Genomic DNA, 72,089 nt, shown 5'->3' with positions numbered 1-72,089 from the left:
GATGAAAACATTTACATGACTCAACCCTTTGGTTTTTCTGATATATCTAAACCAGATTATGTGTGTTTGTTGAAAAAATCTTTATATGGACTGAAACAATCCCCTCGTCAGTGGAACAAAAAATTTGATGAATTCATGTTGTCCTTAAATTTCACTAGGAGTAACTATGATCATTGTCTTTACTTCAAATATGTGGATAACACTCCTATTTTCTTAGTTCTATATGTGGATGACATGTTGATTGCTAGTCCTAGTTTACAACTCATTCATACTCTTCAAAAAGATCTATGTAAAGCTTTTGAAATGAAAGACCTTGGTAATGCAAAACAAATTCTGTGTATGAGTATTGTTAGGAACAGAAATTCGTCTTCAATCCTTTTAAATCAAAAAACATACCTTTTGACTATTCTTAAAAAGTTTTCCATGGAAAATGCAAAACCTACTGATGTTCCCTTAGTCGCTCATTTTCAGTTATGTAAGAGTCAATGTCCTAAAACTGAAAGTGAAACACAAAAGATGAGTAAGATCCCCTACTCCAATGTGATTGGTACGATTATGTTCTTAATGGTATGCACTAGACCTCATGTTGCTTATGCTATTAGTTGTTTGAGTAGATATATGTCAAACCTAGGTTCCCCTCATTGGGAAGCCTTGAAATGGTTACTCAGATATTTACGTGGATCTAAAACATTGGAATTAAATTTTCAAAATATACTGCACATGCACACCTTGTTGGATATGTAGATTCAAATTATGCTAATGATAGAGATAGTCGTAAATCCACCACCTCTTATATGTTTACTTTCTGCAGATCTTGCATTAGTTGGAAATCCTAGCTTCAACATATTGTTGCTTTATCTACTACTGAAGCTGAATACATTGCCACTACTGAAACATTTAAAGAAGCATTATGGCTTAGTGGTCTTTTAAAAGAAATTGGGTTCTTAAAAGAAAAACCTGTGATTTTTTCTGATACCGAATCTTCTATTCAATTGTGTAAAAATTCTGTTTTTCATGATAGAACAAAACATATAGATATTAGGTATCACTTTATTCGTGATATTGTGGGAAAAAATGAGATAACTCTGGAAAAAATCAACTCGAATGAAAATCCTACAAATATGGGCACTAAGTGTCTGCCCTTAGAAAAATTCAGTAAGTGTTTAAAAATATTCCTGTTAAATCCTGACTAACATTTGTTGCTTTATTTCAGTATTTCAGCTGCAGGTACACCCATGGAGTATTTTATGGCGATGATGAAAATAAACCAGATCCTAAAACCCCTGACCTACCTTATTGGGTATTTGGTCCAAGGTGGGGTATGTTAAAATTATGGCCCAAATACTATACAGCCCAAATCACCCGGAGGCCCACCACCCGGATCCAACCCACTACCCGAACCCGACCCGGTTTGACTACTACTTTACTCACTTACTAACCCTAATCGGTCATTCTTCTTCTCACTCTCTCTCTCATCCACTGCTTCCTCTCTATCCTCTGTTTCTCTCATGGCTATCTCACCGCCGTCCCTTTCATATTCCCGGCGGTTTCCCAAAGCCAATCCGATGGCTTAAGGGAAACCGCCTAACGGACTAACCACTTGACGGTTTCTTGACCCTTATAAAGGAGCCCCACTTCTCCTTTTTTGAAACGGATGAAAACCTGATTTCTGCCTTCTCTTTTCTCTGATAATACGTTCTCTGTGAACTAGAGTGTTGTGAGTTACTATTGACCGGTCAGTTTCTGAGATCTCTGTGATCTGTGGTTTCGGGTGAAGGTGTGGTGGTGCAACCGTGATTTGTGGTTGGAGTGTTCGGGTCCGGTATTTTGTGACCGTGTCCCTAATTGATTGGATCTGGCTTTATACCCTGAGCCATTTTCAAACAGAGGTTTTTCATTCTTTCGTTTCCTGTTATTTCCTAATTCTGTACTGTAATTTTCATTATGCCTTTGGCCTGTAATTTTAAGGAGTTCTGTACTCCAAGTTCTGTTGTAATAGTTGATTAGGCCTGTTATTGAAGTGATACCACTGAGGGGACACGACACAAATATATATATATATATATATATTTCTATACTGCATTAACACTAGTTTTCTTCTAAATAATCTTAAATAGCTAGCATCGCCTATTATTTCTGTGTTCTATTTATAAAAGAAAAAATTGCATAAAACCCATTGTGCTAAAAGAATAAGCAAAAAACCCTCTGTGTTTTTCAAAGTATTGCATATTCTCCCCTTCCGTTAGGTAAACCCTAACAGCATTAAATTTTTGCTAAATTGACTGTTATAGCCTTTTTATAACAATTATTAATCTTTGAATGTAAAAATTAAACGGTCCACATCTTAAGTAATTTAAATATATTTTTTATTTATGTAGATTTATATATATATTATATATAACGTAATATACTATTTCTTCGAAATCTTCTCTCTAAGATTCTGGCTTCGTCTGAAAGAATTTATGACCATAGCTTATACCATTCGAATCCTCTCCTTAAGACGAACATATCCATACCATCATTTTGAATTTTCATTGACCGGAGAGAGTGGGCTCCGAGCACGACTATCAAAGTTTCTTGGCTTCAATTCATCGTCGTCCGAATGAATTCCGGCTTGGGACCACCACTACTAGACTCGCCTCGACCTGAAGATTTGAACAAGACCAACCTTGCTCATTTTCATAAAGTTTTTGTTGAGATCCAAAAATTTTAAATTTATTTTTGCTGTGAAGTTTCTTCTCGTCGATTTGCCGCCGTATGGACGAATCAGAACCTGAGACTACCACCGTTCGACACCTCTCGTCCAGATGATTTCAACGAGGCCAAGCTTGCCCATTTTTATGACCGTCGGCAACTCGTCGGTGACGGATAAGAATAGAGATAAATAAAATTAAGTAAATAATTTAATTTTAACAAAACTTAAAAATAATAATAACTATTAAATGTTTAATTTAAATATATATTAATAATTTAAATATAATATTTTATATAAGTTAAAAAAAGTTGATATAATTTTTAAGTACATTTATATTTATTTAGTATATTTTATAAATAAATATTAAAATATATTTAAACTAAATAATAATTTAATAAAAGTATTTAAGTTAATAAAACTTAAAAATCATAAAAAATATTAAATGTTTAATTTAAATATATTAATATTTTTAATATAATATTTTATATAAGTTAAAAAAATTGATATTATTTTTATGTATTTTTATATTTTTTTAGTATATTTTATATATTTAAATTAAATAATAATTTGATTTTATTAATAATATATAATATTATAAGTGATTTTTATTTATATTCAAACAAAAGGAACAAATTGGATATTTCCCCAAAACCCTATTCTTTTGTATTATGTTTGAGGGAGAATGTTAAGTTGTATATGTAGTGGTGGAGAATGGTATTTTGGACCATTGCATTACCAAAAAAAATTGATATAGGGTAAAAAAAAGGCCGCTACTCTCATTTCCATCGCGTGTACAACACCTTCCGACAGTTTTGGATAGGCGGGGTCTGTTTTGCAGGGTTTCAAACATCACAGGGTCTTTTATGGCGATTTATTTAACACAGGTAAATTTTGTATAATTTTAGCATAATACAGGGGGTATTATGCAATTTTTCCATTATAAAATTAAAAGAGTTCTATAGTAGGTGCTAATTAATTAATGTTATAATATGAAGTGTTAAATTTTTTATTTATTTGTAGGACTCATAAATATTCTATTATAAGAAATATGAGTATTATATCATGGCATGCTTAAATGAAATAATCCAAAATAATATATATATATATATATATATATATATTAAATTGAACCATCCGGGTGTGGAGGGAGCTTTTAGGAGTCCCCGACCGTTCTTTATTAAGATTAGAAGGCGAGCAAATTTACAACGGAGAGTACTGACTCCCTATCATTTCTAAGAAGCTGTAAAAAAGGAGTACTACTCCTTTATAAATAGTCACCAAAAATATAAACAAAGAGTACTACTCCCTTACAGAAAATCGCAAAAGTATAAAGAAGTAGTACTACTCTCTTAGAAAAAGTGCTAAAATGGAAGATGAAATTGGGGACGATGATCTTGTGTGTCAAAATATTTCTGCCACTACACTCGAATCATCGGTTCCAACTAGTACCTGCAAACCAAGCTATATAAGCAATCCACCAATTTACAAAAAGTTGCACCACCAATAATTGAGAACGACAATATGAGAGAGGAACTAACTATACATTAGCCACATGAGACCTTGACTCTCTCTTAAATTATGAGATTTCAGCCTATAAAAGAATGTAGAGAAACGCAGGGATAGGCAGGAATTATGTAGTAGCAGATCGCGACAGCGCGCAGGATTAGCATAGAGTAGTTTATGCGCAGTAGCAGAAACAACACTAAGCAGTTTGTAGAAGCATACAATGTCAGACAACTCAGACAAAAGTAATAAGCGAACAACAACATAATACGCTATAATAGACTGCAATTTTCAGCAGCGAGCAGACTACAAAGCAGTAATAGAAACAACTTAAACTAGGGAAGAAGACAAAAAACAGTAAAGAAGCCCAACCGACATTCACGTGAAGCAATGTCAATAGTAAACTACTCAATGGGGGTCAACAATAATTTTAAATCGAACGTGTGGTAGGCCGTAAGAGTCAAGGTTGACCATACCTTTTGCTTTACCTGTGAGATGTTCCTTGGAAAGGAAGCTAAGTTGTTGAGATGTACATGCTTGATTAGCTAGAAAGTCAGTCACTTGGTTGCATTCTTTAAATATGTGAGAGATTTTGTATTTTGTTTGCTTTAGGAGGTTCCGGATGCTTTGGAGGATAGTCTGATAGTTCCATGCCCTTTGTTGTGGTGTGGAGATGAGTTTCATAGTAACCATTGCACTAGTTTCAATCCAAATATTGTAAAATCCCTTTTCAATGCATAGTTTTAATCCTCTGTGTATGGCTCGAAGTTCAACATGGGTGTTAGAGGTAATGCCCAGGGGTTCTTGAAAGGCAAAGATGACTTGACGGAGATGATCTCTGAGGATGCTGCCCGCGCCAGAAATGCCAAGATTACCTTTAGACTGTCCATCTGTATTCAATTTGTACCACCCTTCTTGAGGATTTTTCCAATGAACAATAGTAGTTTTTTACTGCTTAGTCTTCAGTTGGAGGGGGATATTAAGAGTGTTAACAGCGAAAAATCTCCTTGCACGTGTACGGGTTTCAAACAAACCACTTTTATAGAGGTTATGCAGGTACGCCTGAGTTTTGTGAATGATGGTGTTGGCCTTGAATGCGACCCCCCTGTGCTTACCATCATTTCGGAGCTTCCATATGTTCCAGAGGATCAAGATCGGGATAATATCTCTGATGTGTGGTTTAGCGCAGATTCTGTTTTTCCAAGACTGGAAGGGAATAGTGATGTCATTGGTTTGCGGGGATATTAATTTGGAATTTAGTGGCGAAATAGCCCCAGACTTCCAAATACTTATTGTTGTGTAAGAAAAGATGTGATTTGGTTTCTTCCCCTTCACAACAATAGCATTTGGAGGCCATTGTTATCCCCTTCTGCTTAAGCTTCTCGTCAACAGGAACCCAATTATGAATTAACCTCTAGATGAACACTGAGATGGTTGGAATAATCAATTTAGACCAAAGAGTACGGTAGAAGAGCTGAGGAGATTGATGGCTTCTAATTTCATTCCAAGCTGATTTAGTAGTAAACGCTCCATTCTTGGATAATTTCCAATGCAGAAAGTCAATTTGGTTTTCAGTATTAGGAACTTCAATGATCAATTCGATCATGTGCTGTTGGCACAGCTTGTTGGAGTTTGTTGACATCCCACTCAGAGTTGTTCCAGAACAAATTAACAGGGACATGAAAATTGCAGTGAGTACCCAAGATATTCGCTAGTGTGCCTTCCAGTAGTCACCAGTCATGCCAGAAAGAAATAGTACCAGCCCCCAAACTCCAAAAAATATTCGCTTGTGCTTCTGTTCGAATTTTACAGAGCCTTTGACAGATACTCGAGTCAGTCGTGAAGATTTTGGAAAGTGTGGAAAAGTATCCTCCACAGTATTTACTTATGGAGAATTTTGACCATAGAAAATTATTGAGCCTCAATCTCCACCAAAGTTTGTACGAGAATGCTGTGAACATCTCTCGAAGGTTTCTAATCCCAAGTCCACCTTCTTCAATAGGGTAGCTAAATATTTTGCCACTTTGTCCAGTGAATTTTTCTTTGTTCCGTTGTGCTACCCCAGAAATATTTCGCAAAAAGTTGTTCAAGTTTCTGTATGGTTCCGACAGGGGGGTTGAGAACTTGGAGGAGGTAGATTGGCATAGAATAGAGCACAGTCTTGATTAATTGAAATCTACCCCCGTAAGAGAGGTGACAGTATTCCCATCCAGCAATTTTTCCTCTGACATTGTCGATCAGATTTTCAAAGAGAATTTTCTTATTGTTTCCCTTGTAGAGGGGAGCCCCAATGTAGGTAATGGGGAGCGCCTTCCTTGAGAAATCAATGATATGTTTGATCCGATGTGCCATTAGGTTAGCTTTTTTTCCGGGAATGAATGCACTTTTTGCATGATTGATTTTCTGCCCGGAGGATTCCTCGAATTTTTTCAGGAATTGCATTAGCTTGATCAAACTATCCTCCTTGCACTTTGTGAACAAGATAACATCATCGGCATATGAAAGGTGTGATATCTTGACCTCACACTTAGTCAGGTTAGAACATATTCGGGTTCTCATTAAAGAGGAGTTCGAGACCTCTTGAGAATGCTTCTACTGCGAGGATAAAGAGAGCTGGGAAAAGTGGATCCGCTTGTCTTAAGCCCTGGGATGGTTTAAAGAATCCTGCCGCTTCTCCATTAACAAGAATAGTGAACCAACAATTTTGGATGGCATGCTTGATGAGTGTGATGAATTTGTAAGGGAAGCCCATTTTCTGCAAAACTTTGAGAAATTCCAGTTGACTCTATCGTATGCTTTAGACATGTCGAGTTTGATTACCAGATTGCCTTTGTTATTTCTGAGGTCAAGGTGGTGAATTCTCTATTGAGCCATGAGAATGTTGTCCCCAATTAATCTTCTTGGAACCAAGGCGCTTTAAGAAAGGGAAATAAGATCGGGAAGTGTGTGGGAAAGCTTGTTGTAGATCAGCTTGCACAAGGAGATGGGTCTGAAGTCATTCCAGGTCTGAGGGGAATCTACTTTAGGGATAAGCACGATTGTTGTAACTGTGAAGCTCCTTGACATTGGGGTGCCGCAAAAGAAGTCCTTAACAGCCTCGCAAATATTTATATTGCAATAAACTCACAGCAGGCTTGATAGAAAGCTGATGAAAACCCGTTCGGGCCTGCAACACTATCCTTATCAATATTGAAAACTGTATCTTTGAACTCCTCGTCTGTTGGTAAGCTATCAAAACTGCGAGTGCATTCTTTTGAGACTTGGGAGAATTGAAATGTGAATTCTGGGACATTGTTTCTTGCGGGATTGCAAGAGAGTAGGTTTTTGAAGTATGTAGTAGCAAATTCCCTAATAAGGTCTGGATTAATAACTTCTTGGTTCTCTTCCATGATTCTGTGGATCGTGGACTTCAACCTCTTTTTCTTCACTAGTGAGTGGAAGTATTTTGTATTCCTTTCCCTTGCCTCGAGCCACTTGCAGTTGCTCTTTTGCTTCCAGTATTCAGATTCTAATATAAGTGCGTGGACTAGAGCCGCGTTACGTCTTTTAAGGTGAATAAGATTGGCCTTAGAGGGGTCTATTCAACAGTTGTGAAAATGTTCCAAAAGGTATCCTTGTTCCATTGTTTGAGAAGCTTCTTAATTCTGTAAATTTTCTATTGAAGGTTGTACATCCCATATCCTTCTGTTGGGAGACACCATGATTGTTTGACTGTATCTAAAAATGTATGGTGTTTCAGCCAAATATTTTGAAATCTAAAGGAGGAGGGCTTTTTTTTCCCTCAGTTTTAGTAGCACTAATGAGGAGTGGGTGATGGTCCGAGAGTCTTCTAGGGAGATGTGAAACTCCAGTGGTATTGAAGATTTCAGTCCAATCCTTGGAATAGAGAACACTATCCAGTCTCCTCCAAACTCTATTGTTTGTCCAGGTGAATGGTTCCCCTTCAAAGCTAGCGTCGATTAGGTCGGTATTAGACATCATCTCGTTGAAGTTGTCCATGGATCCAGTTCTTCTCATATCTCTGCCTTGATTTTCATTCGGATGTAGAATAGCATTAAAATCCCCTCCTACAAGCCATGGTACGTTCTGGTTTGAGATTCATGTCAATTCATCCCAATGAATTCTTCTCAGAGTTCTGTAACAGTTGGCATAGATGAAAGTGCAAAAGATATCCTCTGGAAGAGCTCCTGAGTTGACCTTGACATGCAAGAATTATATGTGATCCTGGAAAATCTGGATATCGACATCAAGCTTAGCAAAACACCAGATCTTATTGCTAGAGTTACAGAAAACAAAATGGAAGCCAAATTTGCGAGTAAAGTAAGCAACATCTAGCTGTACAAAAGGTTCTAGTAAAATTAACATATCAGGTTTGTTTTGAAGAAGTATATATGAGAGAATTTCTTGTTTTTCCAAATTACCTATACCTCGGACATTCCAAATAATGAGTTTAATCATTAAAATTGTAGGGAGGAAGAAGACGCGGACCTTGTTTTGCATCTTTTGGATGGATTAGGAGTGATATTACCTTTGGTTTTTTTACCTTTCCCTCCAATTTTTGGTGATTTTGTTAATCTATCTTAGGGTAACCTGGCTCATCGGAGGAAGGTTTCCGGTACTGACGAATAACCAACCCGCAATGAATAGGGAAGGTATAGTAATGCTATGAATGACCCAATATCGAATACTGGTAATAATATCAGCAAAAGAATGTGGTGTTGCCTTCTAGTGATTTGTTCCTTTTGTGCTTGTTTGAAGCTCTGGAATTTGTGAAAATGATTTCCTGTTTTACTTCCTACCCTTCTTGATTATGATCTTCCATATCACTCCTAATCTCGAAGGTGTGGGTGATGTTGGTCGTTCAATTCCCTCGTTCTGATTCAGTGGCCTTTATGGGAGGTATGAGGGGCTGCTTGCTCTCGAGTGTCCACAAATTGTCCTTCGTTTCCAGGTCCTCCAAGCTTTGGAATCGATTGGATATGGGTGTGGGTTCATCTTCTACTTCACTTTCCAAGGGAGTTGTCTGTACCTCATTAGGGTGGTTGTTTTTGTGGATGCTTCCTCCTACTCTTTTGTCTGCTAGTTTCTCCACTAACAATCCTTTTGGCTGAGCGAGACGCCTGTAGTGTTATTGCCTTGGATTGGGAGTCCGGGACCACAGTGACGTGTGTATGTTGAGGTTGTCTACTAATTGCATATTGTTCACTCAAGTTGTTGATAGCTTCCACATCATCAATGCTTATGGAAAGGATCTTCTTTCGGCTTGTTTTATCAGCATCCCAATCTTTATTAAGTAGTTCAGCAATGAGGGGATCTTCATAGCTGAAGTCATCAAGGCTAGCCATCCCAGTGTTTCCCAATATATTGTTCTCGAACGCGGCAAGTGCTTCAAGTTCAAGTACATGCGAGATAGGAAATTCAACTGTATTAGTATTAATATCAATATCATCCACAAGTAATTTCCTTGTGTTTTCAGTATGTGGCTGGTCACCATTTTGATTAATGTTCTCAATATAAGTTGTAGCAGGTACATCAACAATTACCACATTCTTACCCTTTCTTTTATTAATTATTTCTCTAAGATCCCTAGTCTCCTCATTGTGGGTCGATAATTTATCTGGGGCCTTTCGTTCCAATTCATCTTGACTTTTGATATTATTGTGTTTAGCAATGCAAGTAGCAATGTCATGTCCAAGGTGATTACATGATGAGCAATAAGGTGGGCAGTTTTCATAGAGAACTTGTTGTTTATAAGCTTTCCCCTCAATATTAAGATAAACAACTTGAACTTAAGGGGCTGTAAGGTCCACTTCAACATATACACGGGCTAAATATAGCCAAGAGAGGTCTGCGGTAGGTTCATCCATTCCTAGAGGTTTTCCAATTTTAGAAGTAAGGGTGAACAAAGCTTTTTTCTCAAACAGATGAACTGAAAGTTCTGGTACTCTAATCCAGACCGGTGCAATAGATGATTCAATTTGAGGATCAAAATTAGGTTTCTATTTAAACACTCTCATACGAAAGCTATCAAATGTCCATTTACATCTGGACTAAATTCTAGTAAAATCTTCTTCATTAGATAATCGAATCAAGACATGCTTAAAATTAAGTCTATCTACAGTCACATTACCTTTCAATCCAAGTCTGATAATTCTAATACGCAGGAAGTTAAGATTCGGGAGGCCGTGAGAGAACTTACTCACAATAGTAAATTTCAACCTGGAAGCTAGTTGAGTCATTTCCTGAGATGAGTAGATAATACCTGGTTCGCCCTTATAGCTGGAATCGGATCCGATTGTGTGGATTTCATTGTCCTGGAAGGTTTTCTTCGCGGCTCGTACTGAGTCATGCTGAAAGTGCGCCACCGATGGATTCTTAATGATCTTGGCATAAGTTATCCTGGTGGGTTGCTCTTTAACAGGGGGTGCAATTTGAGATGTGGTGGGAATGGAATTCGGTGGAGCTGCATTTTGGAAGTCCTCCATTTTTTGAGAAGGTAGTTCAAGCACCCATCAGAGATTGAAATTTGCAGCTCGGGAAGTGAGAAGAAGTACAACGGTGCCAGTGTCGTCGGGGCGAGTGGGAGTAGGAAGTGAAGGACATGGAGGAAAGGTAGAGCTGGGTTCAGAGTTGACCCATTTGGGAATGGTGGCGAGTGCTGGTGGTAGAGAGGCTGAAGGAGTGCCGGCGCCGTGGTAGTTGCAGCTGTGAAGGAAGAAAGCAGAAAAAAAAAAAAAAGAAAAAGGGAGCAAAAGAAAAAGGGGACAACCACCGGCAAAAGGTGTGGTTAGGTGTGAAAAAATGAGTTGGTTCCCATGTTGGCACGGGCTGCCGGCACCGGCCGTGAACTTATATATATATGGGTAATAGAGTAAAAAAAATTAAAACTGTATATTTTTGTCATTTTGGCCTTATACTTCCACTTTTCCTCCCAATTTTAGATGGAAACAAAATTGAACTCTAGGGAGGAGTTATATATACATCGAGTTTTACTTCATCTCCATCTCTTTCTCTTAACCAAACACAAGATTATCTCTTATACATCTATTTTTACTTCCACTTCTCTTATTCCTCCATTTCAGAATAGGCTAAAAGCTCCCATGTATTTTGTAAAACTCAGCTCAATCGCCCCTCTCCGTTAAATCCAACTAACAGTGTTAATTTTTTAGAAAATGACCGTTATACCCTTACTTAACATATATTATTTTTTATTTTAGTGATTGTTGGATCTTTTTTTATCAAATATTGATCGTTAGATCTAATCAATTAATTTCAACGGTTAGATTTTAAAAAATTAAAAGGTCTAGATTCAACATATTATTTAATTTATATTACACATAAATAATATAAAATTTTAAAAATATATTATTATATATTAAAAAAAAAACTAACTAGCCCACCCACCCCCTTACCACCCCACCCCGTTTACCCCAGCTCCCCCCCCCCCCCCCCCAATAAAATCTCGTCGCCGAGGACGAGATTTTGGTTAAATCATCATATCTCTACAAATTCTTTACCAAATTGAGTGAGGTCGGTTTCGTTAGAATCGTCTTGAAGAGATGAGTCTGATGGTGGTAGTCTGAGACCAATATTCTAACGGATGGAGACGAATCGTCGGCAAACATGTTCGGCGATCGTTGCTTGAGCCCACTCTCTATGATCGACGAAAACTCAAATTCAAGGTATGAAAATGTTCGTCTTGAAGAGAGGATTCTAATGGTACCATTGGGAGTCAGAAATTCATCCGGACGGCGCCGAAAACTTGTTTCTAAGTTTTCGGCGAAAAATGGGCGAAATACCAAATTTTCTTTCTTTTTTTAATTTTTTTATTAATTTTAATTATATTAATTAAAATATGTTTTAGTTAATTAAGAATATTTTATATAATTATAATAATTAAATATTTTTTGGCTAATTAATAATAATTATTGTAATTAAATGTATATTTTAATTAATTAAAAATAATTTTAGATTTAATAATTAACAATTATAAAATTATGTGAAATATAACATAATTTAATATTTAATATTAAATAAATTTAATATAATTTAATATTTCAATTTAAATTTAATACTTATTTTTAGGATTTAAAATGACAAAAGGAAGACAGAAAACAAGTCAAAATGCCCTTTGTATATTATATAGACCCATAGAGGGGTATTTTAGTCCAAATTATCATTAAATATGAATCTAAACCACAAAAAATAACTACCAAACCCAACAGACGCGCGTCTCTTCCACTTCCCGTTAATTGCTAACAGAATGGGGGTTTTTTGCTGACTAAAACAAAATAGGAGGGGGTTTTTAACCTATTCTGAAAATATGGGGGTATTTTTTGCGTACGTTTTAAAACACAGGGGGTTTCATGCAATTTGTTCTAATTTTTAAGACGAAGCAATTTACCTCTCTATATAAGGAGGTAAATTGCTTCATTTTAAAAAGTATAGGGAGGTAAATTGCTAGAAGTTATTCATAAGCAAGTAATGTGCTTATTTTCAATATTATAAGGAATAAAGTGCTATTCACCCTCAGTCTATATAGCATTTACGATTTGTGGGACACTATTGCACTTTTCTGTACGGATTTGAGGCTTTGTTTTTTCTTTTTTTTTAAGAAAGAGCGATGAAATTAGTATTACTAAACAACCTAAAAAACGTTGTTCATTTACCAGTGCTAAATTATTGTTACTTTTATTGATGCAGCCGTTGTCTTAGTATCACTTCCATTTGGGGTTAACTGCAATTAAACTACTGTGTTATGTAAAGTGAGCAAATATTTTCTGTGAAAAAAGAATTAGTAAATTATTTTTCTGTGTTTAAAAAAATTTAGCAAATTACCTCCTATTAATAGTTTAGATAGGAGAGTAATTTGTTTCTTTTTCCAAAATTCAAGGAGTAATTTGCTATTTTATTTCATTTGCTCATTTTTTATAGAGTGAATAGCAATTTATCCCCCTGTGATATTGAAAATAAGAACATTATCCCTCTATGAGAAAAATATAGTAATTTACCCCCATAGAGGTAAATTGCTTCATTTTAAAAAGTATAGGTAGGTGAATTGTTGTATTTTAAAAAATAAATAGAGGTAAATCGCTTTTTATTTTTTGATAAGGGGTAATTTACTCATTTACGATATTACAAGAAAGTTGCTTATGTTTTTCCTATTTCTCATATCAAAGGATGTAAATTGCATTTCTTCCCTTCCATTTCATATAATGTTTACGACTTATTCATGCTTACTCATTCCAGTGTTATTTATATATAGAATTAATGTGAACTGTTTCATTGAATATCTTCAGATATCAACAGTAATTTGAAAAATAAAAAAGATTTGCCTATTCGTTCTGTATCTTTTGCGTTTGGTATATTAGTCCTTTATCTTTTCAAGATAAAAAATAAGTTACATAACTTTTTAACTTTTATTATTTTGGTCCTTTAATCGTCGAAGTTTTCAAATGTTGCCTGAAAAAAGCATGTGTCAAACGCGTTCTTTTTTAATTTGGGGTATTTTTTTCCATTTGGTCAATTTCATAGACCAAAATTGCAAATAATTAAAAGTTAAAGGACCTATTTGCTACCCTATAAAGATAAATAATTAAAACATCAGAATACAAGGACACAGGCAAAAAGTTTGCCTCAATGCTGGCAAAACTAACCAATGGTAACAAAAGCCCCAAATTACAAAAAGCATGCGCGAGCCACATACTTTTTTCGGACAATACTTACAAATTCGGACAACTGAAAGACCAAAATCACAAAAAAATTGAAAAGCTATATGACTTATTTGCTACTCTAGACAGATAAAGAACCAAAACAACAAAATACAAAAGATACAAGATGAAAATTGCATTTAAACCGAAAAACACACGTACCCAAAAATGGATTTTTATATTTTCTCATATAGCAAAATTGCATTTTACATCATGTATGTTAGGGTGTGTTATTTTGAGAACTGAGTTATAAGGATGACAATTAGTTATTTGTAATTCATTGTTTTGTATAATTTCAAGACTCCTTTTTGTTCCATGTCATCAGCTTACATGGTATAGGGGGGTTAAGAATAGTTTGTTCAGCAAAATTTCAATTTTGAAGGCCCTAATTTCATCCACATCACCATCTTCCGATAAGTTAATTTGAGAAATTTGGTAACCAAAGTTTTAAAATTACACAAAATTAATGAATTACGAATATCTAATTGACAATCTTATACTTACGATCCTTTAAAATACTAAAAAAATGCAAGCAACCCCCTTGTGATATTGCAAATGAGCAAATTACCCCCTTATGAAAAAATAAATAGCGATTTACCTTCCTGTATTTTTTAAAATACAACAATTTACCCCCTATAATTTTTAAAATAAAGCAATTTAGGGAAGTAAATTGCTTCATGTTAAAAAGTATAGGGGGATAAATTGCTATTTTTTTTTATAGAGGGATAATGTGCTCATTTTCAATATCATAGGGGGTAAATTGCTATTCACCCTTTAAAATACCATTCCCAGCCGGCATATAGAGCACAAAATGCATGCAATTTATCCTTTACCCTGTCTCAAGATGATCACAGTGGTGTTTCCAGAAAGAAACCCACAATGGTGAAGACAGCATCAAACCCTATGTCTTAAAACATGCCTGTTTATACTCATCAGGAAGGCTAGAAAGCATGCATAATTAATCATAACTAACGAAATAATATTGCAAAGTTGCAGATTAATTGATTAGTTTAATTGTCTATGATTGATCAGTTATTCATTGGACCACATCAAGGTTGACGAAGCCACTTCATATCCTAGATTTATGAACCAGTAAAGATTAATTAAGCCAAGATTAACAAGAATGTGAATTAAATAATCACCTCGATTAGAATGTGTGAAAAGTATGTCGGAAGACGGTCAGATTCATTACATTTTTATATTCCGCACCAGCAAATCAAACTGTTTGTTCTACACATGTTGAGCCAATCCGGGCATTAGGCTTCTTGGAGATATACGTATTAAATTGTTTTATCAAAGATTATGGAGATTTGGGATAGTTAATAAGAAGTTATTGCAAGAAGAGAGCAAATGAAACAAGAAGACTAGAGAGGCATGGGTTTATCTTTGTAAGAGGAAAAATGAGAGGAGATTACCGCCCCCGCAATGATCTTATAGTCAAATTCCTAATTTTTTTTTTCTTGATTATTACGAGTTTGAAATTTAGTGATGTGACTTCTGTAGAATTTTATATAAAATTGAGAGATTAATTAATAATTATTAAAAATTTTAAATTTTATTATAATAAATTATAGGTTGAAAATCGAATATATTAAAATTTGAATGGAGTAATTTGAAACTCATTATAATATTTAAGAACAAATAATATAAATTAAGAAACTAGATAGGACGTAATGAGAATTTCGAGAAAAGTTTAATAAAATAAATAAAATTAATAATATACACAATAAAAATAAAAAAATAAAATAATAATAATAAAATATATTATATATATATATATATGTGCCGATATGTATATATAGAGAGAGAAAGTAGAGAGTGGGGTCAGTGGGCCATCAACTTCACCGCCTCACCTACACATTATTATATATAATAATATATATGTATGTCTAACAATATTAAGTTAATATGTAGCGAGGAATTGATAGAAACTAATAGAATTATTCAAAAATTATATTTAAAAAATATTATGGTTACTAAAAAGAAAATGAGATTTTCATAATAATTCAGTTTAAAAATGTTATTAAGAACGATATTTATAAAGATATGAGAGATTTGATTAAGTGAATTCTTGGAAGTTGGTTGATAAATTAAATATATACCTAAGAAGTTTAGTTATTTAAAAGAAAATCGAATGAAGGATTGAACTTCGATATAAATAAAGTATTAAACTAGTCAGATGATACATTGAGATGTGTGTCGAACGGATGTGAATTATAGAGTTGATAAAACGTGAATGAACTATTGAGATGAAAAGATGGTTTACCTAACCTGGGGCATATTTAATGGTTTACGATAATGAGATGTGATATGATTGATGGCGAGTTTGTTTTGTCATAATGACGTGATATATAATATGCGAAAGATGAATATATAGCTAGGTACCATAGCATAAAGAGTATTGGAGTATTCCGGGTAACGAGGAACATCCTGTGTTGATAGCTATACACTGAGGTGGTATGGGGGTGCCAAGTTCTGTCTGATGTAAAAAAAAAAAAAATTCCCACATAATTGTTGCCATTATCCTTCAGTGCATGTATAATTATTGTTAATTCTAACTTTTGTGTGGAGTAACTTAACTCAAAGGTCCTTAACTAGCAAGATGCATACACTATTGGCTTTCTATTTTTAATCTACACTCTACACCATATTTCGAGGCATCTATATACACCAAATACTCTCTAAAAATCTCATATAATAACCAAGTATTTCCTAAGAAACTCCAAACTTTAGTCACATTTTATCAGTATTCTCCATTCCTTAATATTTTCGTCCTTGCAAGGGTCTGGTACAATGCAACTCCAGATAGCACGTGTCTTACAAGAACTACCCGATTCACCCAAAAATTTAGTCTTACTAAGTTTAGCATACAACTCTTTCTCTTTTCAAGATCCTTAACACTATTTTCAAATGTTAATCGTTCACACCCTACTCATCGAGCACACAAAGATGTCATCCGTAAAAATAATAACAAATTGACTCAAGTACTCTTAAAATATGCGATTCATCAATGCTATAAACTTCCTTATGAAATTTTTTACCCAATGGAAGTATGCAAAAATCATTAGAACCATAACAATTGCAAAAACCTGCTTCAGGTATACCACAATCTGTTATCCTCGGTTTTCAATTACCAAACCTTAGATCGTTCTTTATTTATTTTTCACCATAACTCCATTCAATTCCCAAGAATTATTATACATCTCATACAATATCCCTGTCTTTTACGAACAACATTAGTTTTCTCTACTGCGAAACACACGAACAGATAAATTCTATTTTTTCAACAAATTCTATATTTGCTTTGGTTTTTTTTTTTCCAACTCTTATTTGTATATCTTGACCAATATAGTAAAATTCATTTTTTTTTCTTTGTTGTGGCAAACCTGATAGATCATTAACAAACACTTCAAAAAAATCTCTTGCCAAGGGACTTTCTTCTGATCTGGGATTAGCTTTTGATATCTTTTACACTAGCCAAATATGCTATACATTATTCCAACATAGATTGTTTCGCCTCTACAGTTCATAACACACAAAATGACATCACTTACTAATACTCAGATATCACACAAGTTGGCATCACTAATTGCTGATCTACAATAATTATACTTTTGGTTTGCCTAAGTATTCCATCATCACTTTGTTATATAGTGATAAATAACTAATTTGTTATGTGCTAATATATCTATCACTATTTTACATCACGCTCAATCAGTCCATCACTACAGTATAGATATATAGATTTATATATCTTACTCCAGCTTGTCTATCTTTTAACTTAATGTCTATTCCACTGTCATTGCACGTATACCTGTGCCAGCTATTGATTCTACAAACTAATTTCTACTAACAACTAGGTCAGCAAGTGCATCATAACAAATCATTCAATCATCAAATATATCTCACAGTCAACATAAAACCCTAAAAGCATAGACCCACTTTGATACCACCCAAACCCCTTCGAAATTACGTACAATTCCATAATAAACTCACATTAAACCCGATAAGACATCTGATATAATCGATATTATATTTATACCACAAGCGAATAAATATTTCATAAAATACTTGGTATAATATTCTTCACTATAACATATGAAAAAGAGAAAAGTGGTGTTTCTAGCTATTACAATATTTGAGATACCAATTTAGTCACAATTTAATATTCTTGTAAATATGTAGATAGAACTTTTAACTTAAAATTACACTGTTGACCTACCTACAAGTCTAACAACTGGCTTACGCCCTAACTAGATGAGTCATTACGAGTTATCTCCTGAAAAGTACGTGGCAAAAAATAAATTTTCAACTCAATAAGTATTTGCTAATCAGCTTATATATATACACACATATAGGCATGTAACACATAAGATCAAATTCATCCAACAACAACAATTAACTTATATTCGTTATGTAATCACAAAGTACCAATTTTAGTATCACCAATCAATCAATATTTGTTACACAATTTCACGAAATCATTAATAATAGTCTCAATAATCATGCAAAACCAATATCAAACTCAAGTAACTATCACAACATGATTCACACATCATTAGAGTTTAATCCTCTTAATTATTAATTATTTCTATTTTGTCCCTTTTAGCCTAAAAAGATCATATTAAATGGTTTTTTCGACTCTCGATGTATCATATAATCATCAGCACAGAGTACCTATAGTATGTGATATCCCCGTACTGGCCAAGTGTGTAGCAATCCCAGCATAGGACACAAGTGAACAGGACATAGAGCACATAAATATATATATATATATATATATTACAAGAATATAGCACAACAACTATGAAAAAAATTTAATGTTAAAATCAAGGTCGAACTAATTAACAAGGAAACTTCTTATATTAAATAATGTAGATTAATTAGCAATAGAAATTTTCTTATTAATTAGCTTAATGCTGATTTTTTTTATTACTATTGAGTCATTTTCTTGTAATGATATTTGATTGTGCTATGACCTGACAGTGGTCAGTTTATAGTACTTGATTTAGTTGATGTTGCACTTATAACATACATATTTACCTAATGTGTAGGCGGGACTCCATGATCAAGTTGGACAATATTTTGACGAGTTTTGTTGGAAAATAATTACCCCATGATTACGTTTTCCTTAACTAGGGTAACCACGAGGTTGTCAATTTACCGGTTAAGAAAAAAAGTAAAAGAAAAGAGAATGAGATCAAAAAACAACATGGGGTAAGATAGATATGTATATGTAAAGTTGCAAGATTAAACGATTCTTTTCTCAATTATAATGTAATGTTTAATATATATTTTACATGTACCTTGAGGCATGTAAAAATTAAAAAAAAAATCAACTATGGTGCTTCTCTCACATAAGGAGGCCATTGTTTGTGCATTTGGATGTGCATTCATGATGTTCTTTATTATGAGGAAAATATCTCTATCCCTCTCATTCTCTAGAAATATCACTACAAAAAATAAATATAGATTTTTGGGATGAATTTTTGCAACAGCTATAAAAAATATTGCGACGAAGAGTCACTTTTGAGACGGGGTTAGCGACGAGCAACTTCCCGATGTTGCGCATGGTGTCATAAAAAATTTGGAAAGGGAGAAAATTTTGTCTCCGATTAGCAGCGGATTAGATGCAAATGGAACTGACCATCGCAGATGTAGTCCTATGGATGAATAATTGTTTAATTAAATTTGCGACGGCTTTCCTTGGACTTTCAAGATGAAATTTGGTTCAAAAATCAAAATAATTTTCAACAGCTTTGAGATGGCATCAATCTCAAAATCATCCAAAAGTTTGACACGGGTGTTTGTTGAAAAGCCCCCAAACATTGAGATTATTTTAAGACGAAAATTGCATTGACTGACATTGGAGAGTTTTGTAATTTGGGATGGATTTTGCACTGATTTTGTAATTTTTTAGTCGATTATTTTTTTTTTTATTATCTCTATGATATCTGCAGCAAAATTTCATATTTGCATTTTTTAAAAAGTTAATTTTATTTTATTTTCAATAATATTAGATTATGTTATTTAATTATTAATTAATTTTAATTTATAATTTCAATTTTAAGTTCTATAAATTGGATTCTTAAATAAATTGTACTGCAATAAAATATAATACATTAATTAAAAAGTTGTAACAAAAATAAAAATTAAATAAAAAAGTTATAATCTAAAGCGGTCTCCTCATCCAACTCCTCATTGTTATCGAGCTCGTTGGTTGTAGCCGGATCATCTAATGAAGACTGGAGCAGTTGGGCATTGGAGGGATGCTGAAGTGCATCATCATTCCCTCCATCCTCTCCACATGTGCTTGAGGCCGAAGGAACCCGGATTTGGGGTTAGTGCAAGTGGAAGTGGTGCGGTCCTTTGTGATGGTTCTGCAACCGACGCGCATGTTGGCCTTTGAGCTCAGACCATTCTCTGGCCTCATTTCATCTACTGGTAGTCACCCTAGTGAGTAGTAGCCTCTTGTGCAACTAAGGTTACTAGGGTACGTGGTCACTACATCATAGCACTTCTACACTGCTTTCTCACAATGGCAACTGAGGTTACTAGGGTACATAGTAGCCTCTTGTGCAACTGAACCTTATGTTTTTGTACTTTCGACACAGACATTTAATCTTCTCGTCGTCCATATGTGGACATTGACGCTTGACTAAGTTTATGAAAGCATGAACACTAAACTCCTATCTTATACCCATATTCCCCAATATGTTCTTTTCATACATCCACCTCTTTACTTGTCTTAATAATAATCACTATATATACACATATATAAACATATAAATCAAGCTACGAATTAATTAATTGTCACTAATAATAATTAACGTTCAAATACATAAATTAAAAATAATAATTAAATTATATTGAAGAAAAAATTAAGGGATTCGATTGTTATCTAGTCAATTAGCTCAAAATATCAACGGTGTGTGAATGATAATATTTTTAATATAAAGAAATTCAGAGTGTGTGTCTCTAATTAATGATTTAAGAGATTAAAGACAAATGAAAAGAAACAATACACATATTGATGAGGGTGATTCACCTAAAGACAAAAGTACCCCTCAGTAAGGGCAAAATGGACCATCAAAGCAGTAGGATCTCTAAAATGGCAAGTATCCCCCTAAGCACTCCATTGTCAAAAATAATACAACCATTAGCCACAATCCGAGAGCATGATCTGAGCAAAGACGCTGTTTATCAGCACTTACTGGATATACATTAGGACACTCTATAAATATGTTGGGATATATTCATCAGTAGGTAATGTTCACATATACTTAAATTATTACAACACCCCATTTTCACATAAAAAATCTAACTTGGGCGTCGGAGTGTCTTTGTCGGAGACCAACCCAACTAGCCTAATCTCATTTGTGTTCTCAGGGCTATTGATCTGTTCGAGGAATCGATTGCAGTCGCAGGACGAGCTCGTGACAACATTTCGAGGACGGATCAGTTGGCGCCATCTATGGGAAACGAATTCTTAGATTACCCTGAGAATATGGAAAGAGATCTAGGGAGGAATATCCTTGGTTTGGAGACAACGATCGGTGCGTACGAACATAGAACAACAACGCCCATTGAGAGAGAAGCAACCAAAAGAAAATGGTTTGGAGAAATAGAACTCGAAAAAATATCTGGAACAAGTAGGAAAGATCTAGACAAAAGTATACGCCGACCATCTGAGGTAGGTTGGAGCAGTGGGTATAAGAGCCAGGTTAGAGGATCCGCCATCTCACGCGCAGAGGTCGACAGCGTGTCAAAGCTGATCGCTAAGCTGGGAAAGCAAATAGACGAGCTTAAAAAGCGAGGAGAGATAGTATCTCAGCACAAAAATTCGCCCTTCTGCAACCAGATATTGACGGAGATCGTTAGTCCAAACTTCAGGATGCCAGACTTGCCAAAGTATGATGGAGCAAGAGATCCGCTGGAACATTTGGCGGCATTCGACATGGTAATGAACCTTTACGGGCAATCGAGCCCAATTAACGCTAAACTTTTTATCACAACTTTGGCAGGTAAACCCCAACAATGGTTCACTAATTTACCATCTGGAAGCATCAAGTCTCACGAGCAATTGATACAGAAATTTACCTTCCACTTTGTCAGTACAAGAAAACAAAAACGATCGGCAACTCATTTGTTCACTATAAGGCAGCAAGACAGTGAGACATTGAAGAGCTTCATGGGAAGATTCAACAATGAGACACTTGAGGTGCAAGATTTAAGAATTGACATGATGCTCAGCATCCTAATACATGGATTAAAGAAAGGTGCGTTCGCATCAGCTTTAGCAAGAGATCCCCCATCTAATGTGGAACAGCTCATGAATCTGGCTCCAAAATATATTGACGAAGAGGAAATGAACGCCATGGAAGATGGCGAATGGAGCGTTGGTAACGACCAAGGGAGAGATTCGAAGTCGTTATACCAAGGATGAAAACAGGCGACCGAAGCTCGAACGAGACAAAGAACCTCAGTATCAGTAGAAATACCATAAGTATACGCCCCTTAACATGACAAGAGCCAAGGCACTGCTAATGGTTGAGAAGAAGGATGTACTCAAATGGCCAAACCATACAAGGTTTACCCCGGCCAAAAAATATTCAAGTAAGTATTGTCTCTTCCATCGCGAAAGGGGCCATGATACTGAAAAGTGCTATCAACTCAAGGATGAGATTGAGCGATTGGTGCGCCAAGGCTACTTCAAGAATCAGATATCAAAGAACTACCACCCGGGAGATCGTCATAGTAGATCGCGAAGCCAGGAGAGACGACCAGGAAATATGGCGGTTGGAAGCCAGAAAACTCAAGAATATGCGCCTGTGAAAGGCATTATACACACCATAGCTGGTGGCTCCATTGCTGGATATTCAAGGAGGTTGAGAAAGAAGTTTGAAAGAAAGTACAATTTTTTGGAAAACAGGCAGATCATGAGCATAGCCAGACTTGGATATCACATTTGGAGTTCATGATCTAAAGGAAAGGATTGGAGAAGACAATGACCTGGTGGTCATAAGAATGGATATAGCTAACTTTACCGTCCACAAGGTGTTAGTAGACAACGGCAGATCTGCAGATATTATTCTCAAGGAGGTGCTGATTAAGATGGGCTTGGACAATGCAAATCTGAATCCAATAAAAGCACCGTTGATAGGTTTCGGAGGGAGTAAGGTCGATTCTTTGGGAACGATCAAGCTACCGATCTCTATAGGTGACGAACCGAAAAAGAAAACTCTTATGGTAAAGTTTCTCGTGGTTGATACGCCTTTTGCTTATAAAGTTAGTTTGGGTAGACCTGGTCTAAACACTTTTAGGGCTATAGTATCAACATATCACTTGAAAATGAAATTTCCAACTCCCAATGGAGTAGGAGAGGTCGCGTGCGACCAAGCAGAAGCTAGACGATGCTACAACCTCTCTTTGAGAAAAGACATGACTGAAAGAAAGAGGAAATTTATTGACTCGCACGTAAACGGGCAAGAGGAAAGAATAGAGCCGATTGATGAGCACCAAGAGATCGAGTTGGTGCAAGGCAACCCAACAAAAACGACTAAGATTGGGTCAAGAATGGAGAAGAGACTGGAGACGATGATGATTACATTCCTTCGTGATAGCGCTGATATGTTTGCATGGAGCCCTTCAGATTTCAAAGGGATCGATCCAGAGGTTATTGTGGACAAATTGAATGTCGATCCAACTATGCGACCAGTCCAACAAAGAAAAAGGATGTTCGAGGTAGAAAAAAATCGCATCATTCAAGAAGAGGTCGATAAATTGCTGAAGTCAGGATATATTTTGTAAGTCCAATATAGAGACTGGCTTTCGAATGTGGTAGTCGTGCCAAAGTCATCTGGAAATGGAAAATGTGCACTGATTTTACTGATTTGGACAAGGCGTGCCCCAAGGATCCTTACCTACTTCCACGGATCGATCAGTTAGTAGATTCGACGGCGGGATACGAGCTATTCTCAATGATGGATGCTTACCAAGGGTATCATCAGATTTTCATGGCGAAAGAAGATCGCAGCAAAACATCTTTTGTGACCGAACAAGGTATATTTTGCTATAACGTAATGCCTTTTGGTCTAAAAAATGCAGGTGCAACATACCAAAGGCTCGTGAACAGAATGTTTAAGGACCAGATAGGAATGACGATGGAGGTCTACGTCGATGACATGTTAGTCAAAAGTCAACGACCAGAAAGCCATTTGCAACACCTTGAAGCAACTTTCGCCGTTATGAGAACATATGGAATGAAGCTCAACCCGACTAAATGCACATTTGGAGTGGACGTAGGTAAATTATTGGGGTACATGGTTAGTAGCCGAGGGATAGAAGCGATCCTCCAGCTGAAGTCCCCAACCTCTATAAAGGACGTCCAAAAGTTGACTGGTAAGATTGCATCACTTAATAGATTTTTTCTAGATCCGCAGATAGGAATTTACATTTCTTTAAAGTTCTAAGAAAATCCACAGATTTTAAATGGACGGAGGAATGCGAACATGCATTCAATGAACTTAAAGACTACCTGAGATCGCCTCCACTCCTGAAAAATCCTAGAGCAGGAGACATTTTATACCTATACCTGGTTGTATCCGAGAACGCAGTAAGTTCAGTGTTTGTAAGGGAAGAGAATAAAATCCAGAATCCGATTTGTTACGTCAGCAAAATGCTACAAGGGGCAGAATTAAGGTACAGTGTTGTGGAGAAGTTTGTCCTAGCCTTAGTAGTCATAGCTCGAAGGTTGCGACCATATTTCCAGTCTCACAAGATCGTAGTATTGACAAATCAACCACTTAGAAGCATCTTGTCGTGACCTGAAGCTTCGGGAAGGCTAGTGAAATTGGATTCAGATCTCGTAATGGAACTAATTTTGGGAGGCAGAAGCCGTAGCTAAATTATCAGGCGAGAATTTCGGAGAAAACCCAAATTCTGACAGACTTTGTAATGGAACTATCAGGTGAATCCATTCCCTAGATCGAAACATGGATGCTGCACGTGGATGGGTCGTCAAAGGCCAGGAACGGGGGAGCAGGAGTCTTGATACAAGGGCTGAAAGGGGTCGAAATAGAGGTCGCAGCAAGATTGTCCTTTTCTGCTACCAATAACAAAGCATAATACGAAGCCATAATTTTGAGATTGGAGTTGGCCCACATAGTTGGAGCGTGAACTTTGGAAGTATATTCTGATTCTCAACTGGTGGCTATGCAAATTGACGGAACGCATGAGACAAAGGAGCGATCCATGATGATGTATCATAGAAAAGCGAAGTCTTTGATCAAACAATTCGATAAATGCTCGGTCCAGCAGATTCCCAGATGTGAAAATGATAGAGCAGACTCCCTCTCGAGTTCGGAGCTTTGCGATCAGGGATCAAAAATCATACAATCACTGCTATGGTAAAGGATCGTCCAGCGATCGCAGAAACTATGGAGGTAGAAGCTGTCGAACAATCGTGCACATGGAAAGATGAGATAATGCACTACCTCAAAGAAGGAATCCTACCAGAGACCCTGCGCAAGCGAGGAGTTTAAAATTTAGGGCTTCAATGTTCACCATGATCAGGTCGGACTTATATAAAAGATCTATGGAAAGACCATTGCTAAAATGCTTGAACCAAGAATAAGCAAACTATGTAGTGAGAGAGATCCATGAAGTTAGCTACGGTAACCATTCGGGAGCAAGGTCGTTGGCGCAAAAGGTCACAAGACAAGGTTATTTCTGGCCCACCATGGTAAAAGATGCAAAGGAATTAGTGCGGAAATGTGGTAGCTGCCAAAAATTTGCCTCCCAGATACATACCCCAGCTACACCAATGAAACTAGCACAGATCGCGTGTCCTTTCGACCAATGGGGCATAGATATATTAGGACCTTTTCCCCCATCAAGAGCCCAAAGGAAGTTTATTATAGTCGTAGTTGAATACTTTTCCAAGTGGTGGGAGGCAGAAGCCGTAGCTAAATTATCCGAAAAAGAGCTGATCAATTTTATTTGGAGAAATATTATTTGTAGATTTAGGGTACCCAGGATACTGATATGGATAACGGCACACAGTTCCAAAGTAAGGAAATCACAACTTGGCTGAGAAAGTTGAAAATTCGACAAAATTTCACATCAGTTGGCCACCCTCAAGCAAATGGACAGACGGAGATGACCAACAGAACAATTTTTCAACACTTGAAAGCTAGATTAAAGTCGAAGGGACGTGGGACGAGGAGCTGCCAGGAGTGTTATGGGCCTATGGAACGACCCCATGATCGTCTACAGATAAAAGTCCTTTTTATTTAGTTTATGGTTCTGAAGTTGTTATTCTTGCAGAAATTAGCAAAGAAATGCAAAGGATAGCAAACTAAGATCCAGAAGCCAACGATGAGGAAAGGGCGTTCGACCTCACTATCGTGGAAGAAAAAAGGGATGCAGCCTATGCGAAAATACTCCACCACAAAGGTCTGATGCTGAGAAATTACAATAAAAAGCTGCGACCAAGGGAGTTCCAGATTGGCGACCTAGTCTTGAAGAAGATCGAGGTCTCGAAACACGTAAGAAAATTGGACCCAGAGTGGAAAGGACCATTCAAAGTGGTCGAAATAAAGAGAAAAGGAACTTATATACTTCAAGATGCCAAAGGTCGAAATCTTCCACAACCTTGGAATATACAGAATCTTAGAAAGTTCTACGCATAGATGAACGCCTGAAAAATGCTGAATAATGTAAACGATCTCTAAAATGTGATCGTATTTCCTTAGCATGAAAAAGTCTGAATCATGTAAACGATCCTTAGAATGCGATCATATTCCCTTAACCTGGAAAAGGCAGAATAATGTAAATGATCCTTAGAATGCGATCGTATTCCCTTAGCCTGGAAAAGGCCGAATAATGTAAACGATCCTTAGAATGCGATCAAAGGGCCGATAGGCCAAATAAATGTTTGAGACCCACAAAGGAATATACTATGTTGCCTGAAAAAGGCCAATATACGCCTGAGAAAGGTTGCATTATTTAGTCAATTCACAAATGAACGGTCTAAGAAAGATTGTATCACCTTCTCTGCAAAAGACCAAAAACATAATTTTCCATTTCTTCAGTGGATCGTATAGTTCGATTACCAAGAGTTCAAAACATCGTAATCACAAACAAAATATTATAAAGACATCAGTTTTGTTCTATCTCATTTAAAAGAATGGCGAACTCTTCTTCAACCGGGGGAGGAGCTTCCTCGTCTGGGAAGGGTTGTAACTTACCATCAAGACCTGGATCTAGTCGGGTCGCATCAAATTTTGGCGCAAATCCGTTCAAAGTGGATACTTGGGCCTTGCATCTATCAAAGCCTTGCATCAGGTAATCTGCAGCCTTCATTTCCAAAGCAGTTTCAAACACAGAAGCCTTGATAAAAATCACGAGCGCCTTGGATGCGAGCTTCACGAATGCGAGCAGGAAAATCGTCCGAGTTAAGATACTCCATTCAACCTTCTATAGCGCCCGCAATCTTTCTAGCTGCATGACCAGCTGCGAATCCTATCTCCTTCCCTGACTCTGTCGCCTTAGCAATTTTAGAAGACATTTTTTCCTCCAGCTCTTTGACGCGAGCTTCCAGAGTCCCACGCTGATTTTCCAAGTCCTCCCCTCGAGCTGTGGCCTCTGAAACTTTAGCTCGCAAATCACGATTTCTGCGCTCAGTTATAATTTGGTTCCTACGGAACCCAACACACTTCAAGGGGAGACCACGAACAAAGTTTGCAGCCTAGAAAAACGTTCACATCAGAAAAAGAAGATAAGGTCAAAAACGAAGAAGATAAACAGAAACCTGAATTAGCGAATGAGCAGCATGTTCCTCGAGATGAGTGAAGGAGGTTTGCAGCAAGGCCGCCTGGTCGCGAGACAAGCAGCTCGCATTATACAGCTCCCAAGTCTCTTGACCCGACTGAGACCCTAAGACGGTACAACTAGAAGACACCTTCCAATCAGGGATAAGTTTTTCACCACTTAGCTCGGCTGTAAGATGATGAGGGGTTCGCAAATCCTCGCGAGCCTTACGCCAACAGTTAGCAATGTCATTTAACATTTCCATGTTTCTTCGCTCCTCAACAAAAGTAGAATCTGATCGAGGATCGACCCTAAGAGATTGAGATTGGCTCCTGTGTTAGGTCTCACTGGACTCTTACCCCTCCTCCTCCTTCGACCTACTGAACCTCCTGGGCTAGATTCATCAGTGCGAGATCGATCTAGTGATCCCAATACCTTATGGGAAACGTCTCGAAGTAGACCCCTTGATCGAGTATCTTTGCTCCTGACATCGATCGAAAGGGGATTCCTAGGAGGAGATTCCTCTGGAGCTATGGAATTCTCTGCACCAGGCCTGGATGAAGTAGCTGATGGAGGAGCGACCTGAAGAGGAGCGACTGATTCAGCAGTTGCTCTGGCTTGGGCAGCACGAATATGTTGAGTAAGGCGAGCCTGCGTAACCATGTCGTCTACAAGGGAATTAAAACACGTTAGAGAAGTGATCATTCAACATGAAAATAGAAAAGAAAAAGGTGAATCTTTCACCTAAAGAGCCCTCAATTGGGATGGGTGCAGGTGAGAGATGAGCGAGCTTGAGGACTTCCTCTACCAAAATTCTCTTCGGGTCATACCAGTAGGAGGGGCCCACATTTGATGTGAGAGGATCCAAATACCTACAATCCCTACGGACAGATAGATAAAAGAAACCCCTATCCGCAGACATAGTCGAAGTGGTAAACAAATACAGGGTCCAAAAATTGTCAAAGTTATGCTCGAATCAATGGACCCTCATTATGATTATAAAGAGAATTATATGGCGGATGCAATTTGGGGACAATTGCATAGGGCATAATTCGAGACGCCTGAGAATCTGGGCCACATAGAGGGCAAGAGGTAATCTCAACCCTGCGTCGAAATGGTTCAGAGAGAAAGCACAAAAACCCCGGGGTGGACGATGCATGCGATCACAAGACCTCGGAATCATAACCTCAAAACTATTAGGAATGTAATATTTCTCTTTTATGAGATGAACTTGTTGTTTAACAGTACTAACGATACCCTCCCAAGGACTATGTTTGGGCATCACGTATGTAGGGGTATCGTCAAACTCCTCTACAAGTTGGTCGCGACGCGACCTATGTCGCAACCTAACCCTAGACGGACCCTCATGAGGAATGGATGACCCTACTCTATGAGAAATGGTAGCTGAAGTAGAATTTGAATCAGAACTAGATCTGGAAGAGGACATTGTACCTTGTATTCATGAGATCGAAAGTCGAAGCAGCAGATTAGCGGAAGAACAGCTGTCTTGAGGAAAGTGAAGCCGGTAAGGAATTTTGAATGAAGACTCCTTATATATATAGAAATGAGAGGGTCTGTACGGAATCTAAAAGCCATTCCAGTAACGACGCGTGGCAACACAGCCTGAAGAAGCAACTCCTTAACGACACGTGTGTCGCTCAGATCGAGGTAATTAATGCACGATGTGATTTTTCGACTTCTACCGCAAGGAGACTCGTGCGTACAGAACTGGGGGGCTAATGATGAGGGCGATTCACCTAAAGAAACAAGTACCCCTCAGTAAGGGCAAAATGGACCATCAAAGCAGTAGGATCTCTAAAATGGCAAGTATCCCCCTAAGCACTCCATTGTAAAAAATAATACAACCATAATTAAGGAGTATCAATTAGCCACAATCCGGGAGCATGTTCTGAGCAAAGTTGTTTATTAGCACTTACTAGATATACATTAGGACACTCTATAAATATGTTGGGATATATTCGTTATAGGTAATGTTCACATATACTCAAATTATTACAACACCCCATTTCACATAAAAACTCTAACTTGGGAATCGGAGTGTCTTCGTACGGGACCAACCTGACTAGCCTAATCTCATTTGTGTTCTCAAGACTATTGATCTGTTCGAGGAATAGATTGCAATCGCAGGATGACCTCGTGACAACATTTCGAGGACGGATCACATATATGTAAAACACTTTCAAGTTCATATTGCAATGCAATTTGAGACACAAATAAATGCTTATGAACTTTGCGACGGATTTTGCAACAACTTTGAAATAGATTTTATGACAACTTTACAATAAAAAAGTATTTGTTGGGAAAATAGTTGTTATACTTGCAATGACCGTAGAAATGTTACAATGGAAGAAAAACTAACTAGTCATGAAAATTATTGAAATTTGCATAAGATTTTGCATTAATTTTGCAACCGACAATTATTTTGGTTGTCTAACTATCTGAATTTAACCGCAACTTCCCACAAAATCTATCACAAAATTGAGATAGATAACATCCCTTGTTGATAAACCTCCCAAATGTCAGAGCAGGCAGTTTTTAGGATGATTTTACTGACGTAATAAGATAAGTCTTACTTTGCCCATCCCAAAACTTTTCAACTAATCCTGAATCATGTGATGACGTCATCCACCGCAAAATTGCTGCAAAAACCATTCAAAATTGAGACTGATATTGTCCATAGCAAAAAATAGTTTTTTTTTTCTTGTAATGTATAAACTCAAAAACTTTAGAATATGTTTTCTTTGGTGGAAATTTTCGAAAATAAGACATATTTATTTAATTAATGACAAACACAAGTTCTATTGTAGTATAAAATCTTGTACATATTATACAATGGGTTAGTATTGATTTTAATGCTATTTTGCAAATGGTTAGAAGGTATGTTGTTTATAGGTGAAAGTCGGTATAGTTGGTTAAGTATGATTTATATATAGAAAATCAATTAATGGACCTTAGGCAAGATTGCATATTTTAGACAAGATCGCATATTTTCATCCCACATGATTGGGGCTCTACACTTTTACTCCTTTATTTTAACTAATTTCTAAAATTAGGTCCTAACATTTTAATTCTCCTCACATTTAATCCCAAAAGCCGCTTATCATTAAAAAATAAATGACCTTTTAAAATGTTGTGTAAAGTGAAGGACCAAAAGATCTATCCTACTAGAGAGAAAATACAATTGTGCCATGGACCCTAAGTTGAAATTTAGAGATAGAAATGAACGACACAAATAAAAAGGATGCAAAAGGACACATGGAACGTTACAGACAACTCAATAGATGGGAATTTTGAGATGAATTGGAGATTGATTACTTCAGGAGACTTATGATTCTAGAGACAGAATAACGTAGGGAATTAGAAACTTTTTTTGACACAGATTTGTTTGAATATCAATCAATTTAGACACAGATTTCACAATTTGTTTCAAAATTTAGAGATGGGAATTCCAAGCTCAAAACCCGTCATTGAACTTTAGCCACTATTAGTTGATAGAAATCTTTGTCTCTTATTTTCTTAAGATAAGTAGGTTTCAGAGGTGGGAAATTTTGTCTGAAGCTGGTGACTAGGGACATTCAACAAAGCTGGTGGTTGAGGACATTGGAGCGATTTCCTCCATGAACCCATCAGTCAAGGATGTTATTTTTTTAGGGTTCTTTTGGGGGTGGTTTGGTGCTTTTTTTCAGCATGTGGTAAGTGAACCTCTGTGCATAGAAATTAAGTCGAATGTTGCAGAGAGCCCATGAGAGAAAATATGTTGAAGTGAACTGTTGAAGTTAAGCAACAACAACAATCTCAGCAGCTACAGCAACAGCAAATAACAGAGCAGCAGCTTGAGGAAGAAGAAGATGTTGGCTTCTTGGATGCTGGCTGAAGTCGCATTTTACCAACACGTTTTTGTTCTGTTTCTGTCGTGTATTACTTACGTGTCAACCTTATCACTTATTCCTGCTATTATTGGGCCAGCTCATCGTCATATTGTTAGTTTGTTACTTTGGAAGTTATCTTGCGTGGCATATGTATATATATAGAGCAGGAGTGATCGTCTTCTCTGTAACAGAAAATTAACAGAGATATTTTTGCAGAAATGGAGAACACAATTTTCTCCCAAATGTTTACAGCTTCAATTGTTTTTCTTCCTTTGCAATTCAACATGGTATCAGAGCCTTCTCTATGAAGGTCTCTGGATACACAATTGTATGCAATATACAGAATCAGTGAGCCATGGCAGATTCCAATCCAATTGACAGAACGACTGCAGAGCAGATAGAGCGCGAGGCGCTGTATATTCATCCATCAGAAAACTCTAGTTTGGCATTATCATCCTTTCCATTGGATGGTACAAACTTCCTAACATGGAGTCGTGCTATCTATGTGGCTTAGGAACAAAAATGAAGCTTGGGTTCATTGACGGCACGTTTCCAAGACCAGCGGCAGGAACCGCAATGTTCGAACAGTGGCGTCGAGTTGATCTAATGGTCACCTCTTGGTTATGGAACTTTATCTCGAAGGAGATCGTCGAATCCTTCATGTTTGTCGCTTGCTCGCGAGAACTTTGGTTGGAAATACAGAGCCGTTATGGCAAGAGTAATGGACCGAGGGTATACCAAATCCAACGTGAAATTGCATCCATCGCACATCATGATCTGACATTAACAGCCTATGTTACTAAGTTGAAGAAGTTTTGGAACGCGCTGCTATCTTTAGCACCTAATCCAAGATGCACTTGTGGTTGTTGTACTTGCAGAATCAACAAAGCGATAGAAGAACGGAATGAACATATGCAATGTTTCTTATGGGGTTACATGAAACGTTCGACAGTGAAAGAAGTCAAGTACTACTGTTAGATCCTTTGCCAACTATGGAACGAGCATTTTCTATGCTTTATACAGTGGAGAAACAGAGACAAGTGCACACAGAAACGGCTGCAACTCCTCAACACATGGCCTATCAATTTATATCTAGAGATGGAAATGATAGATTTCAGAACAGGAGAAGACCTTATGTGGATAAGCGAAGCTTAATGTGCACACACTGTCACAAGAATGGGCATGCGATGGATACGTGCTTTTTAATCCATGGTGTACCAGACTGGTACAAAGCGTTGGGTGATAAGCGAAAGAATGCGATAAATGTTAAGCCTTTTGTAGCTACTGCAACATCTGAGAAACATGTGACTGCAAATGAATCCAGTACTAAGCACATGACTGAATTAATGGGGGACCTAATTAAAACTGATGCAAAAGAGCACTGCAGCTGGCGATCCTGTCAGTAGCTATTCAAACTTCACCTGCCATGATGATGCTGAATTCACAAGTAATATCTTTGAACCTTCAGACATTGATTTGGACTGTTGGATAATTGACACGGGAGCTACAAGACATATTTGTGCTAATCTCCAGTTATTTCATTCATACACTACTCCTGCACAACCCATACACATACATTTACCTGATGGCACCTATAAAACAGTCGTTTACATTGGAACAGCTCACTTATATAAGCACGTCATTCTTACTCAAGTCCTTTACCTTCCTTCGTTCTCTGTTAACCTATTATCCGTTAGCCAAATTTGTCGTAACACCTTTTACACCTCATTGTAATGCTCAGACTTGGCATCATAGATTGGGGCATATTCCCTTGATCGTAATGAAACACATTCATCTTCCTAATTATTCTAATGCTGCATCTACTGAACCATGTGAAGTGTGCCATAAGGGCAAACAAACTAAAATTCATTTTCTTCCAAGTGATTCACAAGCCAAAGCCCCATTTGATTTAATACACTTAGACATTTGGGGACACTATACAACCTATACCATCTCAAACTGCAGCTATGTATTGACAATCCTTGATGATTACTCTCGTTCCCTTTGGACGTACCTTCTAAAATAGAAATCCCAAGTAACCTCTGTCCTAAAATCCTTCTTTTTTATGGTTAGAACCCAACATTCTACAAATATTAAGATGATCAGAACGGATAATGGTTCTGAGTTCTTGAACAAAGATTGCCTAATGTTTTTGTCAAGAGAATGGCATCATCCACCAAGCTTCTTGCACATATACGCCTCAACAAAATGGTAGGATAGAACGTAAACACAGACATCTCCTAGATGTAGCTAGAGCCTTGTTAATCCAAGCTTCATTACCTTCTAAGTTTTGGGGTGATTCTATTCTTACCGCCACTTACCTGATTAATAGGACATCTTCTAAGATTCTTCAGTGGAAAACACCCTTCGAGCGTTTAACCGGTACACTTCCCACTTATCACCATCTTCGTACTTTTGGTAACCTTTGCTATGCAGCGAATATTGAGGCCCATAGGTCTAAGTTTCATCCCAGGGCCTTCAAGTGTATTCTCATAGGTTATCCCATGACACAAAAAGGATATAAGTTGTTTGACATGGACAACAATTGTGTTATTGTATCTTGAGACATCCAATTATATGAGGATGTATTTCCATTCTCTGTTTCTGTTCCAAACACTAACTCTTGTCCTCTGCCTCTGTTAAATCCTTCTGCAGATATTACTGCTCCTTTTCATGATACTTCTTCTGCTTCTGTACCCTCTCCTGAGCCGTCCTTGCCCACCTCTGACTCTTCTCCAGCTTCAGTACAACCACTTAGACGCTCCACTAGAATTTCTCAGCGTCCTACTTGGATGAACGACTTTGTTTGCTCTAGTCAACATCCTTCTTCATTGCATTCATGTACTCCTGCATGCATATCGTTTGTAGCTTCCTTGTCTGTCTTGCAGGAGCCCAAATCCTTCTCTGAAGCAGTTCAATACAAGGAGTGGAGGGAGGCCATGGATATGGAGTTGCAAGCCTTGGAGGCTAATCACACCTGGAAAATTTCTCCTTTGCCGTCCGGTAAACGTGCAATTGACTGTAAGTGGGTCTTTAAGACCAAGCTTCGTGTAGATGGGACAGTGGATAGGTACAAGGCACGTCTAGTGGCCAAGGGCTTCAACCAGATTGAGGGCATTGACTATACGGATAGTTTTTCACCGGTGGCAAAGTGTGTAACTGTGCGTAACTTCCTCAGTGTTGCTGCTGCTTATTCTTGGCCTATTCAACAGCTCGACATAAATAACGCATTTCTTCATGGGTACCTTGAAGAAGATATTTTCATGTTGCCTCCTGATGGATATAATATTCCTCCTAACATGGTTTGTAAGTTGCAGCATTATTTATACGGCCTGAAGCAAGCCCCACGTCAATGGAACGCAGAGTTTACTTTGAAGCTTACGGCTTATGGATTCGTTCAATATGTCCACGACCACTGCTTGTTTATCAAGCCTTCTTCTTCAGGTATTCTGGCTCTGCTCGTTTATGTGGACGATATCCTCATCACAGGCCCTTCTCTCGATGATATTACTGCAGTTAAACGGTATCTTCAGCAACTATTCACTATTAAGGATATAGGGGATGCGAGGTATTTTCTTGGGCTTGAAAGTGCCCATGGTTCTTCAGGCTTATACGTGGCACAAACTAAATATGTGTTGGACATTATACGAGATACTGGCTTAGCTCAAGCTAAATCTGCTTCTAGTCCATTCCCTCCGGGTTTGAAATTGGCTGCTGGATCAGGTACCCCTTTCTCGCGCCCTGAATCCTATAGGAGATTGGTTGGGCGTTTGCTCTATCTTGGCTTCACCCGACCGGATATTTCTTATTCAGTCCAGCAGCTGAGTCAGTATTTGAATCACCCCTGCGATTCACACTGGAAGGCAGCCTTACATGTGGTCCGTTACCTAAAAGGTTGTCCTTCAAGAGGCTTGTATTTTCCTGCTACAAATTCGTTAGTCCTTCGCGCGTACTGTGATGCGGATTGGGCATCATGCTTGGACTCCAGACGTTCTCTCACAGGGTATTGCGTATTTCTTGGTGATGCGTTGATATCTTGAAAAACCAAGAAGCAGTCCACCGTTTCTTGGTCTACTGCTGAATCTGAATATAGGAGTTTAGCTTCAACTGTTTGTGAACTCCCTTGGATATCATATATTCTTTCTGATTTCCATGTTTCCGCTTCACTGCCTATTGACTTGTTCTATGATAATAAGGCCGCCTTGCACATTCCGGCGAATCCGATTTTCCATGAGCGTACGAAGCATATTGAATTGGACTGCCACCTTTTTCGAGATGCTTACAAAGACAGGTTTATTTCCCCTTCCTTTATTCCTGGTTCTCTGCAGTTAGCCGATGTGTTTACGAAGTCTTTGCCCCTAAAGACATTCTTCTCTCTTGTCTCTAAGTTGGGACTGGTCTCCTTCGATCCCCATCCCACTTGTGGGGGGGGATGTTGAAGTTAAGCAACAGCAACAATCTCAGCAGCTACAACAACAGAAAATAACAGAGCAGCAGCTTGAGGAAGAAGAAAACGTTGGCTTCTTGGATGCTGGTTGAAGTCACATTTTGGCAACACGTTTTTGTTCTGTTTCTGTTGTGTATTACTTATGTGTCAGTCTTGTCACTTATTCCTGTTATTATTGGGCCAGCTCATCGTCATATTGTTAGTTTGTTACTTTGGCAGTTATCTTGCGTGGCATATGTATATATATAGAGCAGGAGTGATCGTCTTCTCGGTAACAGAAAATTAACAGAGATATTTTTGCAGAAATGGAGAACACAATTTTCTCCCAAATGTTTACAGCTTCAATTGTTTTTCTTCCTTTGCAATTCAACATGAACTTATTTACATGCACAACAAAAAGTGTAGAAAGTTTGATTTTGGTTGAAGCAACTTTAGGAGCTTATATAAATTTTTCCTACCTATTGCATAGCAATTCCATGCTTTTGTGTATTTCTTCAGTTATTCAATTTAGGCCATTAGCCAAGGCACTCAAGCTTTTACGCCATTGATCGGCATTTTCATGTGTCTGTAAACACTGATTTTTCATTTTCTATCTTCTGTTTCCCATTCATTTTAGCAGGGCATTCACTTATCCACCTTTGTGAGAATTTGTTATTTATTGTATAAAATGCAGTAAGTTTTTATTGTTATCTTTGCCTTCTCTAATGCTTATATTCTATATGTATGTCCTTAAATTTTAGGTAGAAAAATGCCAATATTTTCGTCCATTTGCAGTGAAAATGCTGTTTGTTTTTGTTGATTTCTTTCTACTTCATTTGTTTTTCAAAATGTCTAATGACATCATAAAGTATCAAGATTTGTACTTACAAGGTCCAGGGCCTTTCCCCCTTGATTCATTGATATTTGTAAAAGATATTTAATAGTTTTATTTTCCTGTATGTGTTGGCTGTTTGTAGAGAGAAATATGGTTGTTCCCTTTACATTTTAGAGAGAAACTAGGTATATTTCTTATTCTTTCTTTGGCTTTTAGAAAGCATAAATCAACTTTCATTTTTTTTTTCCAAAAATATAAATTTCATTAAGCGTAAAATGTATAAGCTATTCAATTATATGGCCGAGTATGTGTGCCATGGAATTCGCCATAATCTATGCAATGCAATCATACTAATTCTATTAGGTAGCTCAACACTAAGTATGCGTAGTCTAAGTTCATCTAGAATAAGGCAAGTAAGAGTCGATGCGTCTCGCTCCAATTATTGACATTCCTTATGATTCCGTTCCTGCCAAATGTGATCAACCAGGGATGTCAAAAGATTTCGATATGCCGCATTAACAATATACTTTCCCCGCCATCTCCCTGCAATAATCAATACGTCTATACTGCATCTTCTGTTCGTCCATGGAAACCGGACCTCTCTACATAATAGTCGTATACATTGTCGAGCATAAGGGCAAGTAAAGAACAGATGTTGATGTGTCTCTAAGGTACCCCTTGCACAAAGGACTCACTCCCCAGGAAGATGAATTAGCCACGGGCGATCCATGGTAGAGAATCGTTCATGTAGTGCTAACCAAAGAATACACGTGTTCCGTGGAATTTTGAATGGGCCCACAAGGAGCGAAGACCAACCTACCTTAAGACCCGTAACCCGAATCAGATCATACACCGTCTTATTAGTGTAGCGACCGCCATTCAGAATGATGGAATCCCGAGTGCCACTAAATAGAGGCAATAGACGTACGACGTCGAGCATAGCAACCACAAGCCGTGGCCTCACTCTATGTATCGGCCAGTTTCTTTACCATCATTCCCAATTAATTCCTGTGTTCTTACAAATTTGCTTTCTTTCTCTACATTTAGGACATTGTTGGTATTGATCCGTTGTTTACTTTTAAGGAACAAAAGTCGCTACCCAATTTAGTTTTGCATTGTATGATATGTGAGTACAATAATTAGCTTACTTTTTTTCCTGGAGCATATAGGCTTTGATGTCAAATTATATAATCTTTGATAAAATTTTGCACAAATATCCATATTTTACACAAGTTTTAATAAAGAACATTCTACTCTTTTTTTGGCATTTGTCTATAAATAAAAGTACTAAATTTGTCTTTTTGAAATGTAAATTACACTTTTTGAAAGACCAAAATTAAGAAAGTGGATGTGCTAAATTTTGATTCCATTGTTTATTAATATATATTTATTTTCTTAGATATATGAATCTTCAGTTGAGTTATAGAAGTTTTTTTTTGTATATTAAGTGTTATTATTTTATAACACTTAATATGATATACTAATTTGTATATGTAATTTGATATATTCCTTTAACAGCATCAAGCCATGATATTTAGTTTAATAAATGAGTAAGAATTAAAAAATTATAATTATACAATTTGTGTGCACTCAAATATAAAATATACAATTCAATTTATTTATACAAATAATATGCACTTAAATAATAATTGTATAATTTTATGTTATGCTTGCGAAGACTGCATGTGAGTTTATAAATTAATTTAGCAGCATTGATTAATATATAATATATTTTTTTTTATAAACTTTTTATTGTTTCATGCATTGCGTGTGCAAAATTTAAATACATTGATTAATGTATATTAACATTTTAATTGTAAATTATGCATGCTAAAATAAAAAAAAATGTGTAATCTTATATTATTTTGATTAAATGGTACATTTCTATTTTGTTTACAATTAGGAAAAAAATTATATTTTTTTATGGCAAAATATCACTTTTATGAGTATATCGTTCAATATAAACAATATTTAATAAACGAACTAATTAAATAATATAATTATATAAATTAATAAAAATTAAAATTGCAATTCTCATACATCTGTTTTTTTATTTTTTCCCCGCAAGAGCGAATCTCAATTCTTATGTGTGTGTTATGCATGTGTGTATGTATTATGTTTGTGTGTGTGTTTAAGGAAAAGAGAAGAGAGTGAGGCGGTGGGGGTGATGGCCCACCGAGCCCACTCTCAACTCTCTCTCACTCTCTTTCATATATATATATATTATTACTTACTAATATATCTATATATATTATTTATAAATATATATAATATTATTATTTTATTTATTTAATTAAACTTTTATGAAAATACCCATTATGTCCTTTCTAAATTTTCTTAATTAATATAAGTTGTCTTCAAATATTATAACAAACTCCAATTTAATCCGTTCAACTTTTATTATATTCCAATTATGACATATACTTTATTTATCAATTAATCCCCCCGATTATATATTATAATCTTTGGGGCATCAGAAGGCTTGTTTTCAATTTTTGGAGGGGAAAAAAGGCGTCAAAAAAATATTTTTTTGCTATTTATATATGTAAATAACTCACAAACACCACACAATATTTTCATCACTTATTCTTGAGAGCAATAGGCCAAAAGATGTCACAAACATCTCAAAATACTTCAAATATTGAATGCTATTGTAATGGTGAATTATGTGTAAAAAGACTAATGAATATGCCTTTGTTGCAAGTAATAATTATAGTTTATGTTGTGTTTAAATGTGTAAGCATAAATCTTGAAAACAATAAAAACAGAAACTAAAATTGCACAAAAGCACTAAATTGCAAAAAAATAGAAAATATACTGAAATCCACTGATTTTGATCATTAATGAAATATGCTGTAAAATGCAACTTTACATGCTTAAAATCTGTCAAATACTATCACTTTACAAATCCAAAATGCGCCAAAACATCCCCCAAAAGTCTTACAATACCTTGCAACATTTTGTTCCTTAAAACATCACACAATATTGAAAGTATTTTGAGATGTTTGTGACATCTTTTAGCCTATTGCTGTCAAGATTAAGTGATGAAAAAAAGATAAAAATATTGTGTGGTTTTTGTGGGTTATTTACATATATAAATAGAGAAACACAATATTTTTTTTGGCGCCTTTTTTTCACTCCAAAAACTAAATACAAGCATGGTTTTTTGTTTTTTTTTCGCTAGCTGCCAATTGACTAACGTCACGTGCCGTTTCCATTAGTTGTTAACGTAACAGGACCATTTCTATTAAAAAATAGAGTTTTGGGACTAAAGGTGTTGAACACTTAAAGCGTGGGACTACAAGTGAAAAGGGCCCTATCTAATGGGACCAAAAGTGATATTTTGGTCCAGTTGACTAACGGCACGTGACTTGTCACGTGCCGTTTCCGTTAGTGTTAACGGAATAGGACTATTTCGGTTAAAAAAATAGGATTAGGGACTAAATGTGTTGAACACGTAAAGCGTGGGACTGCAAGTGAGAAGGGCCCTATCTAATGGGACCAAAAGTGATATTTTACCTTTTTTTATTTACACTTAAAAATTTATGTGCGCGGGGACCACGTGCGCCGATTGCTAGTATTACATATACTTTCCACGTTGCAAACAGAAAAATAACATAATTTCTAGAAATCGTAATTTTCATATGGAAATAAAAAGAAAAAACAAAAAAAACACAATCAGTAAAAGGCACAATTAATAATCTAGTTACATATATACATATATATATATATCTTTTATTTCATATAATATGTACACGAAACATATATATGCAGTTATTTGTAAGAGAAAATCCAACCCGCCAGAAATAAGCTGATTTCTTTCAATATTCGTAAAGTTTAATTACTCAACTACAAAAACCATTCACAATTACAGTTTGAAATCAAAACCCTTACAGGTCATGAACAGTTTTTCAACACTTTCATCCTCATCAACAACTAAACAGGAAAACGAAAACCCTTAAAATACCAGAAATTAAGGAAACAAAAACAGCAAATTAGAATGCCAAATAAAACACTATTTTCATCAAAAAAAAAAATATTAATGTTCACCAACCATACCGAAAACAAGAAATAATTTACATTACATGGAATTAAGTATGCCTTAAGGCAAGGACTGGGTGTAGATGTAGTCTTCATTCTCCAAACCAGCTTCTTGTGACTCTTCACTGCCCTCTTTGCACTCAAATTTCTCCTTGTTGCATTTGCCTTTTACCTGCACCAGTCATGACCTTATCATGGAACGCTTTCGATGTATACATATAAAAACGACGCGATATTAGATACGTTTACACACATGTGTGTGCGTGTGTGAAAATTCCCTTACTGAAACTGTTGATGTCTTCCCTGCAGCTGAATCCACTGCCATTTCATTTGTCACTCCTTCTTGAGTAGATATCATTAAATGTACTAGCAAAACGACGAGTAGAAGAGGATACAAGGTTGTAATAAATCTCATTTTTCTCTGTCTTTTTATCTTATTTCTGTGGGAGTAAAACTGCTTGATTCAAGAGTACTGAAGTGAAGCTGATCCTGGTTATTATGTAGCAGAGGGGAATTTTGAATAATTTATCATGTCTGAGTAATTATTTATTCTTACAAGGGTTGTGCTGTTTTTCAACTTTTTTTTGACCTGTCTTCTGATTCCACAGCAACAAGCTCGATCACCAAGAGAAAGGGTTGGCCTTTCTGGCTGTTTCTAGTTTAAAATTGCTCTCTTCGCATAGATAGAAGTTTCATGTGAGGTGGTTGATTCAGCTCCTCTAAATTATTTGTCTAAATAATTTGATCAAGAATTACCATGTAGTGATGGTTTTAAATTATTTTGTTGCAAAGATTGTTATTTATGTCTCAGAATTTATTCTTTTTGTGACAGTGGTCTCATTCTTTCAGTACCCACTAAATTTAGTTCTATAAGTCATCAAAATTTATAATTGTAGTCCCAACCACAATTTTATTGAATATTTAACAGAGCACGTGTAAATCACATACTCACTTCGCTAAATCAATGGTTAGTTACTAAATGCACTTGCTTCCTCCGTTAAATATTTAATTGAATTTATAATTGAGACTAAAAATTGTAAGTTTTTTTTTATTTATTGGACTAAATTTGATGAGTGTTAAAATAATGAGACCAAAATAAAAAAGAGAGTATGTAGTTGGACTTTAACTAAAATAATTTTCTCTTGTCAATTGACACAATAGATAATAGTAATGAAATAATGAGTGATCAAAATAATTAGGGAAAAATATATTTTTTATTCCATAATTTAAGTTCGGTACATTCAAAGAAATATAACTTTTAACTATGATTAATTATTAGGACTAAAAATAAAAAATCATTACGGATACTGATTAACTATGAAAGTGCAATGGCTGTTAGCCGACATTTCTGCAAGTGGGACAAAAATATTTACTACAGCCACTACAAGAAAAGGACTAAATAACAACGAAAACATTCGAGGCTAAAATCAGCATCGACCCAATTAGCAAGTAAAATTTTCGTTGCTAATTTACATTATTCAATTTATATTTTAAACAACTGTTGCTAAACATTAGAATGTAAATCTTCGTTGTTGAATTCATTAACAAGTAAATTTCTTATATTAAATAATGCATATTAATAACGAGAACTTTTTACTTGCTAATTAGGTTGACTCTAATATTTTTCATTGCTATTGAATCATTTTCTTGTACTAAGCTGAAAATTGTGGTAAATATTTCGGCCATAGGTAAAATCATAACAATGTTGATTAAATGAGGTCAATACTTAAATTTTCACATATGTTTTGTCTGATCATGGTAGATAATATTAATTTACAATAATTTTTAAGTAGTAGTGATTTATAGTGTAGAGAATAATAAATTATTTTATAGTGATTTTCAATCTAATTGTCTATAAAATTCTAAGATAGTCTCGTAACTAATAAAAATTCTTCAATTCAGTCTTTTTGCCAATTTTTATTAGAAAATAATGGAAAAATCAGGTGAATGATGAGAGAATTTTTTGTAGAAAAAGAAGTATACACTTTATCGTGGGAGAGAAAGCAAAGTCAAGACATGAATAGGTGGAATCGTGCTCAAGAAAAGAGGCGGCCTTTCGTGGGAGAAAATGTTGTCCAAAAATTGTCACTAGACAATGTGCATAGATAAGGAAAAAAAAAAAAAAAAAATCTCCTCGATAGTTTGCTCTTATAATATTTGGACAATTTCGTAATGCACGCACTTACCCAAAATGCTCCTAAACACGATTTTAAGTCCGGGCCGGGGAAATAAGCCCGTGATCCCATCTTCCAAAGTATACATCTCACTTCGCTAAGTTTGTCTTTTTTCAGAAGGTCCATACGTATGTGATTTAGAAGAGGTTTAATGCAATTTATATTTTTATGATATTATATATGAGTAAATTATTTTTCTATAATAAGAAAAATAATAATTTATCTTTTTATATTTTTTAGAATTAAGTGTATAATGTAAATCTCTATTTAAGAAGGTAAATTGTTTCATTTTAAAACATACAATTGGGTAAATTGCTGTATTTTCAAAAAACACAGGAAGGTAAATTGCTAATTTTTTTTTTTTTTTCATAAAGAGGTAATTTGCTTATTTACAATATTACATAAAGATTGCTTGTATTTTTTTTCATTCAAAAGTATCGATTGGGGCATCAGGTGGCTCACGCAATGGCCATTGTTATGCATTGCAGAATCGGTATATAGTGTAGCATCTTTGATTACGGTCAGTAGCATCTCTGATTATGGTCAGTGGCATCTCTGGTTACCGTCGTAGCTCTGGGACTACCTCTTCACAAGCATACATAGAGCAATATAAGAAACGATTCAAGAATTAGGGCAGACACGAGGTTACAATTTTAGTTCTGCAAGTATGAGGGGATGGAAGTTTTAGTTCTTTAAAAATTTATTTTCATAATTTTATTCTGTAGTTTTAAATATATCGAAAATTGAAGAAGATTATCAGAATTTGCTAAATGGCCGGAAAAAATACATCCAATTAAATTGTCCACATAATATGCCGCGTGTACTCTGCCACCATTTGAGTAAATTCTATCATTTTTGTCTCAATGTGCAAAGTTTTAAACTATTACGGGACAAATTATCACAATTGATCGTACAACACTAAAATTGACAATCTTTCATACTTCAAATTGTAATTTTTCCGACAACAACAAGAGCTACAAGAGATGAACAGTAACTTAGGTTAGAAAGTTTAAAATGTTGTTTCTAGTGTATTTGCAGTATATGATATTTTATTGGGCCATCATGTTTCCCCGTGGCAGTATACTTATAATTCAGATACGTATTGTGAGTCAATCATTTTTCTGTTACACCATCACAAAAAAAGAATGACTATTGTATATAATTTTAATAGAGATGAATTAAAACTCATAGTAAATAAATTTTAAACCCGATACAAAAATTTAAATTTTTTCACAAAGAAAAAGTTTTATGTCATGACTTTTAGCCATAATAAATATTTTAGCCACTCTCATAAATACCAATGGCAACAACTATTATATCACCGTGATCAATAATTATTTATATGATTATTTTATTTTTAATCATGATTACTGTTGCATATTTTGTAGTGCACCTACATACTTCCAACCTCTAGCTTCTATTACTTCCTATTCAATATTTTGTTACGGCCCATGACCAATAATTTAGGTAGGCCCATTTACTCACCTTGGATTGCTATAGTTTGGCCCATGCGCACAACTCATTAGCCGACAACCCATGACTCGACCCGCCCATACCTGGTTTGACTACTTATATTTAAACCTAACCCTAATCTCTCATTCTTCCATTTCCCTCTCTCTCCCTTAAACCGGCTGACTGCTCTCTCTCCTCTATGTCTCCTCTTCTTCTTCATTCTCCATTAATGGGCCCGGTTCCCATGGTCTTGGGACTTTGTCTTTGGCAGCCTTCTTCCATTACTACATCCAAGAGCCACCTATATAATGGTGGTAGGTTTTCTTGGTTGAGTGCAATCGAAAAAGTGCTTGTATCTACCCAAATGTGAGGATCTGTGTGATCGAGGGTTATAGCCTTTGTGGAAAGGGCTTTGTGCTAAAATCGTGTGCAACCGTGAGTTTATTTTAACGCTATCGATTTTTGTGACTGTGGGAAAAGCCTAAAAACAGATCTGGCTCTTTGAGCCTTGATTGGTCGCTTATTTCGCTACTTTATGTTGCTGTAATTATTGTTCTATATTCTGTCATTTTTCGTGTATTATTTCTGTAATTTTAAGCATTCAATACCCATCGGTGTGTAATAGTAAATAGGGCTCATCTCCAATAGTGGTATTAGAGCCACGGTTGCTCTGATCTTGAAGACGTACAGTAACATCTAAACTAACTTCTCTATTTCTTACTATTATTGCTGTTATTTTGCCGTAGATATTACTGTTACATATGACTAAAAAACTTACCGCGGTTTTATTTCCCCCTGATCTCCCACTTGGCCGGACCCCTGAGGTCGTCGGGTGTCTGGTCGGGAATTAGGCTGAAAAGGTCTCAGTTAACGTGAAAATCTTTATGATATATTTTTTGCTACTTTATTATCGAAAATTACTATTGTGTGATTTGCAATTTTTCTGATTTTTTGGTGATTTCTTGCTATATTTGTTGCTCAAAATTACTTTGGTATTGCTGTTATAATTTTTTGGTATTGTTGTTGAATCCCTGCTTTTTGGTGATAATTGCTGCCATTATTTCTGTCGAATTTGTCTGTCTTTTCTGATGCATTTTCGTGCTGATTAGTATATATAATTTTTTGATGAATCTTTTCAAAAACAACAAGCTAACCTTATTTGGGCCTTTCCCCCTAAAATCCTTTGAAAAATAGAATTTGTTGAAATTTTAAAAGCTAAAAGTTTCTAATCCAAAATCTGTTTTTTATTTCAAAAGAAAAATTTATTTTTTGGGATTTTTTTTTTGGAAAACTATTTTTTGGAAGAAAACAAAATCTAAAACTATTTATTGAATTTGTATCAATCCATAATTTGTTCTCTTTGTGAATGCTATGTGCAATTTGACGTTAAGTGTATTATTATTGAAGAATACTATTGACTTTGTGCATATAATCGCTACTTGCATTTTTCTATGTGTAATATTAATGCTTAGTGCATGGTCCTTTGTGGATGTTGTGTCAATGTTTATATTTAATGTATAGTTAGTGCTTCTAAGTGTTTTTTGAGCCTTTGTGTCATTTGCCTAGGTGGCTAAGTGTCTTTGAAAATGCGACTATGTGATGTTTAATTTAGCCTCAACAGCTGTATGAATATGCCTAACTGGTTGGTTGAACCAATGTGGTTGTGTGTCTTTGTACATTGCCTTGGTGGCGATTTTAGCCTATGTTACTTTGTGATTCGTGCGTAAGTGGCTTGTAAAGACTGTGTGGCTGGTTGTACTTAAGTGGCTAGTTGAGTTTTTTGTGTGCCTTGGTGGCGTGGATTAGCCTATGTAGCTGAATGAGCCTTAGTAGCTGTTTGATTTAACCTCGATAGCTACGGGTTTATAGCGTCGCTATCTATTTAGTGATAATTGCTGTGTGCAAATATTTAAAGTGCTTGGTGCTATATATTAAATCACTTGTGTGTGCTATACATAGTGATATTATGTTACTAACATCTCTTTTTTGCAGGTAAAAATGGCAGTCTTGAAATAGCCAGATCCGTTTGCATCCCCTTGGGCCTGGTTCCAATTATTGGGTCCTGGTCCAAGGTGGAGTATGTTGAATATTTTGTTATGGCCCATTACCAATAATTTAGGTAGGCCCATTTACTCACCTTGGATGGATACCGTTTGGTCCAAGCCCACAACCCATGACCCGAACCGCCCATAACTGGTTTGACTACTTATATCTAAATCCAGCCCTAATCTCTCATTCTCCCATTTCCTTCTCTCTCTTAAACCGGTCGACTGCTCTCTCTCCTTTATGTCTCCTCTTCTTTTTCATTTGTCCATTAATGGTCGCGGTTCCCATGGTCTTGTGACTGTCTTTGGCCGCCTTCTTCCATTACTACATCCGAGAGCCACCTATATAATGGTGGTCGGGTTTCTTGGTTGAATGCAATCCTAAAAGTGCTTGATTCTATCCAAATGTGAAGATCTGTGTGATCGAGGGTTATAGCCTTTGTGGCAAGGACTTTGTGCCAAAACTGTGTGCAACCGTGACTTTATCTTAAGGCTACCGGTCTTTGTGACTGTGGGGAAAGGCTAAAAACAGATCTGGGTCTCTAAGCCATGATTGATCGATTATTTCGTTGCTTTGTGTTGCTGTACTTATTGTTCTATATTCTTGCATTTTTCGTGTATTATTTCTGTAATTTTAAGGATTCAGTACCCATCGGTCTTTAATAGTAAATAGGGCTCATCCCCAATAGTGGTATCAGAGCTACATTGCTCTGATCTTGAAGACGCACGGTAATATCTAACCTCACTCATCTATTTTCCGATATTTCTTACAATTATTGCTACTATTTTTGCCGTTGATATTACTGTTTCACATAAGTAAAAAACTTATCGAGGTTTTATTTCCCCCTGATCTCCCACATGGCCGGAACCCTCAGGTTGTCGGGTATCTAGTGTGGAATTAAGCTGGAAGGGCCTCGGTTAACCTGAAAATCTTTGTGATATATTTCTACTACTTTACTGTCGAAAATTACTATTGTGTGATTAGCAATTTTTGTGATATTTGGTGATTTCTTGCTATATTTGTTGCAGAAAATTACTTTGGTATTGCAGTGATAATTTTTTGGTATTGTTGTTGAAATTAATCCCTACTTTTCGATGATAATTTTTGCTATTATTTCTACCGACTTTATCTGTCTTTTCTGGTGCATTTTCGTGCTGATTAGTATATATAATTGATTGATAAATCTTTTGAAAAACAACATGCTACCTTATTTGGGCCTTCCCCCTAAATCATTTGAAAAACAGAATTTGTTGAAATTTTAAAAACTAAAATTTCTAAACCAAAATCTGTTTTTTTTTTAAAAAAGAAAAATATTTGTTTTGGGATTTATTTTTCTTGAAAAACTATTGTTTTGAATAAAACAAAATCTGAAACTGTTTTTTTTATCTTGTATCAATCCATAATTTGTTCTCTTTGCGAATGCTATGTGCAATTTGACGCTAAGCGTATTATTGTTGAAGAATACTATTAGTTTTGTGCATATGATCGCTACTTGCATTTTTTTGTGTGTAATATTAATGCTTAGTGCATAGTTCTTTGTGGATGCTGTGTTCATATTTATACTTAGTGTAAAATTAGTGCTCCTAAGTGTTTCTTTAACCTTTTATCATTAGCCTAGGTGGCTAAGTGTCTTTGAAAATAGCCTCTGTGGATGTTTAATTTAACCTCGGTGGTTGTATGAATATGCTTAAGTGGCTGGTTGAACTTATATGGTTGTGTGTCTTTGTGACATTACCTTCATGGCGGTTTTAGCTATATGGCTGTGTTATTCATGGCTAGGTGGCTTGTTAAAACTGTGTGGCTGGTAGTACCTAAGTGGCTAATGAATGCATAAGTGGCTAGTTATGTTTTTTGTGTGCCTTGGTGGCGTGGATTAACCTAAGTGGTTGCATGAGCTTTAGTGTTTGTTTGATTTAGCCTCTGTTGCTACAGGTTTATAGTATTGCTATCTATTTAGTGTTAATTATTATGTGCAAATGTTTAAAGTGCTTAGTGCTAATTATTAAATGAGCTATGTGCTATACCTTGTGATATCATGTTACTAACGCCTCTTTTTGCAGGTAAAAATGACAGTGATGAAATAACCAAATTCGTTTCCAATCCCTTAGGCCTAGTTCATATTATTGGGTCCTGGTCCAAGGTGGAGTATGTTGAATATTTTGTTATGGCCCATGACCAATAATTTAGATAGGCCCATTTACTCAACTTGGATGGAGGCCCAAGCCTTCGACTCACCAGCCCACAATGCATGACCTGACCCGCCCATATCCGGTTTGACTACTTATACCTAAACCCAACCCTAATCTCTCATTCTCTCATTTCCCTCTCTCTCTCTTAAACCGGCCAACTGCTCTCTTTCCTCTATGTCTCCTCTTCTTCATTTCTCCATTAATGGCCGTGGTTCCCATGGTTTTGGGACTTTGCCTTTGGCCACCTTCTTCCATTACTACATTCGAGTGCCACCTATATAATGGTGGTCGGTTTTCTTGGTTGAGTGCAATTGAAAAAGTGCTTGATTCTACCCAAATGTGATGATTTGTGTGATCGAGGGTTATAGCCTTTGTGGCAAGGACTTTGTGCCAAAACTGTGTGCAATCATGAGTTTATCTTAAGGCTATCGGTCTTTGTGATTGTGGGGAATGTATAAAAATGGATTTGGCTCTCTGAGCCTTGTTGTAATTATTGTTATATACTCTTGCAATTTTTGTATATTATTTCTGTAGTTTGAAGGGTTCAATACCCATCGGTCTATAATAGTAAATAGGACTCATCCCCAACACTTCCCAACTCCTGCTTCGACTGCTATATTGCTCTGTTGTTTAGATATGATCATTTCTCCTGGCATTCGAAGATCCTTATATTGTTTATGGGTTGTATTGATATTTTTTATGGTAGTTTTATTCTATCTGATCATTTTATTGTTTAATATAATGTGTATTGTTATTGTTATTATTGTTAATAGGGTCAAATACATTTTGCATCTCTTAATATGTCTGTAGTCACATACACCCCTTAAAGTATTTAAGGTAATAAAATTCTTTGGCAAAATAATTTGACGTTGATGGAACAAAAATGTCCTTCTCACTTACCCAATATACTTTTTATTTCACTATCTAAGTATGTTTTATTAAAAAATCTCCCCGCAACTACTATGAATGATTTTAAAATTTTATTCAATTTTTTATTTAAAAATAACATTTAAAATTTATAATTGTTTATAAATTATATAATACAAAAATAATTACGAGTTGATCAATATATTGAAGTATATGTTCTACAAAGTAAATTATTTATGATCAACATTCAAACATATGTAAATAGTGATGAAACTATATGCATTATGTTTGTAATTTCATTAAAAAAAATTATGTTATATAATTTATATATTTTATAGCGTTAAATACACTTTCAACCCCTAAAGTATGCATATAGCCAATTTTATCACCTAAATTATAAAAAGGTTAACAAATCCCCTTAAAATAGGGTCCAAAATTTTCATGATGAAAATATCTTTATTATTTATACCCCTTAAAATATATATTGCAATTATTTTTCTAAAAAATGTAATTTGAATTATTATATAATTTTTATTGTAAATAAATATTACCGGATATTTATGAGTAGTATGAAAAATATGTATGAATACTATATAAATTTTCAATCCTAATATATATATTTTAGTTTTAAATGCATTTTTGATTCCGTGACTTAAACTATTTGATGTTTTCATCTTTTAATTTTTGGTCCTTTATCTTTTCAATTTTTGAAATTTTAATTTTTTTTTTTGAAGAGTTCACCTCTATTGGCGAGAAGGGTGAACTCCGGAGGAAAAAAAAATAAAATTGCAAAATTGAAACTGATGCAAGACCAAATGCTACTTAAAATGTTAAAGAAAATATTGACAAATACGAGCAATATAACCTCAACTCTAAAAGGTCACATGAGATGCAAATGCATTGTTTCGTTGAGAAATGTGAACTATGGGGAAAAAAATTATTGAAATTGCAAAACTAAAAAAGATATAGGACCAAATTGCTAATGTAAAAAGTTAAAAGATGAAAATGCTAAATATCCTAAGTTACTGGAAAAAAAATGCATTTAAGCCTCTGTTTTTTTTTTTTTTTTACATAACATTTCAAAAGCTACATAATTTTTGCTTTGTGTTATTTTTGCTTTGCCCGAAAAAATCGTTTGATTGAAAAAGATGGTTCGATAACAAAATACACTGGTGGTTCTATTCCTGTAGGGACACATAGGCAAAATATGGTAAGTTTGAAGCATAAAGTTTTTAGATATCTTTTATGCAATTTATTGGCATGTGAATTAATATTGTTTTGTAAACTATAGGAAAAAGAACTTGGTAGAGAAGTGACTGATCTTCAGCTATTTCAAAGATGCCATAGAAAGAACAAAGGAATTGGAGAGTTCATCGACAACAAATCCAAAAGAATTAGTGTAAGTATAATTTATTATTGGATTTAAATATTGGTTGAGAAATTTTTTTAGACTTTTATTAAATAAATATTCCTTTGTATCTATTCTACTTGCACAGGAAGACTACTTTGGAAAAACAGGTTGTACTGATGTTTCTTCACAGTTTTCATTTGATATCTCAACTTGGTATGATATCACTGGAGGTTCTTTTAAAGGACGTTTATATGGATTTGGATATAGCTCCTCATCTACAAGTTCAAGTTTGGTCGGTTCTACTCTTAAAGCATCTGAATAGAAGATTAATGATTTAACAAAAGCTGTCGAGGACATGCGTTCTAATGCTATAAAGATGGAAGAAGAATTTTCAAGACGAGAAGAAGAAAATAGAAAATTGCTTGAAATTGCTCTTGAAGTAGCTCGAAAGAGGCAGGAAGAGGCTCGGAAGAGGGAGGAAGACCTACAAGAATTAGTTTGAAAATTACTTCAAGATCTGGGATACACAAACCATCAATTTGCTGGTGGGTCTAGACAGAAAGAGTAACAACATTCCAGAAAAGATAATTAGTATATTTTTTCTATTGGTTGTTTATGACTTAGTTTATGTTGACTTGGGTTGTACGTTCACTTATATTTGTTGACTTGGCAGTGCAGACATTGATATTATTTGGTAGTATTTGGATGATACAATGACATTAATTATATTAGCGTTGTTGTATTATGAGTATCTTTTTTGTTAATATTTATTGTTCTTGTTTGAAAAATTCAGATTTAGGTATTGGTGGAATGTATTTGATGGTATAATGATCATGATATTAATTTGAGTACAGAAATTAAAAAATCTGCCCAAAAAAAACCAACAAAAATTAAAGACGGAAAATTTGAAAATTTAGAGGCCGAATCAGAGACGGATTAGAGACGGAAATTTGTAAGGTTTTAGAGACGGAACCTTTTCTGCATTTCAAAGACGGAATTAGAGATAGAATTAACAAACAAATACTTTACATTTAGAGACGGAAAGTTCTTTTTTATCGACGGAATAAGAGAATTGCCTACGAAAATCAAAGAGGGATTACGCTTAAACTTTCTTCTTGTTTGTCGACAGAATCAGCACGAAAATGTTCCGTCTCAGAATTAGAGACGGAATATTTCCGTCGCGAATATTTAGCCACGGGGTTTACAGCTACGGACTGCAGTGACGGATTTTTCCGTTGTTAATTTATTTTAGAGACGAAAATTCTAATTTTAGAGATGGAAATTTCCGTCTCTGATACCCTGTATTCTTGTAGTGAATTATATATATATTGAACTTTTTCTCAAAATATTGTCAAAACAATTTTAAATTATTATATCGAACATATATACATATTTACTATAAATTATACAAATCTATATATACATATTAATCTATAATATTCCATAATTTTGTGGGTAATATATATATGGCATATTTAATTTTAAATATTTGTACATGTAGTTGGATATAAAATACATAAGTTATATAATATTTTTCTTTTATAAAGTTATATGCATAATGTATATAGTTACGCTTCACGATTTACACATTTACATGTAATTTTTAATATAAATAATTTACTTCGTAAGACATATTTCCACATATTGTGTTTGTTTTTTGTATCTTATATAATTTATAAAAGCTTGAAATTTTAAACATCATTTTTAATAAAAGAATTAAGTAAAATTTTAAAAGTGGTTTTGCGGGAGATATATTCTTTTTAAAAAATATATAATTTAGGGAGTAAAATGAAAAGTATATGGGGTAAGTACAATGGGCATTTTTGTCCTGTCAATGCCAAATTATTTTGTCATAAGGGATTTTTACTACTTTTCAAATTTTAGGAGGGTAAATACAACTACAGGCATATTTCAGGAGTGCAAAATATATTTAATCTTTATTTATATTATTTTATAATTGATCAAATAGGTAAAATTTTAAAGTAATTTAATTTGAGAATTTTTAAAAAATTAAAATAATTATTAATTAGCATCGAAATTAACAACCAAAAAAAATATGTTAATGATCAGTTGAAATTCAATATCGTAATTAATATTATCAATCTCTATATACGATGTAGAATGACTAAATTTTTTTTAATATTCAAATATGTGAGTGGAAATATTATCAACGAATCTATTCCCTTGCTACAAACAAAATTAAAAAAAATTCTTGTTGACAAGCAACGATTACTTTCATAAGTAAATATTCTAGCAAATATTGGACAATTAGATACTAAAATCGGTTATCAGAAATTATGAAGTAAATATTTTTCTTCCTAAATTTAGTATAAACGAATTCCATAATTTTGTAAGAATTATGTATTGTTGCTACATTGACATTATTTCCTTAAGTTTGGACCCCAAAATTCTTGCCTTATCTTCACCACTTAACGAAGATTTTCATGAAGTGTAAAACGTCTATGTTGAGTTCTATTGTCTGCATGTTGGCACACCGTCTTTGCATGCACGTAATAAATATTTTTCACATTTAAAAATATAGTATAAATCAAAATAAAAATATATAAATTAATACACATTAAAATAAGAATAAATAAATAAACTAACTTATCAATTAACGTAAAACTTGAAAAGTTGAATGAGTTAGTTATTTATTAGTTGAAAGATATTTTTTGGATCATAAAAATTTAGTGCAGTGGTGTTCTACTTCTGTTTATAGCCTTTCTTTTCTTTATAATACTATAGATATATACTAGCGGTATAAGACATATTTAATTTGTGTATAAAATATTTAAAATATAAATAATTAATATTTTTATTGATGGATTGGTTATCAATCACCGGATAGTGTGGCTTAAAAAACAAAATATGTGCCAAAAGTTGAGCGGTATATATACTGTACAAGATTTGAGGGGTATTTTAATAATTAAATTTATTAAAAATATTCGATTACTAGGTATCATGACCAAATTTTAATGAAGGGATGGAATGAATTAAGGAATGAATTTAAATATTTAATAGTTGGTATGACAATATGATTATCTTTTTTATATCGGTGTCGATATAGATACTATATGTATGTGTGTGTATGTGATAAATCAGATAATAATCCCTTGACAAGAAAGAGTAAAAAAAATGATTTTTATTTTGAACTAGAGCTGATTACGTTTGTATTAATTACACAATATTTATAATTATATTTATTATATAAGTAATTCGATTCTAACCTCGTGTCATTTATGGGCCAAGGGACAATCTCAAATAAACAATATCTATAAAGGCATAGAGCTCCCAAAAGATAACGGAGGCATGTAAAGGTTCCCTTGGCCAGACGGAAAGTAGCCCTCAAGTGCAAAGGCAAAACAGAAGAGAACTTGACTGCAAGACTCAACCCATCTAACGAACCAGGATGAAGTCACCCTCAGTGATCTGACGCCCAGCCAATTGAATAAGAATTTTCACATATCAAAAATGGTATTCTCCATACATAATTATTCTAAAAACAAAATTTTGACTGAAAACGTGTGAAAATCAGAGTTGCCAAAAATAAATTTAAGGATCATATCAGATTTCCCAAACCTTTTCAAGAAAGGAAACCAAAACAAAAGACCTATGTTCGCATCAGACTCCTATAGGTAAGCGAACCTGCATGTCATACTATATATATATAAAGAGCTACGTAGTTACTATATTTAAAGTTTTCATGCAGTTATTATATTCATAATGTTCTCCGAGGTTTCAGAAACTCCGAAGAAGATGAAAAATCACTGCAATCTAAACTCAAAAGCCCTGGAAAACAAATACGAGGAGGACAAAATCTCCAGCCTGCCTGAACCCATCTTGCATGACATTCTATCCTATCTTCCCACGAAAGACGCTGCGAAAACCTCTGCCCTGTCCAAAACCTGGAATGCCACCTGGAAATCATTCCCGATCCTGGATTTCAACCAATACTCCTTCCAAGAATCCGTATACTCAAGAACAGCCCACAAGAATCACAGTGAAATTACCAAAGATTTCTGTGACTACGTGGATGAATTCTTGACTAATCGTGAAGGGCTTACAAATATCGAAAAATTCCAGGCTGTCGTGAATTTCCAGGGCTGTAGACTCAGATATCACAGAAATCTCGACAGGTGGTTAAATTATGCGATAGAAAACAATGTTGAAGACTTGGTTCTTGCCTATCACACGAGGGCTACGACTAAAGGGGGACATTGGTACTACAATTTAACTGTGTCCCTTTTTCGTGCTAAGTCATTGGAAAACCTGGATTTGTTCGGCTGTCAGTTTACTGCATCAAGATTTAGTACCGGGATTGGATTTTCTTTGCGAAAATTCAGGCTTTCACAGGTTTATATCGATCAAGAAACCTTACAGGGTATTATTTCCAGTTCTTGCCTTCTTGAAGAACTCAGCCTCCGGTTCTGCAAAGGTTTCCAGGTTTTAAGAGTTGCTGGCCCGAAACTGGAGAGTGTTGATTTGTATCTTGGTAGAGATCAGGTTCAGATCGTGGCCGTTGCAGCGCCAAATCTACATTCCCTTAGTTACGGCGGGGGTTCTGCCAGCGTCCGGGGTAGTCTTCAGGCTTCCGAGAAGTATGAAAACCTCAAAGAACTGAGATTGCACGATACTGACATAACAGATGACTTTTTTCAAGTAATTCCAGAGTTTTCAGGACTAGACAAGCTGGAAGTTAACAGGTGCTGCTCGCTGGAAAGAATTCGGATTTCCAGCGTTCAGATTTTGGATCTGTGTATATGTGATTGTGCTAGACTTAAGGAAATTCAACTCGACACTCGTCGTCTGGGTCGTTTTAGGTACGATAGCTATGATGTAGATCTTCAGGGGCTTTGAATGCCCTGGAAAGAATTCAGATTGGATTTTGACGACTTCCGTTGTGTTAGAGGGTTGATTTTGATCTGAGTTTTCATAGGAATTAGAACTATCTATAGAAGTTCTTTTGCATCAAATCCGAAACTTGTGAATGCAGATGAAACTTATTTGTTTTGCTTTTCCATATTTTTGTAAATTTTGGAGCTAATTAACTCCTTTTACATGTAATATTTATTGAAAAGATTTATAATTTTAGTTGTATAAATATATAATTCTCTACAAATTAATTTTGATATTTTATTCTATAAATATTAAAATTTCACACATTAAAACAAATGATCAAAAAAACCCACGTGATTACTTGATTGGGTGCACTTTTCTATTCCTTTTCTTTTCTTTGCATAGTGCTCCTCACCCAACCTTTCTCTTTCTTATTCCTTGTTTCTCTAATTTTCCCAGTTCCAATCATCACCACTCCATTACCGGCCATTGCAAATTCACAATTTGCACCACCACTCCCCATTGTGTATTTTGACCAGCCAAGGCTCTTTGACGACGATAGACATAGTCCCTCGTAAGCGCCGCCGCGGCGTGGTGGTTTGAGGTTAGTGTTCAATTGGATCTTTGATTGACAGATGCTGCTTCATCGCAGCGTTTGCGACGGATGAAACTACTTCTGATTTCTCTATAGTTGCGAGGAGTGCATATTTGAGCGAGGAACTATTTGGAGACCCAAATCGGGCATCCGAGCGATCTACTTGGGTAAGGGATTGTAGTTGTTGGCGGGTATAAGGTGGCGGGCTATTGGTGAATGCCAGATGCCGCAGCAATGGTAGGGGGGAGACTGGAACAGGGCGCCCAAGAGAAATACGGTTGAGAAGATGATTGAGATTTTTCTAGTTTTATTTCTTTTTCCTTCTTTTCATTATTTTTTTTTTCTTTTCCAATTTGTCTATTAATTGTTTTTCCCAATATGAAAAAAATTAAAAATATAATTTTTTTATTTTCTTTCTTGAAATAAAAAGAACGAATTTTTTTTTTTGAATAATTTTGATGCGTGCGATTTTAGCATGGGTCCTAAGGTATTGGATCTTGATGTTAGATTTGGCTAATGGAGTGAAAGCTCTTGAGAAAGAGAACTTGCAAAACAAAAGGTTAGCACTTCGATCTTTAAGTGAATTCTGAATTTAAGAATAGAGAAATATAAAAATGAATTATGACGAAAAATTATGATAAAAGTGAGAATTTCGTATGTAAGAGCATGAAATTAGAGAAGCAGAGTATCAACAAGCGAGGTTCTTGATTGTGGAAGGGGATTGTCTGTTGAGGGTTACCCCCTATTTATAGAGGAGGAGTCCCTCTGTAAGGAGTTTCGGTGAGAGGGATTTGCATGCCTAGCAAGGAAGGTGGGATTCAGGAGGGATACGGTTGCACCTTATCTGTTCCTTAAGCAGCAAGTTTTCGGATGAAGGGGGATTCCTTCTTCATGCAGACACCTACTTGGTGAGAGTCCTTTTAGGCTGAAGAGTCCAACCCCTTGAGAGCACCTTCCTCCTTTCGGGATAGCCTTGGAAAGATGCAGCAGGCTTTCGTACTAGGCCTCCTTCTTGGGCCAAGCTTGCAGATTTCATCCTTGGACAGATTCTGGGTTAGGGGACTCCTCCTTGGTCAAGCCCAGTGACCTTCCATCTTGGAACGATCTTAAGGAAACAAGCCTCCTTCCTCTGCCAATCTGTTTGTAAGGTGACACCTGCCAAGGTCGCCCGCCTATCTAGTTTTCAGGGGGCACCTGCTAAAACCACCCGCCTATCTACTTTCTAGGGGCACCTGCTAAGGTCGCCCGCCTATCTAGTATCTAGGAAGCACCGCCACCCGCCTGTTTACTTTTTAGGGGGCACCTATCAAGGCAGTCTATCTCGTGTTTTTGGGGTCTCTCATGACTTGGACCTCCTAAGATATTATGAGCGTCTCGTTTTTTTCTTCTTTTTGGATCGTTTGGACCTCTTTGGACCAACTTATCTTTATGCACATCAAATTTAAAAATATACATTTCTAGTCAATTTTCTACGAATTGTTACATATAGAATTTTATAAAAGTAAATTAGAATTAGACTTGTTTAAAATTTTCATTTGACATAGTAAAGTTGCTTAAACTATTGAAATTTACCTCAATATTTTTAAAATTTGAATAATATAAGCTTCATTTATTACTTTTTAAGAAATATTTATAACTTCAAAAAAAATTGCAAACTTTAATAATTGTTAGGAATACAAATTAATGTAGAACCTACACATACACAATATGTAATAAAATAATATACTAAGGTCCCTTTTCTTATTAGGATAAGATCTTATATCCGGCCCAATACTGGTTAACTAATTGTTTACTTTTATTTTACCTAGGCACACATTTAACAGCCAAGGTCGCTACTACTGGGGATTAAATGGTAATTGCCGACCCATATGTTGATATGGGTTTGTAATCACCATTTACATGGGCTCAAGTTATTATTTTTGGCTTGTCCATATTATCCCCAAATTTTCTGCATCTATTACGAATTTGCCCCTAATATTCTTGTTAATAACAAAAATATATGGCACCAATATTTATTCACCAGACAAATTTATTAAGCACCGGGAGGGGAAAAACATATTTGATATTATTATTAATTTTGTTATTAAATATTATTGATGTCTCCTGAATTTTATTGACTAAACCTATTATGTAAACACTATGTGCCCAGCCAGCCCATCACAAGTAAAGTAAGGCCCGTAGACTTATTTTTTACTTTACTAAACTGGTAAGTCTAAGAAACATCTTATAAGATGTTCGGCTAAACTTATAAGTTTTTAAAACATTTTATAAGATGTTCGAGAGTTTATAAGCTCTACATATTAATTTGATTATTTTTTTTAAAGAGTTTATAAAATCTCAAAATAAGATATTTTGGATCTTATAAAATCTTTAAAAAAAACGTTGAACTTTCCAAACTTTTTTTTAAAAGATCTTATAAGTTATATTAACATAATAAAATATTCTCATTCATACACTTATACACACTCTCACCCCCCCCTAACACATACACACAGACACTCTCTATTCTCTCTCTCTCTCTCTCTCTCTCTCATTTAAAAAATATTTTTGCTAATTATTTTTTTTAATATTCAAGAAAGAGAAAATACTTTATTATTTAATAATAAATTATTATAGTTAAATAAAATAATTTGGTATTGATATTATATTTACTGAAAAATATAAATTCAAGATATTATAATTATACGATCAAAAATAGTCGTTTCATTAACAAAGAGAATACAATTATATATCTGTATTAGTATCCATCTAGCATGATGTACATATATATTAATTTTATTAAAAAATTTAGGTAATAATTCATCATTTTTTGATATTGTAAAACGATTACCTATTAAATTTTTATTTGGAATTAAACTAATGTGCCCTATTTATCAAAATATTTTAAAATAGTTTAAAATAAAATATGTCAACAAATAACAATTTATTTGATTTAAAAGTGTCAAGAAGGGTTTAGACCCATGGCCTGAACTCAATCCAACTAGTCTTGGATTGGATTTATAGAGTGGCAACCTCAAGACCCTAATCAACTATTACAAGCGATTGGAGTACGAAACTCCTTAATACAAACCGATATTACACAAAATGAATGATAATAAGAAAATAATAAAAGCAAATCTTAAGATTTTACAAATCTGCAGATTGCGGCTAAAGGATAGCCAGATCCAGCAGCACTGTTCACAAAGAACGTTTCAGCCCACGATTTCTCCAATTCCAACCCGAGACCACAAAGGTCTTACAGTCCTCTCAATCTCTCGTCACAAAGGTTCACAGAGAGCTTGCTTGTTCACTCAGAATGTTTTCAGAAAGACAGATAAGAGAGTTTGTCAGTTTTCTGTATCTCGATCGAAATGGAGAGCACCCCTTTTTAAAGGGGTTGGAAGATCCCGTATAAGGAATGCCTCAACAACTTTTCAATAGCCATTGAATTGTTAAGGAAAGCTGTCATGATATCCGGTGAAGTAGAGGAAACAAATCAAAGAGATTTGTGTGAGAGAGAGAGAGTGAAGAAAGCTGTCGGCGCTCAATGGATAAGAAAAGAGGAAAGTGAGATCAAGAGGGATTGCTGAACATATATAAGGGAAAGGAAATGGGTTGGGTTTTTAAGGTCAAACCAATGGATGTTACCGGGTTGGAGTAGTGGGCCTCCAATGATGGGCTTACTTTGTCAAATGGACTTTGGGCCATAATTATAACATGCTCCACCTTGGGCCAAAGACTCAAGGTCATAGGTTAGGAGTCTTTTAGGATCTGGCTAATTCATCATTGCCTTGCCATCCTCCATGCGTACCTGCAACTTACAACAAACTAAAAGATTCCAACACAATAGTTAATCGGGAATAAGATTTAGAATTTTCAAACACAGAAGAAACTTTTCAGCAGGCAAGCATTTAGTACCCATATCGACTGGGTTATAATCAATTTTGATTTTCTCGAGCTTTATAAGCTCTTTACTAATGATATCTCGGATGAAATGATATCTAACATCTATATGCTTGGTCTTATCATGAAACACAGGATTTTTGCATAATTGTATAGACGACTGACTATCAGAAAATATAATGAGTTTGTTCTTAAGAAAGCCAATTTTTTTTAATCAAACCTTCCAACCATATTGCCTCTTTAAAGGCTTCTGTGGTAGCTATGTACTCGGATTCAGTAATGGATAATGCAACTATGTGTTGTAATTGAGACTTCCAACTAATGCATGAACCACATAAAGAAAATATGTAAGATGTAATAGACTTTCTACTATCCCTATCTTTGGCATAATTCGAATCCACATAGCCATCAAATGAATGTTATCAGAGAGTTTAGAAAAAGTAATACCGATATCAATAGAACCACAAAGGTTCTAAGGAGCCATTTCAGGGCCTCCCAATATGGAGGGTCAGGGTTAGACACATACCTGCTTAGACAACTGATGGCATAAGCAATATCGGGACGAGAATAAACCATAAGAAACATTAAAGAGCCGATAACATTCGACTAAGGTACTTTAATCATTTTCTCCTTTTTAAAATCATTTTTAGGGCATTGATCCCTGCATAGTTGGAAATGAGCAGCAAGAGGGACAAAAACAGGTTTGCTATTTTCCGTAGAAATTTTTTTCAAGGTAGACAGAATGTAAGTCCTTTGATTTAGGAGAAATTTTTGACTTTTTTCTATCTCTAGTAATATCCATTCCAAGGATCCTTTTCGCATCACCAAGATTTTTCATTCCAAAAGTTTTACTCAAATCCTTTTGTAAATCATCAATCAATTTAAGATTAGGACTAGAGATAAGCATGTCATCCACATATAGCACCAAGAAAATAGGGCAGACATCAATACGCTTAAAGTAAAGACAATGATCATATTCCCTTCTTTTGAACTTAAGCGAAAGCATAAAAAGATCAAACTTTTTATTCCACTGTCTAGGGGACTGTTTTAAACCGTAAAGGGATTTTTCAAAAAGCACACATAGTCCGATTTTGTTTTATCATGAAGCCAAAAGGTTGATGTATATAAATATTTTCATCCAAGTCCCCATGAAGAAATGCAGTTTTCACATCTATTTGTTTTAACTCCCAATTGTAATGAGCAGTAAGAGCAAGTATAATGTGAACAGTAGTATATTTCACAACGGGAGAAAAAATTTCATTGTAGTCAATATCCTCTTTTTGTGTGAATCCTTTTGCTATTAACCTAGCTTTGTATTTTATTGGATTTTTTTGTTTAACCATAAAGATCCACTTACAATCTACTAAAGAGCATTTAGAGGGTTTAGGAACAAGGATCTATGTTCTATTACCCCTAAGGGATTTCATTTCTTCTTCCATGGCATATAAGCCAATTGTTCGATTTTATGGCTTCTTCTACGCTTGTAGGTTCAAGAATTCCAGTGTTTAAAGAAACTTGGTAGTCTCTAAGTTTTGAAGACATCCTAGGTTGTCTACTACTTCTATCTCTAGCCAATTGGTAGTCGTCAAGATTTGTTTCTATGTTCGTATTTTTTAAGTGTTGTTCTTGTACTTCTAGGTGTTCAGGAATTTGTGTTTCTATCTCCCCCTCTTGTTGGTTATCCTCTATGTTATTCTCCACCTTATTAAAACGGGTTTCGTTTTGGGCTATGTCTAAAGTTTTAAGGCAAGGCATCTCATTTTCATTGAATATGACATCTGTACTTATCAAAATCTTAAAACTCGGCTGGCTTCGTACCCATAGCCTATACCCTTTGACACCCTCGGGATAACAAATAAACACACATTTCACAGATCGGGGTTCTAACTTATCAGTATTTTGATGCACAAAAGGAGAACAACCGAAAACACGTAAAGCAAAAACATCAGGTTGTTTACCATACCACACACTATCAGGAGACTTACCAAGAAAAGGCACAGACGGAGATAGATTAATCAAATGAGCAACAGTTAAAAGGGCTTCACCCTAAAAAGATTTTTGTAAATCAGAACTTACCAAAAGACACCTAACCTTTTCTAGAAAAGTACGATTCATGCTTTCGGCCATGCCGTTTTGCTGTGGGGTGTAGGGGTTGGTTTTGTGTCTCTTTATGCCAAACTTTTCATATAAATTAGAAAAAATTTGGTTACAAAATTAAAGACCGCTGTCGGTCCTAAGAGATTTGAGTTTTCTACGAGTTTGGTTTTCCACCAAAATTTTTCATTTTTCAAATTTTTCAAAAACTTCCGATTTATGTTTTAATAGGAAAACAAAAACTTTACTTGAAAAATTGTCAACAATAGATAAGAAATAACGATTACCACCATGGGTGGGTTCCTTAGAGGAACCCCAAACATCAGCATGCACATAGTCAAGAATGCAAGATGACATGGAGGGATTTGGGGAAGGGTTAGCAGGAAAATGCACACGATATTGTTTACCAAGCACATAATCATCACATAATTTTTTTTTTCGGTAAATGTAAGTTTCATTAAGTAAAATAATAGTACAGTACAACAATGTGGTTATCAGTTGGTTTCTCCCTCGACAGGCCAAGGGATATGCCACAGTCTATATAAAGCTAGTGTACTGACTGATCTAGGTAGAGTGATACTAAGGATCAACTGCCTGATATCCTCAATAATCAATAAAGCGATGGTCCTAGGTGTCCACTCGGTGTACTCGAATCGTCTCAAGTTTCTCTCCCTCCAAATGTGGTAAACACATGATGCTAATAGTGCTCGATAAGATATATTAACAATGTGCTTACCTCTCCATCTCTGGGAAGCCCATTCAATATCCGTTATCCAGTCTCTATTGGGCCAAGAATATCGTACCATTCTCCGGATCGCTGTAAGACACTGTCGACTAAATCTGCATTGAAATAATAAGTAGCCATGTGTCTTTGCTGCTCCCTCGTTACATAGAATACATGGGTTAAGGTGGGCTAACCATGGTTTATCCATCGTAGCCAACTTGCCTAGAATAGTAAGCCATAGGATGAACAAATGACGTGGAATCTTCAGTGATCCCGAAAGTAGTGAAGACCAGCCTACTTTCGGTCCTGGGGGTCAAAAAGCATGTACAGAGCCTGAACTGTAGGTTGTCCCTGATCAAATCTCCAAATAATGCGGTCCTCCCCTCCATGGATGGTGGATAAATTATGTGTGATCTCCAGACACTCAAAATCTGTGATAGGAGGTCACTGCCACTCTCCTTCACTAATCACCGTGCTCAGTCTGGTTGATTCCTCCATTTCGAGTAGCCTCAGTCCCTGTGGAAATGTGACACTAAGAGGGCTGAGGTAATGCCACGGGTCCTACCAAAGGTAGAATTTCCTCCCGTTTTCGATCTGATAGTCCACCATAGGGCGGAGGAAAACCCGTAGACGTAGAATTTTCCGCCAACCCCATGAGCCTCCATGTTCCCTAATCGTCCAAATGGAGGTGTCTCGTAACCGACCCTGGTAAAGCCATTCAACCCAAACTGAGGTCCTATCGTACCTGATGATATCACAGAGTTTCTTCGTCATTAATGCACGATTCAAGATAGAAATATCCTTGAATCCTAGTCCTCCCTCATCCTTCAGCCGGCATAGATCTTTCCATACTACCTTCGCTTAACCACCGTTTGTTGTCCCCTTCCACAAGAAAGTTTACAGTCTCTTCTCAATTTCGTTAGTAACTTTCTTTGGCAGGATGAACGCTGATGCCCAATATAAACTCAGCGACAAGAGTACAGATTTAATAATCTGCACCCTACCAGCATAAGAAAGAGCCATACCCTCTCAACCCGGAATGCGTTTATCAATTTTCAAGAATAATGGACTACAATCAGCAACTGTTAATCGAGAAGATAAAAGAGGTAGCCCCAAATACCTCATCGGTAAGACTCCCTCTTGAAACCCGAGTGCTCCCAGCATCTCCTCTCGTAATCCTTGTGCTGAACGTGAGATAATAAATGGCTTTTTGCACATTCAGCCTGAGCCCCGATCATTCAGCAAAGCGATCCAATCCTGTCTTAAAGACTCCAATAGAGTCCATATCAACACGACAGAATAACAGCAAATCATCAGCAAATCCCAACTGAAAAATCCTGGCTGCATCACACTTCCAATGAAAGGAAAATAATTCATCTTGGTTTATCAATTGTAGGAAACCCAAGTGTAGGACTTCCATCACAAGCACGAACAGGTATGGTGATAGAGGATCACCCTGCCGAAGTCCCCTGGCCCCCCTAAAGAAGCCGTGAGGTTTCCCATTTAGCCCTATAGAAAACGAGGGTGTTGTGACACACGTCTCAATCCATTTCACGAATGTATAAGGGAACTCAAATAACTCCATCACAGCAATCAGGAAGTCCCACTCCACCGTGTCCTATGCCTTTCGAATGTCCACTTTTAAAGCACACCGGGTGGTAGACGGGCTTGGTTATATCCCGTAAAAAGTTCCTGCACCAACATAATATTGTCTCATATGGTTCGTCCGGGCACAAACGCCGCTTGGCACGGACTAATAAGTTTGTCCAGTATCACACTCAACCGTTGGACAAGGAGCTTGGCAATAATCTTGTACAATATATTGCAGCAAGATATAGGACGAAAGTCACCAATAGTCATAGGGGAATGTACTTTTGGTATGAGCGCTAAAAGTATAGTATTTATCTGCTTCAGAAATCGTCCCGTATTAAAGAAATCCAATACTGCCGAAGACACCTCCTGCCCCACTATGGGCCATGCAGCTTTGAAGAAGTCCGATGAATACTCGTCCGGCCCAGGTGCCTTATCTTCAGCAATGTCAAAAATTGCCTGCTTGACATCCGTAGGTGTGAATGGCAAGACTAAGGATCTGACATCATCTTCACAAAATTTCAGATCATCAATTTTGTCTTGAAGAATTCCTGCCTTTTTTAATAACTCTAGTCTTTATGACTAATATGTCCAAAGTGTTTATGCCACAAAGACGCTTTATCACATTCATTCACAGTCGTAGCAAGAGAATCATAAGTCACAGAACACAAATAAAGATTTCTCTTCTTTTCAGCCTTAAAAACGACCAAAGAACCTTTCATAATTTTCATTTGCCCATTTTCCCATCTTTCTTCTAAACCCTCTTCCTCAAGTGCAGCACAAGATATGAGAGTATGACTAAGATCAGGCACATAGCGAACATTTTTCAAAATCAGTTTATAACCATCTTTAAAAGTAAGAGAAATGTCACCAAAATCCATTATCTCACATCGCTTTTCATTCGCCATAGAAACAGAACCACAACTTTTATTTTTGAAATTAGAAAAAATTTCTTTAAAAGGCTCATATGAAATGTGTAACCAGAATCAAGTAACCATTCATGTTTGTTCACAGATAGCACAGAGTTCACTTCAAATACCAAAAAGACTTCACCATTTTCTTCCGAGACATTATTAGCATGTTCTCTTTCATCAGATTATCTTTTCCTATTATCTCTTTTTGGCTTTCTACAATCTTTTATGTAATGACCCTTTATACCACAATTATAGCAACGTCGTTCTCAAGTCTTATCATCTCTATAGTGGTTATCTCTAGGTCTCGGCTTACTCCTATTAGAACTCCTATTTTTACTCTTGCTTCTGTTATTAGTCCTAGATCCAGAGTTTCTAAACTTAGACCTACCTCTTACGAAATTAACCTCATGTTCATTTTGTGTTGTTTTATTAGTCCTTAGATCCATTTCCTTGCTTTTTAAACCATTAACGACCGTTTCTAGGTTAACACTATCCCAACCATATTTTATAGAAGCCTTGACATTAGAGTAAGAATCAGTAATAGCATTCAATAAAACAATAGGACAATACTCATCAATATTTTTATCTCCCGTCAATTTAATATCTTGTATCAATTTAGTGAAATCATCTAGGTTATCTTCTATGTTTTTAGACAAGTCCAATTTATACCTAAAGAACTTTTCAAGCAAAAAGAGTTTACTAGGCAAAGAAGTTTCTGTGTATAAATCTTCTAATTTTTTCAGAGTTCTTTAGTGGAATTATGTTTACCAACTTTTCTAAGCATAGAATCAGACAAATTCAATATAATCGAAGAATACGCATACTCATCATTTTTCAACATTTTTTCTTCAGAAATGTTATCAGAATATTTGTCATCTATGGCCTTGAAAACTTTTTGTTGGATCAAAATTTCTTTTATTTTCTGTTGCCAAATCGAAATCACTTTTTCCATCGAAAGGTTGGAGATTATAACCGGCCATTTAAAAAAAAAGGATTTTAGAAAATGATTTTTAACAGATAATGTGAATTTTTTGCACAATTTCAAAATTCACGGAAATTCATAAAATGGACAGAAATTATTTCAATGGACAATGACTAGATTTAATAGTTGATTTTTCTAAGAAATGTTTTCAAGAATTTTTTCACAAAGAACGGGCCCAAATTTGCAGATTACAAAAATGAATTACAGTAGTGATAATACTCAGATTACTAATTAACAATAATTTCAGTTATCCCATAACCACACTAATCACAGTTCTAACAATATTAATTACAAATTTTTAGCAGATTTCGATATCACAGAGATATCAATAATAACACAGTTAATACTTCACAAATTTCAAATGATAGAAATATGTTTAAGTCACACAGATATGAGGCGAACAAATCGTGGAAACAAATATCACAAAGATATAATAGTCGAACAAATCGCAGAAATAACAATCACAAAGATATAGTAGCGAGAAATAACAATAGAACCGAAGCTTCCAGCCTAAGTCCCGACTAGATACCCGACGTCCTCAGGGGACTGGCCAAGTAGGAGTTTAGAGGGATTTACCGCGGCTAATAATAATAGTAATATCGATTGAAAGAAAATCGCGGAAATGAAATAGGAGGGATTTGAGAAGCATTACCACTACCAGGAGCCGGATTTCAAAGACGAGGCCCTAATACCACTATAGAGTGGCAACCTCAAGACCCTAATCAACTATTACAAGCGATTGTAGTACAAAACTCCTTAATACAAATCGATATTACACAAAATGAATGATAATAAGAAAATAATAAGAACAAATCTTAAGCTTTTACAAATCTGCAGATTACGGCTCAGGGATAGCCAGATCCAGTAGCACTGTTCACAAAGAACGTTTCAACCCACGATTGCTCCAACTCTAACCTGAGACCACAAAGCTCTTACAGTCCTCTCAATCTCTCGTCACAAAGGTTCACAGACAGCTTGCTTATTCACTCAGAACGTTTTCAGAAAGAGAGATAAGAGAGTTTGTCGGTTTTTCGTATCTCGATCGAAATGGAGAGCAACCCTTTTTAAAAGGGTTGAAAGATCCTGTATAAGGAATGCCTCAACAACTTTCCAATCGCCATTGAATTGGTTAAGGAAAGCTGTCATGATATCCGGTGAAGTAGAGGAAACAAAGATATTTGTGAGAGAGAGAGTGAAGAAAGCTGTCGGTGCTCAATGGAGAAGAAAAGAGGAAAGTTAGATCAAGAGGGATTGCTGAACATATATAAGGGAAAGGAAATGGGTTGGATTTTTAGGGTCAAACCAATGGGTGTTACCGGGTTGGAGTAGTGGGCCTCCAATGATGGGCTTACTTTGTCAAATGGACTTTGGGCCATAATTATAATAGGATTAGTTTGGGTTGAGTTGAAAAATAAAATGGATTGATATGAATTTATGTTATATAAAATTATATTTTATATGAGTTGGAGATGGATTATTAATGTCTTATATGGATTTTTAATAGGTTCAACCTATAAAGTAAGAAAAAAATTGAGAAGAACCCACGACCCATACTACTATTCTCACCCACTCTTCTCTTTCACCGTACATGCACACACTCACTTCTCTCGTCTCCCCCGCCCCCCGCCCACACACACACACACAAAAGAAGTATTAACTTTCTTTCTCCACGCGCGCACACACACACACACACACACAAAATCAGATGCATTTTTTCATTCCTCTCTTCTTTCACACACGCGCGGGTGCACACACATTTCTCAATTTTATATCAAAAGCTTATAATGTTATTTTTATTATTTCAAATTATTTGTACTTTTACGTAATTTTATTATTTGATATTACAACTTATAATTCTAAATATGATGAAAATAAAAATTGCCTCTCAACAAATATAGAGAATTTGGTTGCACGATTTGGTGTTTATTTAAAAGGAGCATTTAAAATTTTATGAATTATTTTGATAAAATGTAGTACTTTGTAGATACTTAGCATATTTTTTATTTTATAATTTAACAAATGAATCTTAATATGCATGGTCATTAGTTAGAAATAATGTGTAATACAAATAGTAGTTATCTTTTTCAATAATCTAAAAATGTTTTTTTTTCCTTTTTATTGCGTAAATTTTGAAATTTTTAAATTTAAATAACAAAATAGTTTATGCTAATCGGACCCAACCCATTCTGGACCCATCCATTTGATCTCATTCTGGACCGAACCCGATTTTAATACAATCAATTGAATCCGATCCAACCAACCCATTTGCCACCCTTATTTCATTCTAATGGTATCATATCCATTTTCATCATTTTACCAATTAAAAATATTATTATGTCAAGCATCCTAACATTTTATAAGTTTTAATATCTTATTTTACCTAAATACTTTAGAAACTTATTTTTAAATAAAATTTAACATTTTATAAGATGTAAGAACTTATAAAATATTTTAAAAAGGCTTAGTTGAACACCCTTTTCACGTTAGGAATTTGAGAATTGAGTATATAAAATTGTCAAATCAAAACATATTATTTTGAGTTACAAATAAATAAAAACCCATAATTATACTTTTGGCCCCACAGAATACGGAATGCACCTCAAGTCCTTAATTTACTAAATTGACAATTTGAGTACCAAAATTCAAGCAAAAAAAAGAAAAATAATCTTTTTTTGTTGCTGTCGTGAAAATGAATAAAATACGCATATGCTGATCATGTGCACGTTAGCCGACACGTTTGGAGGGAAAAATACAGACTTACCAACTAGTTGTTGCATTCTAGAGAGAAATTTGGTGAGGAAAATGAGTCTCCCACCCTTTATCACATTATACAACTGAGAAATTTGATGAGGAAATTCTACTTTACATTTATTTTTATTACAATTTATTATAATTATAATATGTTTTGGTCTCATAGTAACCAAATTCAAACGTAATACTAATAATACAATTAACAATTGCAATACAAATCCAACATAAAATTACTTATTATCTCCACCGCAGAACCAAATGGCATAAATTAGTGATCTACATCTGTATGCATTGATCTTTGTTATTCATCTATCAAAATATTTTGTCAAGCATATAATATGTACATCAACAACGAAATAAAATCGATAATTACAACAATCAAAATTTGGTTTCTTTTCAAACCATCGATAGTAACCACAATTAGGCTATAGCGATGGTGCCAGTTAGGATGTGGTGGTTGAGTGGTGGAGAATTTTACAGAGTACAAAAAAGTGGGTGGGAGCTACTTTTCTAGAGAGAAAGTGAAAAAAAGGTTAGGGTCGAATTTTATTTTTTATTTGATATACTAGAGTGTACAAACCATTAGCTGAATATATCTTCACCCCGTCTTAAATTTGTTACTTTTATTTTTTTTCCTTTATATTGTTAAATTTTGGTCTTAATGTATTAAAATAAATTATTTTGTAAATTCAGTATGCAAATGTGAGCATTGTCAAAGCAAGTGGATCCGTGGCGCAATGGTAGCGCGTCTGACTCCAGATCAGAAGGTTGCGTGTTCGATTCACGTCGGGTTCAATTCCCTCTTTTTAAATTTTTACCTACCCCATTTCATTTTCCTCAGTACAAATCAAATAAGCGACTCTTTGGTAATCGTTCATGTTAAAGTAGCAACTCTTTTAATACTTCTGTCCAAAACACTTCCCCAAGCCCACACCTTACCAGGAATTTCACCATTTTGATGTTCGTTAAAGGCTCGTTTGGAGGGAAATGGTCACACGTTTTCTAACTCCAATCAAATTGAACTCATTAATGTTTTATGTCTCATTATGATTCAAAATTTAATTAATTATTTATATAATACTTTTAATCGTTGTTTGAAATTGAGTTATTATTTAATTTGAAAATATTTTATTAAACTTTATCGTAAATTATAATAATTAAAATTCCATTTTGTAAAATAAAAATGTTAAAGAAATTTTATTTTTATGTAAGTAATAAATTAGTTTTCAAATTATAATTATTTACATTTGACATAAATTTTAATAAGTTTTTGAATTTACATTATTATTTAATTGGAAAATATTTTAATAAGCTTGATCATAAATTATAATAAATTTTTTTGAAAAGATAAAAATTGTAAAAGAAAATTATTTTTACAGAAATAATAAATTAATTTTAAACTATAATGATACCGAAGATATTACGAGTTTAATTTGATGTAATTTACCTCCTATGATATGAGAAATGACTAAAAAATCTCATGTGAAATATAAAATAGCAAATTATCCCTTGTATTTTTGAAAAAGAAACAAATTACCCCCTATTTAAACTATTGCTTCATTTTTTGAAACACAAGGTGGTAATTTATTAATTCTTTTTTCACAGAGAGGTATTTACCCATTTTACATCATATTGAGGTAATTTGCATTTAACCCTATCGTTCACTTCGATTTTTTGACATTCAAGTTTTCAATAATAGAGTTCAAAGCCACGTGACAAATCGGAGATTGGGTTTCATTCTGTCTTGTAGTGTTGGTATTGTTGTTGCTCCAACTAGACGAGTCGGGACTCATTTTTGTTTGTGGCTGAATTTTGTCATTAAGGGATGACGAACTCATGCATCTTTGCTTCTTGTTTTTCTACCCTTTCTTGCATCATTGTACTTAATTTGATAGTTTGAGTACCAAAAGTGTAATTCTCTCATTTTTTTTCCCTCCTCGACCGCATGACGCTTAAAAACGTGCCCTTATCCATTCAATTGACGGACACTTGACGAAATATGTCAAAAGTATAAAAAAAAAAGACAGTTTTAGGACTAATATTATAATTTTGAATTATTTGAGGATTAAAACCGAATAAGTGATATAATTTGAGAATTAAAAATGTAATCTCACTAGTTTTTTATTTTTTGGGAATTGAGAACATTTGTTGCTAGAAATTTTGAAAATCAGCTGGGTAAATTATATGTGCAAGTCACGTGATGGCCGACGGCTCAACACGTGACTTACAGGTGCATTATTGCACTAATTTTGAAAATTTTTCGGACAAGTATCCTCAATTCCTAAAATTTAAGAATTTAATGGACTAAATTGCAAGTAATATCTTTAAAAGGATCAACATTTCAAATACTTACTGTTTCGGAATAAAAAGTACAATCCATCAGTTTAAAGGGTAAAATTGTAAGAGATTGAAAAACAAAAAAGAGAGAAAGAAATATAGATAGAAACTCATTTAACACCAAAATAAAATTAAATTAAAGTAAGCATGATAAAATCAACGTAGAAAAAAAGTAAAATTAATTAAATATGTAATTACTAAATCATGCAATTATAGGCGTGTATGTTAGACCATTTAAAAACCCTAATAATAAAAATTTAACCTTTAAATAAATAAAAGTGTAACACCACGAAACATGAAAACATAGGATTAAATAACACAAACTTAATTACTAAATAAGGCGTATTGGTTTCTTGATTTTATGTAAATAATCAAACTTCTCTAAATCAAGAC

The 72,089-nt window shown here is 35.2% G+C and overlaps 2 protein-coding genes, 1 long non-coding RNA gene and 1 other non-coding gene across 4 annotated transcripts; 3 read left to right on the top strand and 1 right to left on the bottom strand.

The window, feature by feature from the left end:
• The first annotated feature begins 22,935 nt into the window (after positions 1 to 22,935).
• LOC105171278 (uncharacterized) lies at positions 22,936 to 23,718 on the top strand. Its single transcript, XM_011092335.2, has one exon. The coding sequence runs from the start codon at positions 22,936 to 22,938 to the stop codon at positions 23,716 to 23,718; it is 783 nt and encodes a 260-aa protein (XP_011090637.2).
• Positions 23,719 to 40,674: 16,956 nt separating this feature from the next.
• Positions 40,675 to 41,410, bottom strand: LOC148786917 (uncharacterized). Its single transcript, XR_016067515.1, has 2 exons — positions 41,196 to 41,410; positions 40,675 to 41,084 (listed from the first exon to the last, which is right to left on the bottom strand). It is a non-coding gene; the product is annotated as an uncharacterized LOC148786917 (long non-coding RNA).
• Positions 41,411 to 54,714: 13,304 nt separating this feature from the next.
• LOC105171277 (F-box/LRR-repeat protein 25-like) lies at positions 54,715 to 55,848 on the top strand. Its single transcript, XM_011092334.1, has one exon. The coding sequence runs from the start codon at positions 54,715 to 54,717 to the stop codon at positions 55,846 to 55,848; it is 1,134 nt and encodes a 377-aa protein (XP_011090636.1).
• A 14,234-nt stretch (positions 55,849 to 70,082) lies between these two features.
• On the top strand, positions 70,083 to 70,154 carry TRNAW-CCA (transfer RNA tryptophan (anticodon CCA)). Its single transcript has one exon. It is a non-coding gene; the product is annotated as a tRNA-Trp (tRNA).
• Positions 70,155 to 72,089: the final 1,935 nt, after the last annotated feature.

The sequence above is a fragment of the Sesamum indicum genome, linkage group LG9 (assembly GCF_026168435.1).
Source record: "Sesamum indicum cultivar Baizhima isolate 11 linkage group LG9, ASM2616843v1, whole genome shotgun sequence".
Lineage (NCBI taxonomy): Eukaryota > Viridiplantae > Streptophyta > Magnoliopsida > Lamiales > Pedaliaceae > Sesamum > Sesamum indicum.
The sequence above is the reverse complement of the archived record's forward strand: the minus strand, read 5'-3'. Positions and strand labels throughout refer to the sequence as shown.

Coding starts and splice junctions, on each gene's coding strand:
- LOC105171277 (XM_011092334.1), top strand. CDS start 54,715: ATGTTCTCCGAGGTTTCAGAAACTCCGAAGAAGATGAAAAATCACTGC.
- LOC105171278 (XM_011092335.2), top strand. CDS start 22,936: ATGGATATAGCTAACTTTACCGTCCACAAGGTGTTAGTAGACAACGGC.